Below are 72,089 nucleotides of genomic sequence, written 5' to 3'. Positions count from 1 at the left end.
ACGAGGGCGGGCCTGAAGACTCGGCTAGAAGACCAAGTTTTTTTCGGTTTTAAATAATAATAAAAAAAGGAAATGAAATACAAACATCTTTATTAAAGAAAGTAATAATGATACTAATCACACACGGGAACGTCCACCGAACCCACATTGGTCTATCTTCTCACTCCTTCTAAAACTTGGGTACCCCTTAGGGCCCAAACCCAAACCCAAGATTGGAGTACAAAAGTAAGGCTTCTAAATCAAAATTTTCCAATATGGGATTCTCCAACCAAAGGTTGGTTCCCTCTTATTTTTGAAAATTAAATTTTCACCTAATAGTTTTATGTCCTAAAACTCGTGGTTTGTAAACAATAAAACATATTCTAAAAATTCAATAAAGTCGTTATTGAAATAAGAATTGTTTATTTCGTTTTTAAAATAATTTCAATAAACTAAAAGATCCATGACTATTATATGAGTACTTGAGCTTTATATGAAGACATAAATGTGGATCAGGTTCGAGTAAAAAGTCAAAATGATCTATAGTATATGAATAAGGTTGGGTGCCTTATTCTGGTAACACTATCGGATGCGACCCACTCTATAGTTGTTACAAGGAGTTGTAAAGTACTACAGACGATGTGATCCCAATTTATACATGTTATGACATGAGAAGTGGGGGCATTGTGCAATGGGTTTGTACAATATCAGACCACGAAATTAGTCACTCTTACTTTACAACATTGTTTACTGTTTAAGACTGACTATTTCAAATCGATGACCTAGGTAACTTTGACCTTATTCCTAAGCTAACTATGAAATCCTGTTTATTCAGGATTATTCTTAGATTTGCATAGGTGAGGGTTGGCTCCATAGTGCTAGCTTAATAAACCTCTATTTCAGGGGGTAAGAACGGGTGGATAGCTACGGACATAGGGTGCAAGATGGAATTCACTCCTACTCGCTTTCAGGGATAGTAGAGAGGTTGTTCCCTTAAGTGCTGACTTCGAGTCTTGAACAAAGGGCCCCACCCTCTTATTAGCTCGAGAGGGACACTGTTTGTTGATCGGATCACAAACCAATTGTTCATTAGAGGATCAATGGAACTTAAGGAACAAGAGGTAATCTCGGGGGTAAAACAAACATTTAATCCGACCGTTATTACGAACAACCTGTGAAGGGTTAACTTACTAATCATGGTTTTATTGAGTGGACATAATATATCTACAGTGAGGGGAGTGCAACTATGGGCTTTAGTAGAGTGACCCATTAGTTAACGAATAAGGGTTAATTTGATGTAAAGAGTTTAGCCAATTAATCTCAGATCGTTGGAGTCCATGATCTGTAGGTCTACGAGGTCCCCCTACTAGCTCGTAAATGGATTAGCCTTAGAGTAGCATGATAAGTTAATTTGAAACATTCAAATTAGAATTAAGGGAATTAGTAATTATATGTGATATAATTACGTGTTTAATTTTGGAATTCAACGGAATTGGAGAATCAATTAATATTTAAATATGATTTAAATATTAAATTCCTGAATAGAGATTCATGATGGTGGAATTAGTGTTAAGTTAAATTAATATTTAATATTGAATTACTTAGAATTAATTAAATTATTTAATTAATTATTCATTATTAATTTTATTAGAAAATTAATTAATGTATTAATTTTGTAAGATTTATAAAGTTTTCAATTTTGAAAACAATATTAATTTTGGAAATCAATTTATAAAACAATATTAAAAAAAGATTGAAAACTTGAAAATGGAAAAAGTGGGAGATCTCTATTTACCAACTTAGTAGCTCACTCAATTTCCACCATTGCTTGAGTCAATCCTCCAAGCATGAGCTGCTCTTCATGCAACTATCTACTTTGCATGATGGTCTTCCAATAAATAGAGAATGTTGGACTGAGAATCGAGCATGCAAACTGAAGCACTTGATGAGTTTTTGCTGAAAAACTTTCTGGTTGAAGAATGTGTTCTTCCAACGTGCTTCAGTGTGCCACTTCTCCAAATTCCCTTTATTCAAGCTTATTTTGAGTCCCATAACTCAATCTAAGGCTTCAAGAGAATAATAGAGAAGGCATTGAGGTGGTTCACAAGAAGATTTGGAGAAGATTTGTAGCTGAATTCGAGTTTCAAGTGGTTCTACAAAAGTATGTCATGAAACCCTCTTATTAGTTTATGAGCATACTTAATTTATAGCCAAAAGTAATGAATTAGAATGCTTATTGATCCTTGTTGCTTCCGCTGCATGCTGGTATACTCCAACATCGATCAACCCATTTCAACCAGTCAGAACTTGGGGGATGACCGAAGTGAAGCTTGGTTTGGTCACAACAGTGAACCTAGATGTACTTCACAGTTCGATGCTGAACATGGATATGGACAATCTTCAGGACCACAAACTTCTCCAACACCTTATATCCATGTTCCAACCCCACCTGCTCCCGTCCTACCAATTGTGATGCCTTCGATTCAAATGCAATCTACCATTCCAATCCAACCATTTGTAGATATACCCAGACCATTAGAGCGCCCATCGTATGACGACCTCATCATAATACCTCATGACTGTCTGCATGACGAGGATATAAAGGTCGATCAAATTTTCTTTTCGAAATATGATTTCCCAGTTAAATTATTGATTGCAATAAGAAAGAACTTTGACTACAGTGTAAAAAAGTCAACAAAGAGCTTGCTAACTTTCCGGTGTTCGGTGGAGGAGTGCAAGTGGAGGTTCCATGCAGAAAAAAATGAAAGAAATTGATTCCTTCAAATCGACGAAATATCCAAGCGAACATACATATTCTCTTGAAATGAGAATGGGTAATCACCGACAAGCAAAAAGTTGGGTTATTAGACACTTAATCAAGTCTAAATACGAACAAGTTAGTCGAACATACTGCCTGAAGGATATAATTGAGGATGTCTGACGAGATTATGGAGTGAACATAAGTTACGGGCGAGCTTATCGTGCTAGAGAGTACAGATTAGTGTTCGCATGAGGGTCGCTGAAGGATCATATGCTATTGTTAGGGCATATGGCGAGGCACTTAAGCTTGCAAATCCAGGTACGATATTTGAGGTTGAAGTGGAGGACAGACAATACTTTAAGTACATCTTCATGGCACTTGGTCAATGTATCAGGGGTTTTTTGAACTACATCTACCCAGTAATCGTTGTTGATGGGACCCATTTGTATGAGAAATACAAAGATACGTTGTTAATAGCAACGTGTATCGATGGCAATAACAACATATATCCTATCGCCTTCAGTACTGTAGATGGTGACAACGATACATCATGGACTTGGTTCATGATTCATTTGAAGGATTCAATGGGAGACATTCCAAATTTAGTGATTATATCAGATTGTCATATCTCAATTGCAAAAGTTGTTACATGTATGTTCCTTGATGCATTTCATGCTTTATGTATGTACCATGTTCGAAACAATTTGGTTGACAAATTCAAGAATAAAGACATAATCTCATACTTCTACCTAGCAATGAAAGTTTATAGAATGTCTGAGTTTCAGATGTATTGGGCTAAGCTCCATCAATATACTGATGTGACGACCTATCTTGAGGAGGTTGGATTACAAAGGTGGGCAAGGGTTTATCAAGTTCATTACAGGTATGATAAGATGACGAAAAATATAGTAGAATGCCTCAATGAAGTGTTGAAAGTGAAGGAACTCTAATTACAAAGAACCTATGAGCGGAAGCGGTTTGTCCAAACTCCATTGTGAAAGAACCCATACATTTACAGTCATACTAAAAATATTATGCATTAAATAATAAATTACAGCATGTTTTGAATTAAATACAAAGGATGAGACACTTTACCTTTGAAGAACCTTTCTTCAAGTGTATCCCTCGATCGTTCACCAATGCGTCAAACAGCACGAATGCAATGAGCAAGACAATCTCCCTCGAACGGCAACGAGTAGACCCTTGATCCTTGAAAAATCGAACATAACCACTAGATTACCTTGGTATTCTCGGTGTGAGAATCTAGGAGTGGTGGGCTCTGGCTTATTTTTGTTTGAGGGAAGGTTTAGAGTGGAGGAGACGATCGAGTAAACGAACGAACTATCATGTAGAAGATGAAGTCTATCGCATAGACTAAATACTCGATCGTTTAATCTCTCAAGCTATCGTCTAGTAAACTCGACGCTATTGTGTAGTCACTCAATGGTTAATAATCTGAGACAATTTTCATGTAATAATTAAAAACCAATTTTCATCTTTATTCCACTTTGCCATAAAATCGTATAACTACCCACTAAGGGTGGTTTTTGAGAAAAATGCATTTAATTATCAAATAATTAATAAATATAAATAAATATGATAACTAACTTATCATATTATATTTATAACCTATAGTTTTAATATTGCATCATATACAATATATAAACTATAGTTCTTTTTCTATTTTATGGCATTTAATATAAATCATATTTATATTAAATTTAATAACTATGAATCTTATTCATAGAAAATATATTTGAATCATATTCAAATATTAGTTCCTCCAATCAAATAATAATGTATCAAATACATTATATCAGTTATATCATATATAATTGAATTAATTTAATATTGTTGGGGTTTGTGCCCTAAAGTCTCGTGTCCTATAGTTTATAAACACATTTTGTATGAACGCTTGTGATATATAATATATGATATTTACTTTACTTCTTGACTTTGCACATTTAGATGTTTTATTTGCTTTACCACAAACCAATAAACTTAAAATTCCTGGTTGTCTTTATGTAACTTAAGCATGTATGTGGTGACATACAAGTGGATCATATCTTAAGTGACAACCAAAATGGTCTGTAGTATGTGGATATAAGAGGGAAACCTTATCCTAACTATCGCTTACCTTTTACTAAACGATCGTTTAGCGCCCGAGTTTTTCTAAACAATCATTTAGACGATCGCTTAGCTTTTCCTACACGATCGTATAGATGATCGCTTATCTTTTCCTACACGATCGTATATTTCACCTAAACGATCAAGCATTTTGTCTATACAATAGATGAGTCTTTCTTCCACTTGCTTGATCGTTGTATACAATCTCCCTTCCTCTTCCCCTCTACCAAATCCGAACAAAGCCCACCCTTTGGATTCTCACTCTGAGAATACTGAGAGCTCTAAGTAGTGGTGTCGTCCCCATTTCCTTCTGTTCGTGTGGAGACTGTTCGAAGTAGACGATTGGGAGTTACTGAACGATAGCTTGTCATTCCAGTGAAAGTGAGATTTGCTGTGAAGAAAAAGTCTTCAACTGGTATGATCTCCAACTGGTATGATCTCTCAGTCTCTTATTTATTGATTCTCTAAGTATGCCAATAATTTAGCGTTGTGAATGCATATTTGTATGTTTGAATGTACATGTAGAAATTCTATAATAATGGATTGGAAAGATCCGCTTCCGCTCATAGGTACTCTTGAATAAGAGTTCCTTCAATTGGTTTCAGAGCCAGGTTTCTGATATTCCAATTCAATGCTGCAAAAGAATTGCATTTACATTCTCGGTTGGTGCAGCATGTCTACTCTTTGTTTTAATTGTTAAATCATTTGTGGATGTGTGGATTAATGGAGTTTTCTGGGATGTAACTTCGGTTTGATAAATTCTTCAGTTAATTGTAAAGGCCCCTGCATTTTTTGGGCACAATTAATTGCTATTGAGTCTGTAATTTTAAAGTTAGTTTGAGTCTTGAGTCGTTTGTGAAGAAGTTTAGAGCAAGGGTTGCTGTTCTTCAAGGAAGAAGACGATCAAGCGTTGGTCGTGTTGTGTAGACGATGAGGTAGATGATTGCTGAGTATCGGATGCTCGATTGTCGTTTAACGCGTGCGCGCACTAGACAATCGTATAGCTCAGCAAGCCTCATCACTTAGTTACTTACTATACTATCACGGAGTAAATGCGTGGTAAATCGTTTCCCTTTCGCGTGTTAAGCGATCGTCTAGACGATCAGGCTTTGCCGCCTCATTGTCTTCTATGCGATCATTTAGCTTTCGCGCTATCATCTAGTGTGCACTACACGATCATTTACCTAGAGGTGTTTACTAAACGATAGAGCTTCACCCAGCGATTCAAGACCCGGTTCGCTTGTGAACCAGTTTGCTAGGTGGAATAATGTAATAGATAGAATTTTCATTCCGGTTTTGTGTTGGTTTATCCCAGTCCATTAATCCATAGTTTTATACATGCGATGTATATTTTTTTATGTCATATGGTATGCACATATAGATAAATCCCACATTAGGCTATGCACTGGTCATGCATCTTCTCTTTATTATAAGTGTTATGATGATTTAGAGAAGCATAATTTAAATTATGTTAGTGCATGTATATGCATCATAGAATATAAGAGTTATATTTATGTATGCATTATTTATTAAGCGTTATATTTATAAGCGTTATAAATACCTCGTTATGTGGCATGTATGTCTTAGTTGTTTCTTTTATAAAGGTTATAAAATGAAATTAGAGCTAAGGCGAGTTCTATCTAGGCTGGGATATTTAAGATAACGGCAACGGAACACCCTACCTAGGAACCTACCTGGAAAGGTGAATTAGATAGTTTTGATGCATGCATACAAGTTAAGGTCAATCCATTGAAAAGTTTAATGTGACTACTTGAACTTTTTTTATTTCAAAGACAAAATTTTTTTTTTAGCAGACTTAATAAATGACTTAGATTATAATCAGTAGCCAGATTGTCTAAGTTAATAAACCTCTAGGTAGAACATTCACTCGAAAGTACATGGGGCATATGATGCTTTATTTAAACCTTTCGTGTTTCTCCCTTATTGTCCACACTATGAGATCTATCCTTGGCCTCGTGACACCCTGAGAATGTCCCCCTAAGGGATGGTGTTTAAGTAGGTCAATATCAAGGTGGATAGAGAGAATGTTCATAGTAAGTGGGAGCGGGAAATGCGACAGCATATCCCACGGTCTCTCTCGTTGGATTAAATAAAGTTTCTGCGCATCGCCTCGAGGCACCCTGGGAGTGTCCCCCTATAAGATGGTTGTTTTGTGCGTTTCTTTATTTGATCTCCTGTAAGAGGATAAGGTTACTTAGTCTCTTGTTCTAATCTGATTTTTCCCTACGGTAAGCGCATTAGGGTGGGACTCTGGAGCTGAAAACGAGGGGTTACACTTACGCAGAATTGTTAATGGTTAACAGCTCTAGATCAAACAAATGGTGGCTATTAGGTTCATTTCCAAGAGTTAGTTCTGCCTAATGGTTGAGAATGTCTCATCCCAATGAAGGGACATCTGATCACCCCACCGGTGACGTTTGTCTTCCCTTGCTGGGGCATCATTACAAAATAGAAATCTTATCACTTAAGGTACTTGGAAACTATTTTGCTAAAACTAATTGGTTAAAAATTTGGTTTTGCAAAGTCTTATAAAAGTTTTTCATTTTTCAGCAGCAGTTTTAAATGGCTACAGCCACTATCAGTTTACTTAGTGCAAAAAAATTGAATGGCCAAAACTATTCGAGTTGGAAACATATGCTCACAACGATACTCATCATTGAGGATCTGAAGTTTGTCCTTATGGAGAACTGTCCTCTTATTCCACCTTAGGATGCTACTTGAAATATTCGGGCAGCATAGAGCGTTGGACACGGGCAAACGAGAAGGCCTGAGCCTATATCTTAGCTAGTCTTAGTGATGTGTTAGCCAAAAACCATTAGCCCATGGTCTCAGCACGTGAGATCATGGAGGCCTTGTAGGGAATGTTTGGACAGTCGTATGGATAGCTTAAGCACAAGGCTTTAAAACACATCTTCAGCTCTAAAATGGGGGGAAGCACCTCTCTTCGTGAACACGTGCTGAATATGATGATCCACTTTAACGTGGTGGAGATGAATAGGTCTAAAATCGACGAGGGCAGTCAGGTTGGCATTATCATGCATTCATTACTAGAAAGCTTCTTCCACTTTGTTAGCAATACAATTCTTAACAAAGTGGACTATACCTTTACTACTCTCCTCAACGAGTTGCAGACTTACCAATCCTGGCTGAAAAGTAAGGAGAAAAAAGGAGGTGAGGCAAATGTTGTCTCGTCTTCTAAAAAGTTCCATCAAGGTTCGACCTCAGGAACGAAGTCTACACCTTCAACTTCTAACTCTGAAAAGGGGAAGAAGAAGAAGGGTGGTAAAGGGAAAGGGAAAGCGCCTGCTAACCCGCCACCTGTCGCCCATAAGAAGCGTCCACCACCGGTTGAAAAAGGAAAATATTTTTACAGCATCTAGGACGGACACTAGAAGAGGAATTGTCCTTGCTATCTGAAGGAAAGGAAGGCAGCCAAGGCTAAGGCCAAGGTAGACAAAGGTAAATGTGATTTACTTGTGTTAGAAACTTGTTTAGTGGAGAATGATGATTCTGCCTAGATAATTGATTCGGGCACCACTAATCATATTTGTTCTTCTTTTTAGGGGATTAGATCCTGGCAACAGTTAGAGGCTGGTGAGATGATGTTGCGAGTAGGCACCAGACACGTCATCTCAGTTGTGGCAGTGAGAGGCGTCTAATTAACTTTACATAATAGGTTTCTTATATTAAAAGATGTTTTTGTAGTTCCTGAACTAAAAAGGAACCTTATTTCTGTAAAGTGTCTGTTACAATGCAATTACACTCTTTCTTTTAAATTGAATAAAGTGTTTATTCATAAGGTTGGTATTGAAATTTGTATAGCTAAACTAGAAAATAAGGTTGGTGTATGTGCTAAGACCGTTAGCCTTAAGTTCCCTCCATAACATAGAGATGTTTAAATCTGTCATAACTCAATCTAAACGCCAACGAGTTTCTCCAAAATAAAATGCCCAACTTTAGTACCTTCGATTAGGGCACATCAATCTCAATAGGATTGAGAGATTGGTGAAGAATGACCTTCTAAGCGAGTTGAAAGAAAATTCTTTACCAGTGTGCGAATCTTGCCTTAAGGGTAAGATGACTAAAAGACCTTTTACTGGAAAAGGTTATTGAGCCAAAGAGCCTCTAAAATTAGTACATTCTAACCTTTACGGTCCTATGAATGTGCGAGCTCGAGGAGGCTATGAGTACTTTATCAGTTTTACTGATGATTACTCTAGATATGGGTATATTTATTTGATGCAACGAAAGTCTGAATCTTTTGAAAAGTTCAAAGTATTTAAGGCTAAAGTTGAGAATGCTTTGGATAGACGGATTAAAACACTTCGATCAGATCGAGGTGGAGAGTTTTTGGATTCTGAGTTCCAGGACTATTTATTAAAACATGGAATCATTTCTCAACTCTCAACACCGGGTACACCTCAACAGAATGGTGTAGCGGAAAGGAGAAACAGAACCTTGTTGAACATGGTTCGTTCAATGATGAGTTACGCTTCCTTACCAGACTCGTTTTGAGGTTTCGCATGGACACTGTGGTATATATACTCAACCATGTTCCTTCTAAGAGTGTTGCGAGAACACCTCTAGAATTGTGGAACGGAAGTAAAGCTAGTTTACGTCACTTTCGCATATGAGGTTGCCCAGCACATGTGCTTGAGGCAAATCCCAAGAAGTTGGAATCATGGTTGAGGTTGTGCCTCTTTGTAGGCTATCCCAAAGGTACACGAGAGGGTTACTTTTATGATCTATTCGAAAATAGGGTGTTTGTTTCCTCGAACGCTACTTTCCTGGAGGAGAATCATATCAGGGAGCACAGTCCACGTAGTAAAGTCGTGTTACGTGAGCTTTCCAACGAAACTACTGAAACTTCAACAAGAGTTGTTAAAGGACTTGCTTCATCAACCAGAGTTGTTGATGATAGTTCATCTGGTAGATCGTTCCACCTCAAGAGTTGAGGGAACCTTGACGTAGTGGGAGGGTTACAAACCCACCTAATCACTATCTGGGTTTCACAAAAATCCTAGGTATGATGGCAAATGGTGACGTCGAGGATCCGTTATCTTATAAAAAGGCAATGAAGGATGTTGACCGAGATGAATGGATCAAATCCATGAATCTCGAGATGGAGTCGATGTACTTCAACTCAGTATGGGATCTTGTAGATCAGCATGATGGGGTGAGACTTATAGGTTGTAAACGGATCTACGAGCGTAAACGAGGTGCTGATGGGAAGGTGCAAACCTTCAAGGCTTGACTTATGGCAAAGAGTTATACCCAAGTGAAGGGAGTCGACTATGAGGAGACTTTCTCACCTGTTGCCATGTTAAAGTCGATCCGCATCCTCTTGTGTATTGTCGCTTATTATAACTATGAGATCTGGCAAATGGACATCAAGATGGCTTTTCTGAATGGCAATCTTAAGAAGACTATTTACATGGTGCAACCTGAACGATTCATTGCCTAAGGTCAAGAGTAAAAAGTTTGCAAATTGAATCGGTCCATTTATGGGCTAAAACAGGTGTCTTGATCTTGGAATATTCGGTTGATACTGCGATCAAATTGTATGGCTTTGACCAAAACGTTGATGAATCTTGTGTCTACAAGAAGATCGTCAACAGTTCAGTAGCTTTCTTAGTGTTATATGTAGACGATTACTACTCATTGGGAATGATATAGGTCTACTGACTGCAGTTAAGAACTGGCTAGCGACCCAATTCCAAATGAAAGATTTGGGAGAGGCTCAGTTTGTTCTGGGTATATAGATCTTTCGGGATCGTAAGAAAAAAGTACTGGCGCTGTCTCAAGCATCATTTATTGACAAGATCTTGCTCAAGTACTCGATGCAGGACTCCAAAAGAGGCCTACTACCAGTCAGGTATGGAGTCACTTTGTCTAAGGACATGTGTCCTAAGATGCCATAAGAGGCTGAGGAGATGAGACAAGTCTCATATGCATCTACCGTTGGCAGTTTGATGTATGTGATGCTCTGCACTAGGCCAGACATCTGCTATGCTATAGGAATAGTCAGTAGGTATCAGTCTAACCCAGGCAAGGGTCACTGGACCGCAGTTAAGAACATTCTCAAGTATCTTCGGAGAACAAGGGACTACAAGCTCGTGTATAGGTCTAGGGATTTGATCCTTACTTGATACAAAAATTCTGACTTTTAGATTGATAAGGACTCTCCTCTATTCCCGATATAGCTATAGCACGGTGGAGTCGGCTCCGGCTAATGGAGGGCGAGATCACATTCACTTGCTTGCCGCCCGGCTCCATAGTAACAAAGTGGAAAGTAGGCCCGCCCCCATAACCACACGGGAGGGTAATAGATCGACTTTCATGCTAGTTCTTGCTCCAGCATGAAAGTTCCATTTCAGGGAAGGACGACGTACCATGATACTTTCCGTTTTGTCGAGCCCAGCTTTGGTCTCTGGTTTGATGGGTCTACTATCTTTTCTAGTTTACTGCATCCGTAACGATTTCACTCGTTCGAGTTAATAGTTAATCAAGAGCAACCACCCCCCTATGTGCTGATCGCTAGCGCTTCTTTTAAGAACGTTTAAAAAAAGTTAATCTGAAAGTGACGCCGCTAAGGCTACTGGATCTTATGGAGCTTGGTCATGCACGACATGGTCAAGTCTGATCATAGAAAAGATTCTCTTCAAGCGAACCAGCCTACCGCTCCGGGCCGGGATCGATGAGTGGAAGTCATAAAAAAGAGATCTTTCTCTTCGTACCTCAGATCAAGAGGAAGGGTATTAAGTTGGCCTATATATAAATATATATTATATATAAAAAGTTCGGGCCCCCCAGTCGTCGCAGAAGTCCCTCACTCGGGTATCAGAACGAGAAAGGATATAACGGTGCATTGAAAGATCCAACAGTCAAAATTTTTTCCTTGTGCGGTATCAGTAGCTTTGTAAGAAGCCAGAGCTCTCTCTGGCACTGATGGAGGAGCTTTAGTGTGGTGGAGCATTAAGCAAAAATGCATCGTCGACTCCACGATGAAGGTCGAGTACGTAGCAACTTGTGAAGCAGCTAAGAAGGCCGTCTAGCTCAGGAAGTTTTTGACGGAGCTGGAAATTATTCCAGATATGTCTAAGCCCATCACTCTTTATTGTGACAATAGTGGTGTTGTGGCGAACTCCAAGAAGCCTCGGAGTCATAGGCGTGATAAACACATAGAGCGGAAGTATCATTAGATCTGCGAGATAGTGCATCAAGGAGACGTGATTGTCACGAAGATCGCCACAGAGAAAACTGTTGCTGATCCGTTTATGAAGGCTTTCATGGCTACAGTGTTTGAGGGTTACCTTCAGGGTCCGCCCGTGGCTGGACTAGGGTAAGTGGGAGATTTTATTGTATTGGGTTTTTATGTCCTAGTTTATTGTTTTGTACTTGTTTTTGTACACCCCATTTCGCTTTAGGACAAGTTGGAGATTTTTGGGGTTTGTGCCCTAAAGTCCCGTGTCCTGTAGTTTGTAAACACATTTTGTATGAACGTTTGTGATGTATAATATATGATATTTGCTTCACTTTTTGACTTTGCACATTTAGATGTTTTATTTGCTTTACCACAAACAATTAAACTTAAAATCTCTGGTTGTCTTTATGTAACTTAAACATGTATGTGGTGAAATACAAGTGGATCATGTCTTAAGTGACAACCAAAATGGTCTGTAGTATATGGATATAGGAGGGAAACCTTATCCTGGTAATGCTACAGACGCGGTCCTGTTTATGGAATAGTTACAAGTGTTGTGACTTGTCACAGATGGTCTGATCCTGATCATTCGTGTAGGAGACATGCGAGCGGGGGCGTCCTATACAAAGAGTTTGTATAATACTTGACCACGAAGTGTGGACGTCTCGTCATATAACTCCGTTCATGACAGAGACTTCACTTCACTTGGATGAACATAGGTAACATGACCTCAATCCTTAGTGAGTTGAGAACTCTTGCCATTGAGAGCGGTCCTTTGATTTTCATAGTTCAAGTGGCCAGAGCGCCAACTCAAACCTACCACTTTGGGGATTCGTCTTATTTGGGAGCTGGGAACTCACATTCACAAGATGAAGTTCACTCATTCTCCAAAGCAGGGGTAAGTAGATAGATTGCTCCCTTAAGGGCTAATCTCGAGGCTTGAACAATGTGACACCACACATCTTCTCATGGTCCGAGAGGTGTTCACACATAGTAGGACTATGTTGTATTGTTCATTAGAGGGATCAGTGGTATTTAAGGAATAAGATGTAACTATAGGGGCAAAACAGTAAATTGGCCCAGGTGTACTTACAAGCATTTATGAAGGGTCATCGTACTGATGATTGGTTATATCCAATGGACATAGAAATATATTTATGGTAAGAAAAGTTCAGCTGTCAGTCTTTAATGGAATGCCTGGCAGTTAACGAATGGTGGATATTGTGGCTAAAGAGTTCAGTCAGTTATTCACGTACTGTTGGAGCTTCGAGCCATAGGTTCATAAGGTCCCCTTAGTAGCTTGGATAAAAGTTGAGAATCAGTTTTTGGGTTAGTTTGAAATATTCAAATTGACAAGAGGGAGTTCGATTATATATGATATAATTGAACTAGGTAATTATATATAATATAATTAGTTTTATGTATGAGATACATTAATTTGGAGGAAATTGGATATAAACATGATTTATATCTAGTGGAGGAAAAATACTATGGTTAATATATGATATTAAGCCATAGGTTATGAATATAATGAGATTATATTTATTATTTATTAATTGGACATTCATGGGATATTTGGTCAGCGTCTCTTTTGTTTTCATAACGGATGAGTAAGATGAAGAATTGTTTTGAGACATTTAAATAGCTCACGGTGTGTTAAGCATTGTATACGTGACATAGTGTTAAAGTGTGTCATCGCTTAGTAAAATCAGAGTCTATACGATAGTGCTAAATGATTGCTTAACTATACGATAGGCAAAATGACTGTTTTAACGCTTACACCTGCGTGCGCTATTTACTAAACGATCGCTTACCTTTTACTAAACGATTGTTTAGAGCCCGAGTTTTTTTAAATGATTGTTTAGACGATCGCTTAGCTTTTTCTACACGATCGTATAGACGATCGCTACATGATCATATATTTCACTTAAACAATCAAGCATTTTGTGTATACAATAGACGAGCCTTTCTCTCACTTGCTTGATCGTTGTATATGATCTCCCTTCCTCCTCCCCTCTACCAAATCCGAACAAAGCCTACCCTTTAGATTCTCACTCTGAGAATACTGAGGGCTCTGAGTGGTGGTGTCGTCCCCATTTCCTTCTGTTCGTGTGGAGACTGTTTGAAGTAGATGATTGGGATTTGCTGAACAATAGCTTTCCATTCCAGTGAAAGCGAGATCAAGCATTTTGTCTATACAATAGACGAGCCTTTCTCCCATTTGTTTGATCGTTGTATACGATCTTCCTTCCTCCTCCCCTCTACCAAATTCGAACAAAGCTCACCCTTTGGATTCTCACTCCGAGAATACTGAGGGCTCTGAATGGTGGTGTCATCTCCATTTTCTTATGTTTGTGTGGAGACTGTTCGAAGTAGACGATTGGGAGTTGCTGAATGATAGTTGTCGTTCTAGTGAAAGCGAGATTTGTTGTGAAGAAAGAGCCTTCAATTGGTATGATCTCTCGGTCTCTTATTTATTGGTTCTCTAAACATGCCAATAATTTAGCGTTGTGAATGCATATCTATATGTTTGAATGTATATGTGGAAATTCTATCACAATGAATTGAAAAGATCCGCTTCCGCTCATAGGTACTCTTGAATAAGAGTTCCTTCAAATATATCATATATAATCAAACTCCCTCTTATTAATTTGAGTATTTCAAATTAACCCAAAAACTAATTCTCAACTTGAATCCCTTGAGCTACCAAGGGGACCTTATGGACCTGTAGCTTGAAGCTCCAACAGAACGTGAATAACTGACTAAACTCTTTAATCACATTATCCACCATCCGTTAACTGTCGGGCACTCCACTAAAGACCGACAGCTGCACTCTTTGCACTACAAATATATTTTTGTGTCCATTTGATATAACCAACCAACAGTACGATGACCCTTCACAAATCGCTCGTAAGTACAGTTGGACCAAATTACCATTTTGCCCCTATAATTACATCTAACTCCTTAAGTACCACTGACCCCTCTAATAAACAATAGATCATAGTCCCACTGTGACTAAACCCCTCTCGAGCCAAGAGAGTGTGTGGTGCCACATTGTTCAAGACTTGGAATTAGCCCTTAAAGGAGCAATTTATCTACTTACCCCTGCTTCGGGGAAGGAGTGAATTCTATCTTGTGTAGCTGAGTTCCCAGCTCCCCAATCAGATGAATCCCCAAAATGGTAGGCTTGTTGAGTCGGCGATCTGGCCACTCTCACCCATGCAAATCAAATGACCGCTCATAACTCACTCAAGATTAAAACCATGTTACCTATGGTCATCCTAGTGAAATGAAACTCTCAATTATGAACAAATTTATATAACGAGACTAAACATTTTGTGGTTCAGTCTTATACAAACTCCTTTGCATAGAATATCCCCGCTCACATGTCTAATACATGAATGATTAGGATCATATCATTTATAGCACTTTACAACATTTGTAACACTTACAAAGTGGGCCACACTCGTAGTGTCACTAGGATAAGGTATCCCTCCTTATTCATATACTACAGACCATTTAGGTTATCACTTAAAACACGATCCACTTGTATGTCTCCACATACATGTTTAAGTTACAATGATAACCATGGATCTTAGTTTATTGGTTTGTGGTTAATGCAACTAAAATATCAAATATTTCATAGACTGAAGTGAATAAAATATCATATATTATAAATCACAAATGTTTGTTCATACAAGTGTTTACAAACTACAAGACCCTACAAGATTTAGGGCATCAACCCCAACAGAAAGATGCAAGAGAACTACCAATCACGAAGCTATTAGAGCATATTCGCGATTGGCTACAAGGTTGGTTCTATATCCGACATACACATGCAATGACATGCACAAACCTTGCAACTAATTATGCAATGAGTATTCTGAAGGAATCGGAATTGATGTCTAGAACATATTGTGTTTTCTCGGTGGATATGCATATAATTAATGTGGACGATGGATATTTGGATGGGTTGGTTGATCTTCGTTCACAGACATGTACTTGTATGGAGTTTAATTGCATCGAGATCCTGTGTTCCCATGCAATATATGTAGCGGCCCTGAAAAACATTAATGTTCAAACATTATGTGCAAAATGGTTTACAGTTGATTGTATGCTTTTTGCTTATGCTGAACCAATCTTCCCAGTTGAATATAGACAAGAATAGAGTAAAAGACCATATTTTGAAGATTTTGAATCAATTTTACCACCGCGTATGGTAGCAAATGTAGGTCGACGTTAGGACATATTCTATTGGAATGGAGCCATGACAAATACATAGGTGTACACGTTGTGGTCAGAGAGGACATAACAAGAAAACGTGCAGACAAACATTGATAATACATAGCACTGGCCCATCTAGACTGAATGATATGTAATTATGTGGCATCGTTTAGATAGTATTAAATGACCGTTTAGATTTTTATTAAACGATCATTTACATTTTCTATACGATCGTTTAGATTTTTTAAATGATCACCTAAGTATGCGCGATCACTTAGTTAAACGATCATTAATTTGTTTAGATAGTATTAAACGATTGTTTAGATTTTTATTAAACAATCATTTACATTTTCTATACAATCTTGTACATTTTCTATACATATTCTTAAACAATCTTGTACATATTCTCAAATGATAGTATAGTCAAACATTAATTCTATTACCATAAAAATTTATTTGCCCACAACTGGACAACATACTATTTCCTATACAATTCCATATTAGTTTGTGTTAAGTCAACCCTATTAGCACCGGTTACACAGTATTCTACAAATTTAGCACAAAAAATGCCACAGTCAAGAGACTTCCTCTCTTGGAGGGTCATTTTCGATCTCTTCACTTCCCATTGCCCATACTTAAACATCTCATGTTGTTTGTCAAATTCGACAGAAATCAACATTGAAGGTATTGCTCTGGCCACGAGCTTGAGGTGACCATCAAGTATGTTGCCACCAATGTAATTTGGCATGGAGTCAAATACAAAGCTTGTGCACCTCTCTAAATCGATGGCCAACATAAGCCAGTGTTGTTTGATGTTTATTGGCCTAAATACGAAGTCAACATCCGTTCACGTTGGCTTGTATTTTTCATACTGTCCAAGCACGTAGTCAATAAAGAAGTGAGAGTCCGCCCAAAACCTCAGGTGTGCTTCATGATCCAACCAACCTACCACTTTGTCACCCTCCATTTCAATACCTCCTGACTGGATCTTAGAAGTAATATCCTCTGGCTCCATCAAAGTATCTTGGGACATGCAAGATGTAAATACATGGTTGAGTGAAGAGTAGTTTCAATAAACATGTGAAGTTTCCATACCGTGAAGCTCGAGTCAATCACCGTGAATCGACACGTGCACAAGTCAGGTTTTGAATGCAACTTCTGATGCACGTGCATCAAAAGAAGATCCATAGTCTGGTCCAACAAAGAAAAATATGAGTTGTCTGTGTGATGGCTTAAGAAACTTCTGAACGATCGATCTTGATTAATGAATAAACAGAAATACTCACGTCTCCAAGCAACCATGTGTTCTGCTCAAGCGCTTTGAAGAAATCCTTGGTCCTGAAGATATATATGACCGTCCGCTCCTCATTTTTGGTTTTAGGATGGCTTTTCCATCTTTTGTATGCATTCCACAAAACATCTAGGGCTTGGAAGCAGAGATCATAGGAACTAACAGTCTTTATGGGGAAGTCAGATACAGGGACCAAGGGGTTGGGATTGATTGGGGCTGAGAAGATTAAGGCTGAGAAGATTGTGGCTGAGAATCTCCCTTTTTGCCCCTTTTCACCAACTTAGATGTAAACTTGGCTGGTTTTTTTCCTTTTCCGGTGCTTTTGATCATTTTTTCCTATATTTAAATTAAAAATTAATGACAGTACAATATTAAGAATACTGATTTATGCGATAGTCGTACCTCGACTTCACTAGCATCCTTCTGAGTTGACGTCCCCACAACCTTGGCTGAATCTGCAATGAAATGGCCCCTAAGATTGAATGCTTAAATGGGGACTTCACTGATCATCCCAACTGGCTGTTCATTGACATGTTCTTCTGCATTGGTCTGAGGGGGATCATCTACATTGTGGGTTTCTTGGTGGGTACGAAGGGGATCTTTTGCATCAGTTTGAGGGGGATCATCATTATTACGAGGTCCCTCATTATTGTCACCATCACCATTATTATCATCACGAGGTCCTTCATTATTATTACTATCCTTAGCAAATCAAACGAACTATTCTATCAAGAGAGGTAATCAATCGTTTAAGAATATGTAAACGATCGTTTAGAAAATCTAAATGATCGTCTTAAAAATCTAAATGATCGTCTAGAAAATCTAAATGATCGTCTAGAAAATCTAAACGATCGTTTAAGACTATTTAATTTATCGTCTAGAAATGCATACCTCATTCAGATGTGGACCATCGTCTTCATTTTGTTCAATTTTTGGCCCATCAAATGATGTTGGATAATAAATGTATCTACCATCTGACGGCCCATGGTAGTCATGTTCGCCAAATCTTTACGAACTTCTTTAATTTCCTCCCTAAGAATCTTGTATGATTTGGAATGACAATACCTTGAGGACATCTGTTGCCTATGTGGTTCCGACTCTATTGGGTTAGCCCGAACCGGCATATGTGGTTTTGGATCTATACCTTGCACATTTTCAGAGCTTTCTACATGGGGTTCATGTTCTTCATGCCCCCCAAAGGACTCGTGAGTATCAATTGAGTGTTCAACCCCTTCAATCCTTCTTGCTCCAACAACAGAAACCACATAAAGTCCTTCCAGTTGGTCCTCCTTGTGCCTTACAATGTTTATACGTAAATAAATGAGTAAGTCAGAATGCATGAAACTATAAACAAATGAGAAAGTCAGAATTGATCGGTTACTTACTTTTTTTGGGTGGAAAACTTTATTGCTCAATGATTTATAAGATGAAGCACGAGAACAAGTCCATCTAAGAATTCTAGGAATTTCATCCTTGCTGACTTTGGTGGCTATGAACTTACTTGATGTGGATAAAATCTTATAAGCCCAAACCTACGATATAAAAACTTTGTTACACGTACATAATAAACAGGTTCAATATATATTAAAGTAAATCAGAAACAAAAGTACATACTTGGAAAGCAAGTACGAATCCCTTATACAGTAATATGAGGCATGGTAATCAATCACCTTTTGCTTTATTTGAATCATATGCCTCCTTCTTCCTGTACATGATAGTCTTCATGCTATTCAATGTACGTCGATAAAAGAGAGAAGACTATTCATAATGTACAAAGACGTTGTGGTCATTTTTCAATAAAAAAATATATTCACATCAAACTGGGTTTTTTTGTCTTTCCCAATCATCACCGTTTCAATAAACAATGTCAATACAACTTTTCACTGCTTGTTTCTCTTTCTACTGTTTCCTTGGTCGGCCACAACCCAGTTATCAAGTTAAAATCCTCTTGGGAGAATGTTACCTTCTTCCTTATAATGTTGAATGATATAACGTCTAGGTTCGCATCTACTACCTCCCTTAACAGAAAGTGGTGCAAAAGTTATCCATTAAAAACAATATCTATATCCAACAGTGGACTAAAGGTCATTTTCCTACACAGTCTCATATGTTCTTCTATCAACTTATTCTTAATCATAGAGGCAATTTTGTGGACTTGGCAAGCGACTGTAGCAAGGAAATATTTCTCAGCAGGGACGACCATCTTAAAAATCTGACAATCGTGTACATTACAAGAATTAGTAAACAATCGCCATCTTACCAATCTGACAATTGTGTACATTACAAATAAATCTATACGATCGTCTAGAAAATCTAAACGATTGCATAATGAAAACTAACCAATCGCATAACAGATATCTAACTGATCGTTTAACAGTTAGCTAAACGATTGCATAAAAGATATCTAAATGATTGCACGATATAAACCTAAATGATCACACAATAAATATCTAAACGATCGTGTAACAGTTAGCTAAACAATCACACGGTATAAACCCTAAATATCTAAATGATCGCACGTAACAGTTAGTTAAATGATCACACAATAAATATCTAAACGCTCGCTTAGTATTCTCTATCCGGTCGCTTAGTATTCTTTCAATGATCGATTACAAATGAATATGTGATATAAAAGATAGTCAAACCTCGAATATCAACATGCATTCTTCAAGGAGAAGAGCCTCATATCTTTCAGATCACGACGACGGTGGCAATGAAGTTCGAAGAGAAACCTACGAAGAGTTCTCGGCTGAAGTTTGGAGAGAAAACATGAGCAAATTTGAGAGAAAATTCTTCAAAGATAAATGCTTTGAGAAGGAAATGAAAGAAATGAAGTGAAGGGACCTATCATTGTAAAGTATTCATAGAGGCATGCAAATAGTCTGAAGGATTTATAAAACTGGGGGTAATTTTGGAATTTTGCATGGGCAAAAGATCAGTGGTAGAAAAGTTTTTAGGAAAAGGTCATTGGTAGAAAATTTTTTGGTTTTTGGGTCATTTTGTAAGATGTCCCCCCCAAGAGCTTGGTATGATAGGCTTAACAACTTTTTACTTGAGAATGACTTTAAAATGGGAAAAATTAATACTACTCTCTTTATGAAGGTTAAGGATAATGATATGCTTATAGTGCAAATATATGTTGATGGTATTATATTTTGTTCTACTAATCTATCTTTGTGTGAAGAATTTTCTAAGTGTATGTATAGTCAATCAGCGTGGCGATAGGCTTCGCTTCTACGACTACCTCCCCAGCCGTTGCAAATGATGGGAGAACTTAGTTACTTCCTCATACTCCAAATTAAACAACTCAAGGATGATATCTTAATAAGTCATGAAGAATACACAAGTGATTTTCTCAAGAGATTCAAATTCAATGAAGGTAAAATTGTAAAAACTCTTATGAGCATTACCACTAAGCTTGACAAAGATGAAAAAGGTAAATGTGTGGATATAAAGACTTATCGAGGTATGATCAAATCTTTACTTTATTTGACCGCTAATAGACCTGATATCATGTTTAGTGTATGTCTATATGCTAGATTTCAATCTTGTCCTAAGGAATCACATTTGTATACCGTTAAAAGAATATTTAAATATTTGCTTGGAACTATTAATGTAGGCTTGTGGTATCCTAGAAATGTTGAATTTAATTTGGTTGGATATTCCGATGCAAATTTTGCCGAGTTTACTTGATCGTAAGAGTACTAGTGGGACTTGCCAATTTCTTGGTTGTTCCTTAGTATATTGGTATAGTCAAAAGCAAAATTCGGTTGCTTTATCCATTACCAAAGCAGAATATATTACGGTTGCTAGTTGTTGTGCACAAATTCTTTGGATGAATAAACTCTTTGTGATTTTAGATTAAAGTTTGATAGCATGCCCATATTTTGTAATAATACTAGTGCTATTAATTTGACTAAGAATCCTATCCATCATTCTAGGACTAAGCATATTGATATTAGACATCATTTTATTAGAGAGCATGTGCAAAATGGTAATATTACTCTTGAATTTTTAAACTCTAATAATCAATTAGCGGATATTTTTACCAAACCTTTGAATGAAGAATGTTTTTGCAAAAATAGGCTTGAGCTTAGTATTATTCGTTGTGATGCATCTTGATTTCCTATCTTACTTGATATTATTATATAATGCATGTAGATGGGGGAGAATTTGGAAACTTTGTATGTGTCATGGTTTTAGGGGGAGCGCTTATATGTTTATTGTTCCTTTTATTATTCCAGAGGAGAAAAATTATAAGAAAAAATGTGTGATAATTGTTTCTATTGCATGTATTATTTAGGGAGGAATTAGTGGAAGAAGTAAATTCTTTTGAATGAATTTTAACCATGATCTTTTTAGTGATATGTATACTTGATATTGAAATTACTTGTTAATCATATGTCTTGCTGTCGTTATGTGCATTTTAAGTATTTTTCTTCTATAGTTTGTCATCATAAAAAAATGGGAGATGGTTGGTTCTTTGGTCTTTAATTAATTAATATTTTGATGATAACAAACCTGATTTTGTTTACTAATAATTTTATTATTTTGAATAGTTCATATCATAGAGCTCGGAACAACGATTCTGATGCATCTTGAATCATCTAAATCGAAGTTCAGATGAAAAAAGATATAGCAAAAAGAAGCGAAATGAGAAAAATACTCGAGACGGTGATGTAGCGAATTAATCATCAAATTCGACCAATTAGAGAGTGCTACTTGGAACTATAGGATGAGTGACACATGTGACTAAAAATTGAAATTGGTGGATTTTAGCTTTTATATAGAGAGAAGAGCATTAAACGAAATTGATGTTGTAAAAAAAATGATTTTGTTAAATAACAAAAAAAAAAAAGGAAAATGATTTTTTTTAAGAAAAGAATTTAATATTATTTCATATTTGTGTCTAACGGTTAGTTTTTTATAAATGGTGGGCTCTTGTTTTCTGTTGGGTTTTAAAAGATATATATATTATATTATATTTTGTTTGTGTCTAATGGTAGTTGAGTTTAAATCTCCACCATTCAATTTAACTTTTTGAACAATCAAATGACTCAAATTAAAATCTACTTTTTATCCTACTTCCCTCTCTTTTTATACTTCATCTTCTTCATAATTATTTCAACTTTTCATATTTTACAATTCTCAACTTAGCAAGAAAGCCATCGTTGTTACTCTCTTCAAGCTTCCAATTTTTATTTTTTTCATTTTATTCTTGAGAAAAATTTATGTTGTATTGTGAGGATTAAAGTATGTGAACTTAAATTTGTACACCCACTATTTTTAGAGAGTTTTATTGTGTGATTTAAAGCTTAAAAAAAATATTATAACGGTTGGATCCTAACCCGTGGATAGCATCAGGGTTGCTCTTGAACCCGTAAAATGAGCAAGGTAGCGGTTTGACTCTCATCCGTAGAAAGAGTCAAATAAGATTTTTTAATTGAAGTCCCAAGAGGCGCTTGAAAAAGTGGATGTAGGTCGTGTTTGACCGAACTACTATAAAAATCATGGTGGCCTCTTCTCTAACTATTTTCTATTTTTTTTCTACTTAATTTTAATTGCTTGCTCTTGTTGGTTGGTATTGATTAAATATATTGTCACATACTTTTTTTATAGTATTGTTATTTAATATCAATTAGGGTGTTGTTAATTTAATTTTAAAAAATTATTTAATTAGATCAAATTGAGCCTACTTTAAGAAAAAGTTCAATTAAACCCTATCCACCCCTCTCTAGGATTGACAACATTATTCAATATAGTTTATAGACAAATTTGATCCCTAATTAATTTATCAATTTATTTTATTTTTAGTACAATAGTGGTAAATAGATTCAAAATACATATTTCTTGATTGTTAACCCACTTAATACTAGTTAAACTATGTTGAGGGCAATTTATCAAAATTTATATGTGTAAGAAATATTGTTATTGTAAAGGATAAAAGCTAAATTATTGTTTATTAAAGACTCGAGATTAAGGCCATGTTTACCAAACGATAATGAAAATTGGTGTACTTGTAATAGAATTCTATTGATAGATGAATCGTAATGAGATTGACTGCAAACATAATTTGATTGCTTTTAAATGCGTTTACCTAGAATTATAAATTTGTCACATTTTACCGTTACTGTTATTGCTTGAACCTAACGATAACGGTAAAGGTAACAATAAAGATGACAAATTCATAATTTTCATATTGTTACAATAGTAATATCTATACAATAATGATAACGGTAACGTAGTGGATCCTACGTAATTCTCAAAATCAGATTGAGCAACTTTTATTCTTCAATCATATTACAATATTTGATTATAGATTTCATGGTTGAACCCATTTTATTATAATTATAAAATATAGTAAATAACAAAATGAGACTCATTTTTAAATTAGGATTGATGAATAAGGTTACCCCTACGGCCTAAATTGTTACCATTTTGATCTATAAATTAAAGTGGAAAGACGACTTTTTTAGAAGTACCAGAGTGTTTTTAAACCTTTATTATTTGGGCTTTGGCCTAAATATAGCTCCCGCAGATCATCTTTCAGTTACCCATTTATCTAATACATTTTCCGGAGCTTCGATGCTAAAGCCCGGTTGATGCTATTGGCTTGCAAGATTATATAACTACACTGTTCCACCGTCGATTTTGGAGGCCCCCCAATTAATCAAATTTCGATTTCTTCTGTTGCAAGCCGTAATCAGCTCACATTTTGACTTTCTGAATTGCAGAGAGCTTATTTAAAAATATTTATACATATCTAGCGCTTCCTGGAAATGGGTTTTCACGATTTTGATTTAAATCGAAAACCCATTGCCGGAGCAGTGCTATTGATGGAATCGAAGTGATCGCTCTCTGCAATTCGTCTCTGATGGGGAGTTTTCTTGGCGGGCTTTTGTTGCCGCTGCTGCTTCTAACTGGTGAGAGTTGGTCTGTTTTCATGTTGTAACTTGTTGTGAGTTTCTTTTCTTATGAGATATTTGCACCATTTGCTTCAAAAATTGGTTGAAGGCTTGCTGGTTTAATATTTCGATTGAAGGAGCTAATGTTATTGTGATTATTTGTTGCCGAGTATGTGGTAGTTTGTACTTTTTACTCAGTTTGATCTCTGTCGGGACATTTTATAGGATCTAAACCGATATACTGGTAAATCAACGTGTGTGCTGTAACTTGTAAATGCTTGGGATGTTGGGAGATAACTGTCTTCAAAACCTGCAATGTCTCTTATTCCTCATTAGTTTTGATTTTCACTGGTTGGATTTTGTACAAATTTCCAAGTCCTGTTAAAAGCATTGATATAGATAAATTTAACACAACTGATCAGCTTTTAAGCTTCCGGGTTGAGTGGTGATTTAATGAATGGCTTGACATGTTTGGGGATACGGTGAAAGCTGGAGGTTGAAAATTTAATAAGGCTAAACTCTTGTTTTGTCTCCACGAGCACGAGCGGGCAGCCTTTGGTGGGTTAAGCGAACTTGTGCTAAGAGTGGTTTTGTTCTTGAGACCTTGGCTGTAAAAAGGAAAAAAGAAAGATAACTATGTCTGGCATTCCGGATTGGACAATCCACTTCTGATCAAAGGGGACATTTGATCCAAGTTTGGCTGTTGATATTTGATATTTCTAACTTCATGAACAACCCAATAATTTATATGAAAATTGTAATTGCTTAAATGTCCGAGGTTTCTTAGCTTTATTTGCTGCGAAGTGCAATCTCATACACCCTCAACTTTATCACCGGAACTTATCGAAGGATATCTCGAAAGAGCTCCCACTTTTTGCAGAGTTTATTCAATGTGTGGTGGGGGAGGGGAGGGATACTTATTTATGGGAGGATCATTGGGTGGGCGAAAGGCCTCTTTGTGCCTTATTTCCTAGACTTTACCATTTATCGGTTCTTAAAAACCATGTTGTTGCTGACTTTCTTGTGTGGTATGGGAATTCGTGTTCCTTCTCTTTTGGGTTTTGTCGTAACCTATTCGAGAGGATTGCGAGGGATGTTGCTTCTCTGCTTTCTTTGTTTGAGAATCACTCTTTTAGGCATGAGAGAAGGTGTGAGGGTTTTAAGACCCTATCCTTTGGAGGAATTCTCGTGTAAGTCCTTTTTTCATAATCTTGTGGACCATTCTCCCTTAGGTGTCTCAGTCTTTCGCTCATTTGGAGGATTAAGGGCCATAGGAAAGTGAGGTTCTTTACTTTGCAAGTGTTACATGGTCGTGTGAATACGATGGATCGTCTCTCCAGGAAGCTCTCCTCGCTTGTCAGGCTGTTCTATTGCATTCTTTGTCGAAAAGCGAGGGAAGATCTGGATCATATTCTTTGTCATTGTGAGTTTACTAGCTTTGTTTGGGAGTGTTCTTTTCAAGAGTTTGGCTTTTCAATTGCTCGTTAGAGGGGAGTTTGTTACTATGATCGAGGAGTTCCTCCATAATCCGCCTTTGGGGGAGAAGAATCGCTTTTTGTGGGTTATGGGGTGCGCGCGATTGGGTGGATGTTGTGGGGGGAGTGTAATAGTAGGACTTCCCCGGGGGGTGGTTTGGTGGGGAAGGTTGGATAAAGACCCGAGTGAGTTGGTCTTTGGTTCGTTTTCACATTTCTTTATGGGCTTTGGTTTTGAAGACCTTTTGTAATTATCCTATAGGTTTCATTTTGCAAAGTTGGACTCCTTTCTTGCAGGGGGTTTCTTTTGTGGGCAGAGTGTTTTTTTTGTCCTTGTATTCTTTCATTTTTTCTCAATGAAAGCTGTTCTTGTCAGAAAAAAAAAAGATATTTTGTCGATACTTTCATCGGACTACCCTCTTTTGGAGACTGATCGTTAAGTTTTTATAAGAATCCATGGTTATCTTGAAAATAGCCATCCCTACATTAACCTAGTTGGCCTTTGCTTGATTTGAAGCTGGTTTTTTAAGTTCAATTTGAACAAAAAACGATGTAGGAATCTGGACATCAACAGAACTATATGTATGCTACCATCCTGACTTTGTTACCTTTTAGTTGACCCTTGTCATAAGTCATCTTGCTTTGACATTGTGTTTCTTTTGTCTTAGGTTGTGCATTCTTTTGCTTTATTTAGAATTTTTGAATTTGGCTTGAAGTGGCCAGGTCTCTTTTGCAGTTCCGCCGTTAGTATTATACTTTTTTTTTTTTTTTTTTTAATAAGGAAACAATCACTTCATTAAAATAATGAAATGAGACAAAAGCTCAAAGTACAATGTAGAAACAAAGAGCAATAAAACCTAGGGATCAGCAGGTACACCTGGACATCTCAACTAGGTTGGCGCCCCCTTAGCACCCTCATCATTTTCGACTACAACAAATGTATCTTGTAGACTAGTACAAAACATACATCAGCAGACCACAAGAACAAATACAACTAAAGTTCCACAATCAACCAAACAAAACCCCACATGATCCTTCACCGTCAGACCTACACAAGACCACACACAACAGCCAAACAAAGGACTACAGAATAATCTAATAATTTTCTAAAAAGCTGGAAATATGATTGCCTGCCAATTTAAGCTTAAATCTTGTATTGAAAGCTCTGCTAAATAATTGGAAAGTGTGCACCAAGATGAGGCATTGAGCTGGATAATCTCAAAACGATCCATCTAAGTAGTCCGCTTATCATGGAAGACTCTGATTCCTTTGGAACCAAATTTCTACCAACAACGCTTTCACTGCATTATTCCACAGCAGTTTAGCACTCTTCTTTAGGGACGGATCCATAAAAATCTGCAAAACATTAGTGCGAAAGACATTTCCAAAGACCCAATTTAAATTGAAAATTTGGAGCAGCTGCAACCAACAATTTTTTGCATAACTACAATCGAAAAACAAATGCTGAAGCTCCTTTGAATCAACCATACAAAGTGGGCAAATTTGCGGAGATAGGCATTGGGAAGGTAGCTTTTTTTGCATAACTGAGGAGCAATTCAAAGCCCTAAATAGCATAATCCAAACTGTGATGATAACTCGGCGAGGGCTTTTGGTTTTCCAAAGAGCTTTCTCCAAATGTTTGTTCAACGGGGATGCAAGTGTCAAGTGTTTAACAAGGGGGTTTACTGAAAAAACTCCATTGTCTTCAATAGACCAAAGCCTCCTATCTGGACCATTCAACAATCTCTTTTCTATACAAGGCCAAGAAGACTAAAAATTAGCTATCTCCTCCTCCTTCAAATGCCTAGTATGATACGTTTTCAAACCCTATATATGTGGACAAACTTTGTATCATAAAACCAAGTTCATCTGGGAGAAGGGGTTAGATATACCCTAATTCTAACTAACAATGAACTTCAAAAAGCTTCCCAGTTAACGACAAGAATTCCAAAGACTAGAAACTACAAAATAGTTAGCACATAAAAACTCTCTGAAGTCTACTTTGGATCTCTTTGGCATCAATGGATTAGAGGGTGCATCTCTAGTGCCAACTATTCCATCACTATTAATGGCCGTCCTTGTGGGAAAATCATTCTAGCTCGTGGTATTAGACAAGGAGACCCTCTCTCTCTCCTTTTCTCTTCACTTTGGTTGCGAACTGTCTGAGTCGTCTTATGCACCATAGCTCTTTCAGGGGTCTTATTGCTACTTACCCCATTGATATATCATCCCTTTGAACCATCGTCAATTTGCTGATGATACTCTACTTTTCTTCACTGCAGATCACTCTCCTTTACAGAATCTCTTTGACCTTGTTCATATTTATGAAAGGGCTTCTGGTTTAAAAGTTAATTTTTCTAAAAGTGAGTTGCTTGGCATTAATATTGATGATGTTGGATTAGAGTGGATGCTGACCACCTTTGGTTGTAGGAAGGGATGTTGGCTGTCTACTTATTTGGGTCTACCTCTAGGAGGGAATCCAAAGTCTTTGACTTTTTGGCAACCTGTTGTTGAGAGATATAAGCACAAACTCCATAATTGGAAGTATGCCTTTATTTCTAAGGGTGGAAGGCACATGCTTATACAGGCTACTTTGTCTAGCTTGCCTACTTATTACTTATCTTTGTTTTGTGCTCCTAGTTCTATCATTGCTACTTTAGATAAGCTGGTATGGGATTTCTTTTGGGAAGGTTCTCGTGGTGATGGTGGGTGCATAATATGAATTGGGAGACTACTCAACGTCCTAAGTTGATGGATGTGTTGAGATTGGCAACTTTCATAATCATAATTCAGCTCTCTTAGCTAAGTGGGTTTGACGTTTTCTTTTTTTAGATATAAGAAACATTTCATTGATGAATGAAATAGGGGCATGACCCTAAATAACAGTGTGTCATTACATCAGAGAGTGCCAATTATAGACTAAAAATGATAAACTAAAGTGGGTAAACGGTGCTTATTTTTACACCAGGAAAAAGCCAAAGATAAAATAGAGTCCATGAAACGATGGAAGGTAGAAGTCCCATGAAAAAGATGTCTACTCCGCTCGCCCCATAAACTCCAAAAGAAAGCACGCAAGAGAGCCAACCAAATCAACTTATTTGAACCACCAAAGGGATGACCCATCAATAAGGAAGCCAAAGCGTCAGAGATGGAATGAGGGCATATAGACCAACCAAAAACAGGAAAAGCCGTGGTCCAGAAGTGAGTAGCAAAAGAACAGTGAAAAAACAGATGGGTTAGAGATTCAGCCTGGTGACAACACATATAACACTAGGAGGGAGAAAGAGCCACGACAGGTAAAGGGGGTGGAAGCCTAAGAAGCCCTTGGATTAGTATTTCTAAATCTTGGCTGAAAGTTGAATCGTTGGTCACTCTTAAGCTTGGAAATGGTAGAAGAATTGCTTTTTGGCTGGACCCTTGGGTGGGAGCGACTCCTTTCTGGTCCTTATTCCCAAATCTCTTCCGAATATCTTTGTTACCAAACGGTTCGGTTGCTGACCATTGGGACACCAATTTGGCAGCTTGGTCAATCACCTTCCGCCAATTGCTTAAAGATGATGAAATCACCTTCTTTCTAGATTTGCTTGGGGTCATTACAACAAGGAAAGTTTCAGAATTTGTTGATAGCAAGGTATGGTCTATCTCAGCCTCGGGTCTCTTTACGGTCAACTCACTCAGAACATACCTCTCCCACTCCTCCCCAATGGATAAATCTCTATTCTCGGTCTTATGGAAGACTTGCAGCCCAAGAAGAATTAATTTTCTTGTCTGGATAATGCTTAGTGGGCAGTTGAACGTAGCCCCGGTGTTGCAAAGTAAGATGGCAGCCAACAATATCTCTCCTTCAATTTGCCCTTTGTGTCTAAATTGGTCAGAAGACTCCCTCCACCTTTTCTTTCATTGTTCCTATTCAGCTTGGTGTTGGAATAAGTTGCTGTCCTTCTTCAACATTTCATGGGTTATGTGTAATGATTTTAAGGGAAACTTGCAGCAGCTGTTAGTTGGTATAAACCTTCACAAACCCAACAATCTTCTATGGTTGAATGCAGTAAAGGCACTGCTGGCTGACCTTTGGTTTGAAAGAAATCAGAGGGTGTTCCATGATAAGGTGCTTGAATGTCAAGATCGGTTCGAATCAGCCCGTCAGCTAGCTTCTTCTTGGTGTATCCTCTCCATGCACTTCAATGTCTACAGTTTATCAGAGTTTAATCTTAATTGGAGGGTGTTTGCCTCCCTCCCAAGCGACGGGATTTAGTCTCTTCAGCATCCAGTGGTTTTCTTAGCTTTTTCATTGTTTTTTCAGAATGTTTATTTAATTATTAACCCCGTTGTTTGTCCTTTTGGAAATGTAAAGAAGCTATGCTTCTGCTTTAAGCTAGTCTTAGATAATTATTGGATATGATGAGGGCGCTAAGGGGGTGTCAACCTAGTTGAGATGTCCGGGTGCGCTAGCTGATCCGTTTTGGCTTTCAGTTGTTATTTAGCTCATTGTATAATCCTCTTGTACTTTGGGCTTTTGCTCGATATTCTCTTAATTAATGAATTGTTTCCATTTCAAAAAAAAGGTATGCGGCGTTGTAATCGGTCAGTAGTATTAATGGCTCCCCAACTAAGCTCCCAAAGGAAAATTTTAATTCTTTTTGGATATCTTTCCAAATGACCGTATAAAGATCAAATAGAGTTGAATCCACGGAACCGAGCACATCAACCATAAGAGATTTAACAGTAAAAGTCAAAGAGGAATCAAGAGGCCAAATCCAAATATCCAGGGAAACACAAATATTGACGCCTTGATACCGAAGAAGATGGATTCTAAATCCTTTTGAATTATATCGAAGAAGGTGGATTTTTAATCCTTTCGAAGAGGCACAATCTTGTAGGCACAAGGGTTTGGTGTTTTTTTAATGAACATGATGCATTATGGCTTTAGCTTATTGTTGCTAAACATCGTTTGTCTGGTAGAGTTTGGCCAATTACTCAGCATTTTGGTTCTCATCTTTCTCCCCGGCGTTTTATTTGTCAGAGCATTGGGTTGATTGCAGATTGTGCTCAAAGGCGTATTTGTGATGGCTTTTCCACTCGTTTTTGGACTGATTATTGGCTTAGCTATGGCATTATCTCTACAACTTTCTCGTGTTCGTCTTGCACTTCATCCTGTTGATATACTAGTTGCTATATGATATGGTTCAGCTGCCTGGGATTTACGCCTTAGTCGTAACCTTAATGATTTGGAAATTGCTGAATGGGCCTCTTTATCTTGCAATCAATCTCTTGTTAGATTGCGGGCCACCGCTGATGCTTGGATTTGGCCACTAGATTCATTCTTATGTTTCACTGTAAAATCCCTTATGGTTGATTTAATCGGCTCTTTCAATCCCCTGCGAACCTTTACTCTGGTATTTGGAAGGGTTTTTACCCAAAGAAGTTAAAGATTTTCCTATCAGAACCCAGTCTTAAATGCTATTAATACAGCTGATTGGTTGCAACGACGTACGCCTTATATGTTTTTTTCTCCTTCTTGGTGTATCTTATGTTGCTGCAACTTTGAATCTTCCATTCATCTGTTTGCTCATTGCTCTTTCGCGAGCCACTTTTGGCATATTGTTTTGGAGGCTTTTGGGTGGTCCTTTCCTTTCCCAAGTTCCATCTTCGATCTTTTGGCTACTCTGTTTATTGGTTATCCTTTTGGTGGTTCCAAGCAGATTATTTGGTTGACTTTGATGCGTGCTTATCTTTGGGCTCTCTGGGGTGAACACAATGGTCGTCTTTTTAGGGACTCTGCCTCTACATTTGAGAGATTTCTTGAGACGATTTTTACTTATGTTTATAATTGGTGTAAATTTGAGCCACCTTTTACTTCTTATACTTTATCTTTTTTCCTTTCCAATTGGAAAGATTTCTGGTAATCACCTTTAGGTGTGGGGTGTTTCCTATTTCATTTATTCAATGAAATATTTCTTTTTCCAGGGAAAAAAAAAAAAAAAAGAAGTCTACTGCACATCTTGGACGAACCTACCACTTATTCCTGACCATTACAGGCATTCTACTAAGGAATTGAAATCTTCAGCTTTAGACATAAGCCACCACAAACTTCAAGTAGATAATCGACAAATCTCTTAGGGGTGTTTGTGGTGCTGAGTGGAATTACGAAAAGAATAATTATATAAGACATTAAAGAGTAATAACAATTCATATATAGACGTTAAAGAGTTATTGCACGACGTGCATTCACGCAACCATTATACCATTAAAAGGTCATGGAAACATGAGACCAATTCCATTTTCGAGCTCTTTCTTTGAAAAAGAGAAAAGTACAATGTTTGTGTTTGAACATAAAATTCTTGACGTGTTTAGGTTAAGAGTTATTTTATTATTTAGCTTCCTTACCTCTCAACTAATATCACATGGAGATACTGATGAATATTGTCTGTTTTACCTCTGGAACTATTAATTAACTCTTTATTTTCTCATTTTCTTGCAGCGGCTCTAATCAATTGGAGTCTGGTCTCACTTACAGATTTATTGGTGTTTCTTTTCATTCAATTTAATGCACATAAAATAGGTATTGCACTGTCAATATGATAGATAATATTGATTGTCAGCTTTAGTTACTGTTCATTTATGCCTAGTTAATTCTAACGAACTTAATTGATGAATGGTATGTACACGAGCACAACTGTAAGAGAGCTAATGGGTTTAGAGATAGGATCCCCAGTATGCAAAAATCAAGCAGATAGGATATTTGCAAAAAGATTTAGATCACTGGAGGAGGAGGTCTGGTATAGCTTTTGACAGTAGTAATTTTAACTGTTTACTTACTACCTTTTTAATAAGCACTTTGAGGGGAAAAAACTAATTAAGTACTTCATCCAAGGACATTTTAAAGTGATTTCGAGTACTTTACTATCCAAGGGTCAAAAACTGTTTCAGGTGGTCGTTAGTCTTTCAAGTTTGCAAAGATAGTTTAAAGTCGATCAACCACTAACAGATGAAAGTAGTGAAGTTCTCGGGCTTTTATATTTGACCTTTTTTGTTTTTATTTTTATTTTTTACTTTTTTTTTTTTAAAAAAGTTTTAAGCTTATACATTTTGTCTCAAGGTTTTTGGGAGGGTTGTTCGAGATCTAAGCTCCATTTGATTCTAGATCCTTAAGAGGTTATTTTTCTCTTCGGAAAGTTTTGTGGGTCTGTGGTTCTTATTTGGATGCGTTCGGAGCACTGTAATATTTTTGGGTTATCTTTGATGGGTTGGTTTTACTCTCCTAATGGGATTCTTTTTAATTACACTCGCGTCTCCTCATTTTCTCTATAAAAAGTTAAAAAAGGACAAAAAGCCCATTTCACATTTCAAAGTCATGCCAAACCAAAGTCTCAAGTGTCCTATTCCAGGCACTGTTTCATCGAAGTTACTTTCCAATCACAATCCTCAATATATAGCTAAAATGTCACCACATGTCCACACAACCCAAAGAATACTTTTCCTTCTTATGGCATTACATGGTGATCCCTACCTTTTGGAATAAAGTGAGAGTCTTGTGGCAGGCTTGTCGTTTTGTTAGTTTGTGGGGAATGTGGCTTGAGAGGAATGATAGGATTTTAGAGGGGTTGAGAGTTCTTTGGAGCCATGGGAGGGAGCGAGGTTTGTTGCCATCTTTATTTACAGCGATTAATGAGATTTTTTGTAATTATTTGCTCAGTATTATTCTTTTAGATTCTTTCATTTCTCAATGAAACTCAGTTTCTTACCAAAAAAAAAAAAAAAAAAAAAAAAGGTATTTTCCTATGTATTTATTTATTACTTTGTATTTTACATGGCACTTCTTTCTTGTAGGGTTTATTTTTGGTCGGCGGTATTTGGTATTATGGCCAATAATTATATTCTCTTCGCTTGTTATTCTTGCTCAAGTTACCTTTCTTGTTATATGGTCTCTTGAGGGATATAAGTGGAGCATAGCCAATGCATGGTGGGCTAAGCTGATTGGATTCATGACGTAAGAGCTGAAAGAAAGCATTTTCCTTTCTTCTTTTCATTCACTTCTGCCTCTACGTTCTGAAATTTTGTGTCCTGTGGATCATTTGCAGAATTCAGTCGTGGAAATCGCCTTCTGTTATTTATTTCTTGGTCGTACAACTGTTAGCAATTTTTGTCGCCTCTGCTGATATTTTCTGGTACAGAATTGGTCTTGTTCCAAGGGGAGATTCATGCTGGGTTCATTTCTTGTCTTTTGTCGATCATCTAGGTTTGTAGATAGTTAGTACCCTTTGATTATTCGAATAATATTTTTTCCCTTTTGTAAGATTATCACTCCAATTCAATATGCATGCGTACATTATAGAATTTGATGCACTTTCGCCAAAGTATAGAATGTGCGGGAAAAAAGGGCAGAGATTGACCTATTGCTTAGGAATTTCTGAAAGTAAATCATGTAAGTTTACATGTCAGAAGTTGGAGTGTGTCAGGGTTAAACCATTTCAGAAGGGGGAGAGCATATTTGTTTGTAATCTCTCTCTCTCTCTCTCTCTCTCTATATATATATATATATTAAAAGCACTTCAGCTCAAATGTCCAATATGGAGAGTTATGAATCTTATGAATTAATTTAATCGATTTAATCAATTTTAATTCAGATAACTCAAGCCTTTCTTTGATGTTTTATCCTTTTTGTTGAGGGAAAGGAGGATCAAAGTGTACCAAGCAGTAGTTGTTTATTTTCTAGGATGATATATCATGCACGTAGGACTAATTATCGATCAACCTATTCTGTACATGGAGCACTTTGCATCTACACATTATCAAGCTCTCATTTGCAATTAAATTGTGTATTAAGATTTCTTCAAAAAATGAAATGCAAGGATTTAATTTCTGTTGGAAATGGCAGGTTCTCATCTAAGGGTTGCTTCTTGTTTGCTACTTCCTGCAATTCAGATTATTGTGGGGATTAGCCATCCTTCATGGGTTTCTCTTCCATTTTTCATTGGCAGCTGTGTAGGTCTGGTGGATTGGTCTTTAACAAGCAACTTTTTAGGTCTTTTCAGGTTGATGATATTGTATGTTGAAGTTGGTTTTATCAGTCGCATCCTTTTTATGTTCTGACTTTGCATGTTATTTGAAGGTGGTGGAGGCCTCTTCAACTATACGCAGGTTTCTGTATTTTTCTCGTTTATGTGTATCAACTTCCAGTTGAGTACCCTAGTATGTTGAAATGGGTAGCTGAATTCATTGGTCTGTTTAAAATATCATCAACCTCCGAATGGCCTGAGATCTGTTCCTATGTATCTCTTATACTTTTCTATATCATGGTATGTAACTCGTTTGTCTAATTTTTCCCCTTCATTAATGTGTGCTTTGTCTATTAATGGCAAGATGTGAAGCAGAAAGTATATGTTTCAACATTTACTGTCCAGATGCACCAATAGGCGTTGGAGTCTTTACTTCTTTATTTCATTGATCAATGAAGTTGTTTTTTCTTCTTCTTCTTCAAAAATAATAATAATAATAATAATAATAATAATAATAATAATAATAATAATAAATAATAATAAGAAAAATAAAATAAAATAAGAAAAAGAAAAAGAAAAGAAGAAAAAAACTATTTACATTGCAGCTCACTTTGATTCCCCCTAGAAAAGAAATTCTGTTGGGTTGAGAATAATTTGTTTGCTTTTATTGTTGTATGTTGCTGTCACTGATCTTCTGTTCGATTGATTAGTTGTATTGTAATACTTCTTATGCAGCTTTCTTGTGTTAAGTGCGATCTTGAGGAAATGGATTTCATAATGTCAATGAGGGAAAGCAACTTAGTGGAGCAACTTCTTCCCTCTAAGCATTCATTTTTCATTCGTGAATTGAGGTCTCAAATTTAAGTTATTATCTGGTTTACATAATAATATTTTTTTACTTTCTTATCAAGACTTTTTCCCCCTTTTTCCTCGTTCATATCTGCTTAGTACGGTTTCAAGAAAGTCTTTTAGTGGATATCTTGAGAAAATATTGAAATACCAAAGCTTATCTATACAGGGTGTATTTGTGTTATGATTGTGGTTCTTTGCTCATTTATACCTGCTGTTGATGTTGCAGATCTGGTGTGAAGCATACTAATGTTCTGTTGAGGAGAGAAGTTTTTCGAACATTTACTATTAACTTTTTCACGTATGGTTTCCCGGTATATATTTCTGATCAAAATATTTTCTGTGGACCCAGTGTATACTATTGTTTATTTCTTCTATATGAGTGTATTAACTTTGTGGGTCGTGGAGAGTCATCATGTATTAATCTAATTGATATGATGGTGAATATAGATATGACTTTATCTATGAAAGGAATAATGAATTGGTTTCATAGTTTGTGCCAGCCATTTTGTTATGATGTTTCTAGTTTTAAATTGGTTTCTTTGTGAGCTTGCCTGAGTTAAGGGGGGTTGGGGATTAGTAGCATGAGTTGATTTTATATTGTTTGAAACAAGAAATAACTCCCCATTAATGTAATGGAAAGGAATACAAATTTAAAAGATACAAACTCCTAAAAGGAGAAAAAGATTTAGAGACAAACTTTAAAAAACTTCGACCGACTTGCCAAAGAAACCCAAAAAACGACCCTCAACCAACAAAAGTCCAACAAAGAGCAAACTGAAAAGCGAACTAAAAATCCAATGAAAGAAGCTTTTGATGAACCAACTCTAAAAATCTTGAAAAGAAAGTTCTTCCTAATGCCCTAAAACCTTCCAACATGAGTAGGAATTAGAGCCCAACAAGTGATATGAAACTGCACCACTTAGATCTTCCAAAAATAGCAAACAAGAATCCAACCACCCTCAATGATGGCCTCTTTGGAACTTTCCTGATTTTGAGGGATTTGAATTTATAATGGATTTCAAATGAGTTCCATTTTCTAGTAATGTAGGAAATATAATAATTTTAAAATCCGAAGTGATTTCACATCCCTTTTTACTTAAAAAACTTTCTTAACTAGAATGCTCGGATTTTGCAAGATTTCATAGAATTTGAAAGTAATTATTTAACTAACCTTGTTAAATTCTAATTTTCAATTAACACATCAGATTCTAATTTTCAATTAATACATTATAGTTAAAAGCCTGTATTAGTAAATTCTTAACTTTCTTTTCTTTTTCAATTACCATCAAAACACAAAATTTTAAATATATTCATTTCAAATCTTTCTTGTTCCAAATAAAGTAATTAATTTAAAATCATTTCTCGATTTCAAATCATAGGATTTAAAATCTATTTCTTGAACGTTCTTGAATCAAAATGGAGGATAAAGCGACCCCTTTGAAAATACTCCCACAAGTTTAGAGAGAGAACACCAAAACATAAAGTCTATACTGAGAAAACCATTAGGAGAGGAACTCTGAATGATCTCAAATATAACGACCCGACTTTTCAAGTACTTTGATGAGGGTCGTTACTCATAAATACACATTTAAAACCCAAACACTTTGACCATGGAAGAAAAATTTAGTAAAACAATAAAGACAGTTTTCCAAAATAAACTAGAAAATTAATAAATAAGTAAAACCTTTGTTTGGGGTCCCTAAACAATTAAGGAAAATAACATTTAAACAGATAAATTTTTTGACCAACATCGAGTTCCAAATCAAAACTTTTAAATAGCTTGAAAACATAAACTGAGCAGAAGCGGTTTTGTTGTCCCATATGGCACAGTCCCTCTCGTCAGTCTGTTCCTGTTCTTACCTGAAAAACATAAAATAAGAAAGGTTAAGTATAAAAATACTCTGTAAGTGACCCCTACCATTTGGATGACCTGTTAAACTCAACCTAACATTGGCATAATGTACATAACATAGTATAACATAGTATGACATGACATAGGTAGTGCTCCCGTAGGAACACCAAATCAGTCATAAGTGTAAACCTGAAGGAACACAAATCATAGCAATAGTGGTGATCCCATAGGGACACTGAAACATAAGATGTACACAGCCCGATAAGAGCGTTAACAGTCACCCCTTAGCCTAGCATGCACACAACAGTCAAAAAGGCTTAAACATTAAGTCATAGTCCATGGGTTTCCAACATGCTCATAATGTAGCTTAAAATTACATAGCTTAGCAAATCATTCCAATCAATCTTTAGCATGCTTTTATGGTACCATCTAGTTAACACTTTTATTTAACTTGAATGTCCAATTCAAGGGCGTTCCAGTAGAAAATCACTTACTTCAATATAAACAAAGAAATCCAACCCTCTTAGCTTGAGAAACTTCTTGGCGTAAATTCCAAATTAATCTTCAATATGAAAATTGCCTCAGAATTGACCTTAAAATTATTGGACAGCTTGCTTTTGTTCAAAAATCCCTCTGAACCTTCAATTTAAATCCAAGACAACATGGGTAACACAAGTTTAGTCCAAGCTTAATGAGAATCCACAATCTTTTCAAGAAAAATTCACAAACACTTACCAAAATCTCCAAAATCAATCTTATAACGCTGGACAGCATGCTAAGTCCCTTAAAACTATAATTTGATGCCCAAATACATGACGAATATGAGTTTAGTCCAAGATAGAACTCTAATTGGCATCCCTTTAGAATGAAGTTAATGGTTTGAAATGAGGTGGATGGTTGTATTTATAGAGGAAAAATAATCTTAATTCTAGATTATTTGGGATTCTCTAACTTGAAGTAGTAGATAGATTAGATTTCCTTTTGAATATGATACTTTATCTAATTAGGAAATGTATTTTTTAGAAAATCAATAATTAAAGTAGTAGATAGGTTAAATTTTTTTTTTTGAATGAGTCATTTTCTCTAATTAGGAAATCCATATTCTAATTGAATTAGAAATTTCACAATCTAACTAAATTAGAAAATTCATAATCTAATTTATTTAATTAAATCCAAATTTCTCTTACCAACTCAATTTAAATTAATTATCTTCTCTAAGTTGGATCCAAACTCCAAAATTCAAGAGGATTAAATTTAAAACCACAATTCCTCTTTTCCTTCTTAAATTTCAAATTCCTTTTAATTTCCAAATTCCTAATTCTTTTCCTTTTCTTTATTTTCAAATTCCTAAAATAATTCAAAAATTCCAAATCTTTTATCAAATTAATCTCAAACCAATTAACTTCTCCAATTAACTTAATTTTGGCTCCAAAGCAAAATTAAAGGGAACATACAATCCAACAGTTGAGATAAATTACATCGTTCTAAATATTTAATCAATTTAAAATCACACTTTCTCCCAAGTGAATTAATCCAATTTCCCCTTAAATTGAATTAAAATTCCTATTCTTTACAAATATCTTTTAAATTAATTATCTTGCTTCCCAAATTAAATTTTTAGTTCCAATTTATCCAAAATAACGCCAAAATATTTCAAGATAATTTAAAGAAAATTACATGAAAATTTGGGGTGTTACATCAAAACTAACAAACCACGAAAGAAACTAGTCTTGAAAGGCTAGATGAATTCTTCCAAAACAGAACTCTGCAAGAAAAACTATAACCACAAGTGAACAAAACAACTGAGGATAAGGTTTCTAAAATGGCCAACCAAACTGAATATTGTTGATCGTGATCCTAAGCAAACTACCAAACGCTCACTGAATGTGAAAAATGAAGAACCAACGTCCAACAAGACTGTAGGCTTCAAAAGATGCTTCAACCGAATAACTTCTATTGGCAAAATATTGAAGGTCAATGAAACGACTTAAATTCAGGCCCCAAAGCCTTATTTAAATCTTAATTGTGGTGACTGAGGCATGATTTCTTTCTTCTATAATCCACACAACTCAATTAAGGAGTGAAATCTGGTAGAAATCGAACGATACCTTTCCACTGATGCTGCTGTTTGTAAAGCCTTAACCAAATGCTTTCTATCTTGAATTTTAATTTCCACTAAATATATGTTGGTTGTTTGGCAACGAGCACAGCGCTCGAAGCACCCTTTTATGATCGGGGTCGCCAAGAGTTTCTCGGTCTTTAACTAGCAGCTGGCAAAGTTGGCCCAGATGGTTGCTCTAACATCAAATTGATGTATCCTAACTAGCCTCAAGGAATAATCCTCTAAGAATCAAGTTTGTAAATCTTTTATTAGAATGATAATGTGTCTCATTCAAGAGGGGAAGACTAATATTTATAGAATTTTTTTATATGTGGGGGATAAAAGAGGAATTGACCTAAAATATTACCCAATTTACCCTATTTTTCCTCATCATAATGTTCCGAGAACATTTTGTTGCACATAGCTTTTTATTTATTTTTTAATAACAAGATATCAAACGTTTTGTTATAGTTTACACTGTTCAATTCATTTTTCCATTGTTCTGTTAATGTCATTTTAACGATACCAAGTTATTTCTTGTTTTAATTCACCCATATTAAGATTTATTTAAGCTTGCAGAGCTCCTTGTGACAGGTCTCCTTGGTTGCTCTGTCCTTCTGGAGTTTTCATTTTGCAAGCTTATGTGCATTTGGGTTACTCGCATATGTTGGGTACATCATATATGCCTTTCCTTCACTATTTCAATTGCATCGATTGAATGGGCTGCTGCTTGTCTTCATTCTCTTCTGGGCTATTAGCACATATATTTTCAATGTAGCATTCACATTTTTGAATCGGAAGATCGGAAAGGTATTATTGAATTGACTTCATGTCAATTTCTTCAGTAGGACACATGCATCAATGGCAATCTTTCTTGGTTATGTTTGCAGGACATGGATGTTTGGGAGATGGTAGGTTTGTGGCATTATCCAATACCAGGATTCTTTCTGCTTGCACAATTTGGCCTTGGAATTTTGGTTGCCTTAGTTAATCTTGTAAACAATTCAGTTTTCCTTTGCTTGTCTGGTGAGGACGAGCGTTCTTCAAATGACACCTCAAGTCCTAGAGGTAACTAATGATTGATTGATTGCCACTTCTCTATGCTACTTATTATGTTAGCTTATCTTCTTTCAGTCATTGCTATGTTTTTTATGTACCTTATGTAGCCTTTTTGCTTCTGTTTTTTTTTTCTTTTTTTTTTTTTTTTGAAAGGAAACAAGTTTCTTTATTAACATAATTGAAAGAAACTAATGCTCAAAGTACAAGAGAGTGATACAAAGAGCGTTAAACATAAGACCTATTGATCAGGAGGTGCATCCGGACATCTCAACTAGGTTGACACCCCCTTAACGGGCATCATATCCAAACAAAGCTAATCTCAAAGTAAAAAGATTCAAGGCTAGAACACAACTCTTACAACGAAAAAACTAGTAGGGGTACATAAAAGGCAGCTTCCCATCAAGAATACTAAAACAAAAATTGAATGAAAAGAAAAACAGCCTAAATGCAATAGCTAAAGTCTGCTGTAGAGAGAAGTGCCCACCAGCTTCTAAAGTGGAGGAAAAATAAAAGCTCGCCAATTCAAATTTAGCTCCTGGGTTGAGTAAACTTCAAAGGATCTTGATAAAGTGCACCAAGAAGAAGCGTTTAACCGAGCAAACTCAAACGATCTAACCAAGGGGAAGCTTTATCATGGAAGACTTTTTGGTCTCTTTCAAACCATAATTCAGCTAACAAGGCTTTAACCGCATTGCTCTAAATCAATTTAGGACCTCTCTTAAGGGCTGGCCCCACCTGTAACTGCAAAACATTGCTCCTAAAATCACTACCAAAAACCAATTTAGCATTTTTGATGCTGTTGGGATTTGTAATCAGTTGGTTTGGCTGGTTTCCCTTAATTCTTTCGTATGTAGCTTTTATTTTAAAGCTGGTTGGTTTGGATGTTTGTTAGATTCTTAGGCTGATTGGTCAGTTAAGTTTTATGACTGATTGGCTGCCTTGTTAGCTTGTTATGGAATTAGTTATTCCATTTCATACCTTTATATAGCTGCCCCTATGTTGAAAAAAAGTCGTTCATTCAATAAAGAAACTTTGAACTACACAATTATCTACAACATTTTTTCCCTTTCTTTTTATGCCGGCTAACGTTGTGTCACAACCATGGATCATGTCCCATTTGCTTCCATTATTATCTTAAATCATATACGAGCCATTGATTTTTGTACCTTCTGATCCCAACGAAATTTGCATTCTTTTATTGCTGAAGCTCAGATAATTTTAACGTTGAAGTTTCTTGGGATTTGTGAAAGTAACTGTGAAAAAATTGATAGAGTATTAAGAATCAATAACTTCTATAACCAGTCTACAGTGATTACTGTTTTTTTTTTTTTTTTAAATATTATGTATACAATATCAGTTTGTAGCTCTCAAATAGAGAAAATGACCCATTAGGATACATATTTTCAAATACTAAACTGGTTTTTTTAATTCTCAAATAAAACCATTGCCCCTTCGATCTAAGGCTCTGATGCTTGAGAAAAAATGAAGAAAAAAAATTGTAGAAGCAATAATCAAAATATCAACATAGTTAAAGAAGCTTCTATTTAATAGGTGCTGTTTATAAATACAATTTATTTTGGTATTGAATATAAAATTTTGAAGATTCTTGGAGGAGTCTGATCCTTGGCTACATCATTCATTTGTCCTGTATTCTTTATTACCTTAAAGATATTGATCATCTTCCTCTGAATTTTATTTGTATTTTTGTCAATTCCTTGATAGCGGTAAAGTTGGGTCCTTTACACAATTTAATTTTCAGAGGAAGGAGAGACCAAGGTATTAATTGTGGCAACTATTGCATGGGGTCTGCGCAAAAGCTCTCGAGCTATCGTGCTAACTTTGATATTCCTGGTTGCAATGAAGCCCGGTTTCATCCATGCTGTGTATGGTAAGTTTTCCCGTGCCAATTAATAATCATAGTGAAAATTTGCGTAATTTCTGGTTGTTTCTTATGACATGAAAGCTACAAATTATGATCTTATTTAATTCCTCAATTTTCTTTCTTTGTTTCAATGTTCAGTGGTATTCTTCCTCCTATACCTTTTGAGCCACGAAGTTAGCAGAAAGATGCGCCAGTCTTTGATTCTTCTAAATGAGGTTCATTTTGCATTATTGTATCTTCTTCAGATTGGCTTGATATCGGATGTGTTAGACCGGGAAAGTTCTTTGTGTAGGGAAATTCTGTTGCAACTAGGTACGTGTGCTTTCATCCACGGATGTTATATTATGATATTAAAATTCGATGTTCTGTTAGGGGGTTTGCTTATTTCATTTTATCACTTGTCGCCTCAAACTCTTTTCAAAATAATGTTGAAAGAATAAATTACGAGTCTATGACAATGAAACAGGTTGCAGTGACTATTTTCAGTGGTTCAATGCAGGTCTCCTTGGACGTGATAGCATGTGGGAGTTCCTGGAAATAACTCTGCTTGCTTGCTTTTGCACAATTCATAACCATGGTTTTGAAATGCTATTTTCATTTTCTGCCATTGTGCAGCACACACCTAGCCCCCCAGTTGGATTTAGCATTTTACGAGCTGGCCTTAATAAATCAGTTCTGCTATCAGTTTATACAGCCACAACAATTAATTATTGCCATGATAGTCATTCGCATGGTATCAATCAGACCTCATCGTTGATTATATTGAGTCTACCATTTGATCTGTGATACATTACAAAAGGAAGAAACTTACTGTTAAGATTTTATTAAATCAGTTTGTTGGATTGCGAACTTTATTTTTTGTTTGAATTATTTTGGTTGAATCAAATGATGCATGATTATCTGGCCATGTCAGCTCATCTGCTAATCGATATAACCCAAGGTTAATTGGGAAAATAAGGTTTGAGATTTGTGACCAGGAACTTCCTTGAAGTTGGGTCATAACGCTTCAGCTGTTATGTATGTAAACAGCCTATGTGGACATTTTTTAAACCCTTCGGATCTAATCTATTCTTTTGATGATTATGGATGTGCAAATTTAAGATCCAACAACTTTAAGCGGAAGAGTTGTGAAAAGCTTTGTCTAGGAAAACTTTTTTGATGCATGCAAGGGAATATCGTCGCTTCAACTCTAGTAACTGTCTGTTTTTAATGTTAGAGTGACAACTAATTGCTTCCACCCAAAGTTTATTACAAAAATCCTGTCTGAACATAACACTTTAGCAACCCCAACAAAAACCTTGATCTTTCCCTTGCCATCACTATTTTGTTAAGAAGTGTCTGATTGGTGGATTATACTATTTTCTGTTAGGTTTCCTTCTATCAATTTAGATGCAACCATAGTTTCAATTTGATATGAATTAGCAATTGTCTTGCTTAAAGAAACTACAAAATAATTTGGTTTTTATGTTTCATCATTTGAATCAACACTGGTGGTTCTTTGGCTCTGTTTCCATTTGCTATTGCATAATTTGTATCGCTCATTTATTTATTTTTTACTGCAGAGAGAAAAATTGCTTCATTTCTCAGTTCCATTGGAGAGAAGTTCCTATCCATGTACAGATCATGTGGAACCTATATTGCATTTCTGACTATTCTTCTCACGGTGTTCTTTGTCAAACCAAATTATATATCATTTGGTTACTTATTCCTTCTTCTTGTTTGGATGATTGGAAGACAACTGGTTGAAAGAACAAAGAGGCGACTGTGGTTCCCGTTAAAAGCCTATGCAATTATAGTTTTTGTCTTCATATATTGTTTAAGCAGTTTCTCCAGCTTTAGGATATGGTTATCCAGATCAATTGATCTCGATTTTTATTTAGGATTCAACTCGGAGGCTTCATCTTTGCAAAATTGTTGGCAATCATTAGCTGTATTGATTGTGATGCAACTTTATAGCTATGAGAGAAGGCAGAGCAGGTATAGCAGCTCCGATGAACCTGAGCTATTAGAATATGGGAGACTTGGGTTTATAAAACGCTTCCTTATTTGGCACAGTGACAAGATTCTGTTTGCTGCTCTTTTCTATGCATCCATATCACCGATCAGTGCATTTGGATTATTATATCTACTTGGGCTTGTCATATGTGCCACTTTACCCAAGATTTCACATATCCCATCAAAGTTGTTTCTGGCATATACAGGAGTTATCATGACAGCTGAATATCTTTTCCAGATGTGGGGTAAACAAGCTGGAATGTTTCCTGGACAAAAGCATTCTTATTTGTCTCATTTTCTGGGTTTTAGAGTATTTCAGCCTGGATTTTGGGGTCTGGAATTAGGCTTGCGCGGAAAAGTACTAATAATTGCTGCATGTACTCTCCAATATAATGTCTTTCGCTGGTTGGAGAGGATGCCAGGTTCTGTTTTAAATAAAGGGAAGTGGGATGACCCTTGTCCATTATTTGTCTCGGAAGAAGATGATTATGACATATCCATTTCTAATGAGAAAAATAAACCATCATTAGACTCCGGAAGATTGTTTCTACAGCAGGAAGGTTTGGATCATATTGTAAGGCCATCCTTTGTCTCTGGTCAGTCTCAAGTGTCTCATTCTGCATCTAGTAAAAGAGACAACTCTGAATGTAGCAGCAGTAGGAAATATTCATTTGGATTTATATGGGGAAGCACCAAAGAAAGTCACAAGTGGGACAAGATTCGTATTATATCCTTGAGGAAGGAAAGATTTGAACTGCAGAAAATCATTTTCAAGATATATATGAAATTTTGGATGGAGAACTTGTTCAATCTCTTTGGTCTCGAGATAACCATGATCTCCTTGCTTCTTGCCAGTTTTGCTTTATTGAATTCTGTCTCGCTGTTCTATGTTGGGTTGCTGGCTGCCTGTATTCTTTTGGATCGGGGCATTATACGTAAACTATGGCCTATATTTGTCTTCTTGTTTGCTTCCATTCTTATCCTTGAATATATTGCCTTCTGGAAGAACATGTGGAATTCAAATTGGCTTATGCCAAGCAACACTGGTGTCCATTGTCATGACTGCTGGCGAATCTCTAATCTGTACTTCCAATTTTGTTTGAACTGTTGGCTGGGTATAAATCTTCTAGCTGTTGATACTTTGTATTCAGTCTTCAGATTAATCAACAAGATATCTTCCAATTTGCCTGCTTTTATTAGGCTCATTTCCAACCCCCCCCCCCCACCCCCATCTTTTGTCAAGAAGTAAGCTTTCATTGAATTCGTGAAAAGTTACAATCATATAAATATCCCCCATTGGAAGATTGATTATTAACATGTCAGACAATTAGGTAAAACAAATATTTTGAACCATGGTTCCAGATACAGCTTTGAAAGACCTGAACTATAGATTTATTTGCTTGAGGATTGCAATTGCAAGTTCTCTCTATCTCTCCTTTTAATAATTACTTCAACCTTTAATTGAAAGAAGGGGTTAAAATATGGTATGGTTTCTCAAACCCTTTTGGTAGAAACTTATCCTCAAAATTCTTTTATAGCTTAAAAACTTTAAGGTTGTTGATAGAATATTTTTTGCTGTAGAACGAATATGCTTAGTTTGTGACGGTTACTTTTGCTTTCCTTGTAGCCAGCCTACCACTTGCATTGGGACATTGGCATACTAAAAATTTAGCCGCAATTTTGCTTGTTATTATTTATCTTGGAGCTTTTCCAAAGACATAGTTTCTCCTTATTTTGGTGTGTAATGTCCATGTTACTTGTTATGCAGGACTAACTGTCGATGATTCAAGGATGCTTTTCAGTTATTTTGTGGTGTTCATGCTTTCATCTCTGAAACTCCGTGCTGACCATTTACCCGGTTTCTCACTATCATCTACTTATCGTAAAATGATGTCCCAACGCAAAAATACTTTTGTTTGGAGGGATCTATCCTTTGAAACAAAAAGCATGTGGACTATCCTTGACTACCTGAGGCTCTATTGCTATTGTCATTTGTTGGATCTTGTCCTGGCTTTGATTTTGATTACTGGAACTCTTGAATATGATGTACTACATCTTGGCTATCTTGCCTTCGCACTGGTTTTCTTTAGATTAAGACTTGAAATACTGAAGAAGAAGAACAAAGTATTCAAGTTCTTGCGTGCATACAACTTTGCTCTTATTATTCTATCTCTAGCCTACCAATCTCCATTTGTAGGAGAAGTTAGTGCTGGCAAGTGTGAAACCATGCATTACATATTTGAGATGATTGGATTTTACAAATATGATTATGGATTTCGAATTACTGCAAGATCTGCTCTCGTTGAAATTATTATCTTCATGTTGGTCTCACTCCAGTCATACATGTTCTCCTCTCAAGAGTTCGAATATGTATGTCGGTATCTTGAAGCTGAACAAATTGGTGCTATTGTTCGTGAGCAGGAAAAAAAAGCTGCTTGGAAAACTGAACAGCTACAACATATCCGTGATTCTGAGGAAAGCAAACGGCAGCGCAACTTGCAAGTCGAGAAGATGAAATCAGAGATGCTCAATTTGCAAATCCAGCTTCACAACATGAACTCATCTGTTGATGGCAATAATGTTTCTCCAAGTCCAGGGAATGAATCCTTTAGAAAGCGAAGCACCTCTAGGATACATGACGATGCAATGACCACTGATATAGAGGGAACACTTGGGAATGCAGAGCAGATAATTAGAGAAGATTCTTCTCCCCATCCTGAATTGCAGGAGTCTCTTGCTAATATGAGAATAGGAATAACAACAGAGTCGAGAATGCACTCAATGGAATTACCAGTTGCAGAAATTTGTGAAGTTGATTCTCAAATTTCAGATGTATCTTTGGATTTGGATAGAAAAAGGAAACATAAAGGTTCAGCAAAAGGAAACCCATTAATGTCTGCTGTACAGTTCATAGGTGACGGTGTTTCCCAGGTACAGTCTATTGGAAATCAAGCTGTTAGCAATCTTGCAAGCTTCTTGAATGTCACCCAAGATGATGACATTAATGAACAGAGCAATAATGAGGACAGAGTTTATGATCAGATAGAGAGCCAGGAAACTAGGTATGCACATTTAGAGCGTTCTTCCTCACTGCAATCTGATAAGAGTTCTGACCCTGCAAGTATGCAGTTGGGAAGGATTTTTCGTCACATATGGGCTCAAATGCGGACCAACAATGATGTCGTCTGTTATTGTTGCTTCATCCTCGTCTTTTTGTGGAACTTCAGTTTACTTTCCATGTTTTACCTTGCAGCTCTCTTTGTCTATGCCCTGTGTGTAAATACTGGTCCTGGTTATATGTTTTGGGTTGTCATGCTAATTTACACAGAATTGTACATATTGCTACAGTATCTGTACCAGATAATCATCCAGCATTGTGGGTTGAATATTAATTCGGACCTGCTACAGGAACTGGGATTTCCTACACATAGAATTACTTCATCCTTTGTTGTCAGTTCGTTGCCTCTGTTCCTTGTTTATTTATTTACTCTATTGCAAAGTTCTATAACTGCAAAAGATGGCGAGTGGATGTCCTCTAATGCCCTCAATAAAAATGCTGTCCCCAGAAGACAGAGTCTTGGACATTATGGTTTGACTGAGAAGGCATATGAACTCCTATACCTAGGGAGAAAAATGATGATGTTTGTACTCAGGAGTTTGTGCAAGTACTGGAAATCACTGACGCAAGGAGCAGAATCTCCACCTTACTTTATCCAGGTGTCTTTGGATGTCCAAATATGGCCAGAAGATGGGATTCAGCCAGAGAGGATTGAATCTGGAATAAATCAGATGCTTCAAATTATCCATGATGAGAGATGTAAGGAACAGAACCGTCGACTTTGTCCTTTTTCTAGTAGAGTCCATGTCCAGAGCATTGAAAGGAGTAAAGAAAATACAAAGGTGGCCTTGGTTGTTCTAGAGGTAGTATATTCTTCTCCTTCAACTGATACTTGTGCAGAATGGTGTGACTCTCTTACTCCTGCAGCTGATGTAGCAAATGAGATTCGGCTTGCACAACGCAATGGACTTGTTGAAAAAACAGGATTCCCATATCAAATACTCTCTGTGATTGGGGGAGGCAAAAGGGAAATTGATCTATATGCCTACGTATTTGGTGCAGATTTGACAGTGTTCTTCTTCGTTGCAATTTTCTACCAATCTGTCATTAAAAATAATAGTGAGTTTCTTGACGTGTATCAACTAGAGGATCAATTCCCCAAAGAGTTTGTGTTCATCTTGATGGTAAGTGTAACTATCAAATATACTTCTTTGTGATTAAAATCTTGTTACTTTCATATTATCCATTCTTGATTTACAGATTTGACAATTGTAGGAGGTGTTCTCCTCCTTATGATCTGGATTTTTTATTTTTAAAACAATTCAAGAGAGAAACAACATTATCCACATAGTGCCATTTTAGCTTCTTCATTAGCCCTTAGTGGTGAAGTTAACCAAAGGGACTAATGAGAATGTAAAACCCTCGATAATTTACACTTATAAGAGGAGGGGCAAAAAGGGAAATGGACTAGAGAAGTTTGTTACAAAAAGAAATTGGAGGAGAGGATTCTTTTTCAGGAGGTATAGTGGGAGGAGAATTCGGTTAAGACCAAGGACCACCATCAGCTGTTAAATAGGGCAGTCAGAAACCATGGTAAAGAGAAAAATAGAGGTGAAGATAAAATAAGAGTTGAGGAGCTTTTATGGAGAGATTTTCCAGCTCTTTCGAATTTCCGCTGGGCTCCTTCGTTTTGTGGTTGTTGTTTTCATTTTGAGAAGATTGTAGTTTGGTGTTTCAGCTACATTTTGCTCCTTTATTAATTGAAAGTTATTAAGTCTGAGCTGTATTCTTCCTCTCTTCCTGTTACTTTTTTTTGTTCTATCGTTCGTTCCTTGGTGTGAATCCGTGAATAGGGCCGAGTTAGGACTTGGAGTCTTAACAAGTGGTATCAGAGCCATAATTCTGGGGAAGAGTCGAGCAATGACTCAAAAACAAATTGAAGAGAGGATGGAGACGAGTGAGAAGGAGATGGTCGGATTGAAGGAACTGCTGTGCGGATTATGCAAGAATATTGAGAAGCTGACGGAAGAAGTCAGAGAAAGTAACTCCGCTTGGAGGAAGGAGGAAACGGTGATTACCAAAGGAAGTACTTTCAAAGCAAAAGGGAAATCGGACGGGGCAGAATCGTCCCAAACGCACGGAGTTGGAAACACGGATAAAGGTAAGTATAAACGTTTAGAAATACCTCTTTTTACAGGGGAAAATCCGGAGTCTTGAGTGTACCGCGCTAAACACTACTTTGACATACATGAGCTATCAGACGCAGAGAAGGTCAAGGTGGCTGCTGTTAGTTTCGCCCCAGACGAGGTAGTTTGGTTTCGATGGAGTAATAACCGGAAGGCCATAACCACTTCGGAGGAACTGAAGAAGAGACTCTTTGAGCACTATAGAACCGTTGGTGAAGGAACTTTAGGCGCTCGACTGCTGAAAATCAGGCAAGACGGTTCCTATCCAGACTATGTAAAAAAATTTGTCACGTATTCGGCACCCTTACCGGAGCTATCAGAGAGTGTGCTGAAGGATGCCTTCATGAACGGGCTGGAACTGGCATTGCAAGCGGAAGTAATCAGCCGTAACCCTAAAACATTGGATTAGTGTATGCGCGAAGCCCAACTTGTGAACGATAGGAACTTGGCCCTGAAGTTAGCACTAAGTGATATGGGGGTTGGTGGGCTTAGAAAAAAAGGAGGCCCAACAAGGTAAGAAGGAGTACTCAGAAAAAAATCACGTGAAGGGGCACAAGGTCCTGCCCATGAAACAAGTATCTATACCGGTCAAGAATTTCCCATTGAAGAAAGAAACCCCCTTGAAGAGATTGTCGGACTCAAGAGTTCAAAGAATGCCTCGATAAGGGCCTTTGCTTCCGGTGCAATGAGAAGTATGCACCCGGGCACCGTTGTAAGGTAAGAGAGAATCGACAGCTAATGCTCTTCATAGCCAACAAGGAAGAAGACCTGGTAGTGGAAGAAGTTGAAGAAGAGGAAGAGAAACTCGAACTGAAAAACGTAGAAGTCATGGAGAAAGCCGAGCTTGTGTTGAAATCGCTACTAGAGTTTTCTGTAAAGGGGACCATGAAACTGAGAGGAGAAATAAGGGGGAAGGAGGTGTTGGTGCTCATTGACCCGGGAGCAACACACAACTTCATCCATCAGGATACCGTGAGGGAGCTCGAAATTCCTTTAAAACACCCGACGAAATTTGGGGTAATAATTGGCAATGGAAGCGAAATTGAAGGGAAGGGAGTATGTAAAAACGTGGAGCTTAGATTGCGAGGGTTGGTGGTGAGGGCGGACTTTTTGGCAATGGAGCTTGGTCGGATGAATGTGGTGTTGGGGATGCCTTGGTTGTGCACTACCGGCTTCATGAGCATCCACTGGCCTTCGTTAACCATGACTTTTTGGTCGGGAGACTCACACATAACCTTACGAGGAGATCCATCCCTCACAAAGGTGGAAGTATCTTTCAAGACCCTGAGTAAACAATAGGAGGAAGATGATCCGGGGTTCTTAGTGGATTTTCAACATCTGGAGATCGAGAATGAAGAGGGGACAGAGCAAGAGGATGAGGCCAAAGTTCCAACTAAGCTAACGTTAATGATTTTAGCACTTTTACAACAAAACTAGGATGTTTTTGAAATGCCAGCTACGCTTCCTCCTAAAAGGGCAGTCAACCACCGGATCACTATCAAGGAAGGCTAGGATCCTATTCATGTTCGACCGTACAAGTATGGCCACGCGCAGAAGGAAGAAATAGAAAAGCTGGTGAGGGAAATGATGCAGCCCGGATTCATACGCCCCAGCAGAAGCCCCTACTCTAGTCCGGTGTTGTTAATCAAGAAGAAGGATGGGGGATGGCATTTCTGTGTTGACTACCGAAAGCTAACCAATTGACCATTGCCGATAAATTTCTAATACCGGTTATAGAAGAACTTTTCGATGAACTATATGGAGCTGCGTTGTTTTCCAAGCTCGACCTCAAGTTAGGCTATCACCAAATCAGAATGAGGAAAATGACATTGAGAAGACAGCTTTCCGCACTCACGAGGGGCATTATGAATTCCTAGTGATGCCGTTTGGACTCACCAACGCACCTGCCACTTTACAATCACTTATGAATTAGGTTTTTCGCCCTTTCCTACGTCGCTTCATTCTTGTGTTCTTTGACGACATACTTGTGTACAGCCCTGATCCTTCCACCCACGAGACTCACTTGGGAGTAGTGTTCAACGTCCTGAGGGATAACAAGCTGTATGCGAATCAAAAGAAATGCGTTTTTGTCAAGAACGGATACAATACCTGAGGCATTGGATTTCACCACAAGGAGTAGAGGCGGATGGAGAGAAGATTCAAGCCATGGTAAATTGGCCACGACCAACAAACGTGACAGAGTTGCGGGGTTTTCTTGGGCTAACAGGATACTATCGGAGGTTTGTAAAGGGATATAGTGTAATGGCAGCACCTCTCACCCGATTACTTCAAAAGAATGGATTCATTTGGAATGAGGAGGCGACCAGAGCGTTTGAAGAATTGAAAAGGCAAATGATTTCCTACTCGGTGTTAGCTCTGCGGATTTCGCCAAGCCATTCATCATTGAGACTGATGCTTCGGGGATCGGTCTAGGCGCTGTGCTATCTCTAGGGGAGAAACCAATCGCCTATTTCAGCCAAAAACTATCCCCACGCGTCCAGGCCAAATCAATCTATGAAAGGGAGCTGATGGCAATGGTTTTGGTAGTTCAAAAGTGGAGGCACTACCTTTTGGGAGGGAAGTTTACAGTCATATCCGACCAAAAGGCCTTGAAGGTTCTTAATCGAGCAGAGGGAAGTGCAACCCCAATTCCAACAATGGCTTACCAAGTTTCTGGGCTATGATTTTGAAATTCTCTACCAACATGGTCTACAAAATAAAGCAACAGATGCCCTATCACGCGTTCCCCCAATAGCAGAGTTACACACATTGATAACCTCGGCCGTAGTGGATATGGAGTTAATCATCAAGGAGGTGGAAAACGACGAGGAACTTCAACAGATCATTGCAATATTAAAGGAAGACCCGAAAGGAAAACCGAATTACCAATGGAAGAACAATAGGTTGTTGTACAAAGGGAGGCAAGTCATCCTTCGCAAGTCATCGTAGATCCCGACCCTATTACATACTTTCCATGATTTGGTGTTAGGGGGCCATTCCGGATTTTTGAGAACTTACAAAAGGATGAATGGAGAACTTCATTGGCCAGGAATGAAGGCGGACATACAAAGGTATGTGGAAGGTTGTGAAGTCTGCCAGAGGAATAAAACAGAGTCATTGTCACCAGCAGGGTTGCTACAGCCACTCCCATTCCTGAATTGATAATTGAAGAATGGACCATGGATTTCATAGAAGGTTTGCCGAGAGTAAGGGATTATGATACCATACTAGTGGCTATGGATCGTCTAAGTAAGTATGGACATTTCATTCCTTTGAAACACCCCTTCTCAGCTAAACAAGTGGCAGAGGCATTCACCCAAGAAGTGATCAAACATCATGGCATACCCAAGTCCATCACCACTGATCGAGACAAAATTTTCTTAAGTAATTTTTGGAGGGAGATGTTCACCACCTTGGGAACTTAGCTGAAAAGAAGCACTGCTTTCCATCCTCAGACAGATGGCCAAACCGAGAGAGTAAATCGATGCCTTGAGATGTTTTTGCAGCGAACAACCCTCACGATGGAACAAATGGTTGGCATGGGCTGAACTTTGGTACAACACTACTTTTCATATCTCAATTCGGACCACTCCATTCCAAGCGGTTTATGGTAGGCCTCCCCCACCACTAGTTTATTATGGGGATAGAAAATCATCAAACGACACTGTGGAAAGGCAACTGAGAGAAAGAGACTTGGCTTTGAACGCCCTTAAAGAAAACTTGGTGATAGCGCAGAATAGGATGAAGAAAAATGCTGTTCTACATAGAAGGGAGCTGCAATATGAAGTGGGGGATGAAGTCTTTCTTAAACTTAGACCATATCGTCAGCGATCCTTGGCTAGAAAAATAAGTGAAAATTTGTCTCCAAGGTTCTATGGTCCTACCAAATATCATAAAAGATTGGGGAAGTCGCCTACCGTTTGAACCTGCCGCCAGAAGCAGCCATTCACAATGTGTTCCATGTGTCTCAACTCAAGAAGAAACTCAGACAAGCGTAGCAAGTACAACATCTTCCTTCTATACTATCGGAAGACTTCGAATTACAGGTTAGTCCTAAACTAGTGTTAGGAATAAGGTGGAATGGTGAGTTAACTACTCAAGAATGGTTGGTTAAGTGGAAGAATATGCCAGAGAGTGAGGCCACTTGGGAGTCCACACCAGCCATGAAACAACAATTCCCAACGTTTCATCTTGAGGACAAGGTGCATTTCGAGAGATGCGGTATTTTGTAAAACCCCCGATAATTTACACTTATAAGAGGAGGGTCAAAAAGGGAAATGGACTAGAGAAGTTTGTTACAAAAGAAGTTGGAGAGGATTCTTTTTCAGGAGGTATAGTGGGAGGAGAATTCGGTTAAGACCAGGGACCACCATCAGCTGTTAAATAGGGCAGTCGGAAACCATGGTAAAGAGAAAAATAGAGGTGAAGATAAATAAGAGTTGAGGAGCTTTTATGGAGAGATTTCCCAGCTCTCTCGAATTTCCGTTGAACTCCTTCGTTTTGTGGTTGTTGTTTTCATTTTGGGAAGATTGTAGTTTGGTATTTCGTTTACATTTCGCTCCTTTATTAATTGAAAGTTATTATGTCTGAGCTGTATTCTTTCTATCTTCCTGTTACTTTTTTTTGTTGCTATCGTTCGTTCCTTGGTGTGAATCCGTGAACAGGGCCGAGTTAGGACTTGGAATCTTAACAGAGAATTTTGAGTACATATGTTTTCATTAAAGTAAAAAAATAAAAATAAAAAAGAAATGTTCGTAGGGGTGTAGTTGTTTGTGCACACAAAGTGCGAAACTGCATGTTTAATAATGCTATGAAAGCAATAGAGAACTTAGTTAACGGTATTTTGAAGATAATTGGTTCCAAAATTTTGTCCATATGAAGTTGCATGATTGAATGTATAAGCTTCCCTTATCTTGTTGCGTCTATTCTAAGGATGCAATAAGTGTTATTGGTGGAATGTTCCTAGCTTGCTGCCATGATAGATATCCTGCTGAGCATTTTCATTTTACCACATTGTGCTGGGACAGTTATTGCATGATGTGCACCGCTTGTGCATGAAGTCCTTAAATTTTATGGAAAACTTTTCTGAAGTAACTAGAAGAGATGCAATGTAGAATCAAATTTAAGGTTTCATGACTCACGTAGCTTTGATATGTCATCTGCTACTCTTAACTAAATATATTCTGTGCCTCAGATAATATTCTTCTTGATTGTGCTCGATCGATGCATATACCTCTGCTCATTTGCCATCGGTAAAGTGATCTTTTACCTTTTCAATCTTGTTCTCTTTACTTATGCGGTAACGGAGTATGCATGGCAAATGGAGCCTTCCAATCAGCACGCTGGAGAGTTGGCACTTCGAGCTATATTTCTTGCAAAGGCAGTTTCTTTAACACTGCAAGCAATACAAATTCGATATGGTCTCCCACACAAAAGCACCTTATATCGGCAATTTTTGACGAGTGAAGTTTCAAGAATTAACTATTTGGGGTATAGGCTTTATCGGGCTCTTCCCTTCTTATATGAATTACGATGTGTGCTGGACTGGTCATGCACAACAACTTCTCTGACCATGTACGATTGGCTAAAGGTGATTATTTCATTGTTCTAAATTTACCATTTTATTTGAAACACCTTGTTGAGATCTTAATCTTATAGATAATATAGGAATATTATGGCTCGAATAAATTTTAGAGAAAAGTCTATTTGTGCCCTTCAACCTTTTAGATTGTAGTCATTAAAACCATAGATTGACAATTGTATTAATTAAAATTCTAAACTTACTTAAGTGGATCAATTTAAACTTTTTGTTAAGTGATTCAAAACTGTTTTCACTTGATTTCATTTAAAAATAAATTAATATCACCTAAACAGCAATATTCTACTCCCTAAAACCTACTATCATAGTTCTTCCTAAATGAGCAGGGAAAAATAAAGGAAGAAGAGGAGAAAAAACTGTTCATGTTTTTCAAAATTACTTGTATCAACTTGATTCCAACATTTCTCTCTAATATTGAATTTATCTCTACATTAAAGAAACTGTACACGTGTGAGATTTACGCATTGTGAATTTTAAAACAAAATCGTAACGGTGGGTCTAAATTGATTTCACCTTTGAAAGTTTAGAGTTTTTAATTAATACAATTATTAGTTTAGGAGTCTAATTGATTCAACCCACAAAGTTTATGTGTAAGCTCTTGATAGTTTTGTGTTTTCTTCTATATTTTCTGATCCACCCTGCGGTCTGGAATGTCGAGTTTAAAATAATAGATGAATTTCTTTTCTCAGCTGGAGGACATAAATGCAAGCTTGTACCTTGTTAAATGTGATGCAGTCTTAAATAGATCTCAGCACAAACAAGGAGATAAGCAAACTGTAATGACGAAATGTTGCAATGGAATATGCCTGTTCTTCATATTAATCTGTGTGATCTGGGCTCCAATGCTGGTAAGGAACTTCAGAGCATTAATTGTTGTATGCCCAAATTTATATCTAGTGAAATTTATTAATGTTTTGGGTTCCCATGAAGATACTGCAATGAGTAGGCCCGATATCCCAATTATCCAAAAAGAAAAAGGAAAATAAAATACATGTTTTAGGACCCAATGAAGTGCTGCTTCTCTATTTTCTGTTTTTCTATATTTACCAAAATTTTCTTCCCTTTTTATCATTTTATGAGCCTCGGGGTTTCTCTTTTAATCAAAAGAGGGACATGCTTACCATTTAGAAGTTCTCTAATGTCAAAAGATCTAATTAATTATCGTTTATTATTTGCAATTGAAAGATTTACACTCTCCACATAATGACATAAAAGGTTAATATTTTGGTTTTGTCATAATTTGCACTCCGTCCATTAAATTTATGATTCTTTTATAATCTTCTTGCATACCAATGGTATTGTGAAGGATAGGATAATAAAAATTATTGAAGAACTCGAGATTAGAACTTGTAAGAGATTGTTTAGAGAAAAGAAGGCTTTCGAAGGGCATTCAATATATATATATAGATAGATAGATAATAGATATTCATCCGTACATGTATGTTTTAATAAAAAATCTCCACTTGACAAATTAATTTTGAATGTTGCTAACAATTGAAACTCCTTTTTGTTACAGATGTACAGTAGTGGCAACCCAACAAATGTTGCAAACCCAATCAAAGATGCCAGTTGCCAGGTGGATATCAAGACAACTTCAGGAAAATTGACTCTCTACCAGACTACTCTTTGTGAAAAGATCTCATGGGACAAATTGAATGCAAATATGGTTCTTGATCCTGGAGGTTATCTGAGTCCATATAATCAGGATGATATTCAGTTAATTTGTTGTCAAGCTGATGCAAGTGTCCTGTGGCTTGTCCCTGGTGTGGTTCAGTCCAGATTCATCCATTCCCTTGACCGGAACCAAGATATAAGCATTTCTTTCACTTGGATACTCACCAGGGACAGACCAAAAGGGAAAGAAGTTGTAAAATATGACCGAGTCATTGATCCTCGGGATCTTCCCAGTCAATCTGATGTCCAGAAAGTTCTGAATGGCTCGTTGAATGGCTTTCGGATAAAAAATGTTTACCAAAGATACTTCCGTGTCACAGGCTCTGGCGATGTTAGACCTCTGGAACAAGAGGTATTCCCTACACCGATATTTTTGTCGTTAAGATTTGTTAAGGTATTGATATAATTAAATTTACATAACTCATTAGCTTAAACTTTTAGGTCATTGGTGATTTAACATGGTATAAAAAAGACGTCCTATGTTTTCAAATCTCGTAATGTCATTTTCTCTCCAATTAATATTAATTTTTAATTGTTGGACTTATTATAAATTTTAGCTCACAAGTAAGGGGGAGTGTAGAGCAATGATATAATTAAGTTTCCTGTGACCTTTTAGCTTAAGCTTTTGGATTGATTGAGATTTAACAAGAGTCTTACCATGCATATAACTTCTAGATTAGTTACACTTAAGCCATATTTACCAATTCATAATCAAAATTGGTGATATTATTATGGAGATTCCATTGATTGGTCGATCGTAATGGGCCTTAATCGTGGATTACTTTTAATCACGTTTACTTGAGCATTTTGCAAATTTAATTTGATTACGATTGAGGTTATTCACATCGTACGCTTACAAACGTAGGGAATACAAATTGTACACTTAATTTAGGGGCTAGATTGTATGCTTAAAAACTTGGATTAAAGACAGGGACCAAACTAGATTATTCTGCAGAACTTAATTGCATGTTTGAAAACTCATGAATCAAATCACAGTAAGGAAACTCATGGTGCAGTTCACTGATTGAGGATTTCTAGATCTGGGGTCATTGTTCTTCATCTACTGAGACAGAAGCAACTGATATCATTTCTATGCTTGTGTGAGATTTTATTCAAACAACTGATCCGGTTATCATTTACAGGAAAGTTTCGTCAGTGCTGATCTCATCTTGAACCGTAACAATTACAAATGGTGGTCCTTCCATGACATCCAGCCAATAAACGTCAGTGAATGTGGATCTTTCACCGGACCAGTAGCCTTTGTAATCTCTGAGGAAATACCACCTCGTGAGTCTGATTAAAAGCATCTAACAGAGATGATTAATAGAATGAAGTTTCAAAATGATAATACTGACCTTAACATTTCTTTCAGAGGGCATTCTGGGTGACACTCTCAGCAAGTTCAGCATCTGGGGTCTTTACATAACCTTTGTTCTAGCAGTTGGCCGTTTTATAAGGCTTCAATGCTCTGACTTGAGAATGAGAATTCCCTATGAGAATCTTCCTTCTTGTGACAGGTAATGTAACTAAATTCACATTTCCAATCTATCTCTGCTTTTCTTATTCGTTGAACGACGAGAACATTAGTTTATATATTATAATCAGGCTTTCAAAGAAAGTTTCAGACGACAAACTTTTCTACAACAAAGCATAAGATCTATGCAGAAAAAGATTTTTAGATTAAAATAGCAACGATGAATCCCGAAGGAGACACAAACCCGATGAATCCCAAAGGAGACACAAAATCTAGTGGGCATTCTAACTAATCAGTAAAATCACTATCATAGTTTCAACATCATAATTATCACAATATGGTTCTATGACATACATATATGCCTCAACATCATCTCATACAACCTCATAGAATCAAATATCATCTCATGCTAGCATTCAAGTATCTATGTGCACAAGTATAAATCTTTTAGATTTCCTCAATCATCGGTTATACTAAACTATCAGTCCATCATGTCATCGTTCTGTCATACTATTATCTATCATACTAACTACATCTAGTGCCTGGCCCATGGACAGTTCCAGTAGTAAGATTACTTACTCAAAATTATGTTTAAGCGACTAGCAAAATAATCTTCCTCCTAGCTTAGATGAATCTTGAATCAGGCCTACACATAAACCAAATTTACAATTAATAAAAAGAGCTTAGTTCCAATAACCAAATTAACCAAATAATTCCCAATAATCTTACCCAAAGTGTATTGGTCAGAACATCACCCCATGCTACAAAATCAATACAACCCAACAACTCTAGTCACAAATCCAACCTTTACTCTCGATGGACAGCCGCTTTGAACCTTCAATTCCAACCTTTTATCTCACAACTGAATCAGTGAATAAGCCATTACTTAGTGGATATCAAAAATGATCAACAAAGATCCGGGTAAGCTTGTCGAAACCACAACCAAATCCTCTTGACAGTACACTTTTAACTTCAAAGCTTCTCCAAAATTCGATTTTAAAGCCCAAACAAATGTGTCAATAGATTGAAGCAGAACACCATTAGCCAATAAATCCAATTAAAATAACACAATCTTACCCCAAATCCACAAGTTCCAACGACCCTTACTGTTGGCAGCACAAATGACGAGAAACGACGGATCCGAAGCACCCTTGCGTGACTGACGGCAAGCGACCTGGCCGTTTGGGTGTGGGTCTTCAGATTTGGGCACGAATGACCGTGGAACTCGAGACTCTGGGCGACAACCTACAACCCACAGAGACCAGCGCGGGTTGGCGAGCGATACCATCGGGGTTCAACGATCGGAGACACGGGTGATAGCGTGAATCGAGTGGTGGCGACTGTAGGGAGTCGAGTTGACTCGGGAGGCACGCTGCTGAACAGATGCTCGTGGTCGGAAGAGGGGGCTCGACGACGCGACTGAAACGGCTAGGTTGATCAGCGTGAGAGGGAGGCAACGCGAATGGACGACTGGAGGTTGCTTAGGACCTGAGGCAGGGAGGGAAAATTTTGAGGGAGGGGGTGTTGCATGAGGGAAGAAAAAGAAAGGGAAAGGAATAAGAAAATAAATAAATAATATAATATAATATATTTATTTTATTTTATTCTTTTGTATTTTATTTTATGTTATTTTATTTCTTCCCTTCAACACTTATTCTTTTTTTTTTCTCCAATAACTTCCAATTCAAAACTCAGCCACTTTTCTCCAAAATGACTTCAATTTTCGACAATAACTCCAAAATTAAATTCAAATGACAAAAGTCCAAATTTCACAATTTTCTTTGATTAAACAATTAAATTGAAACATCCCTTTATTAGTAATTACAACTCAGTAATCCAATTAAATTTCCAAAATTCCAAAAATGCCCTTTAGCACTAGAAATTACCAAAAGTACAATAGGAAAAAAAATTTGGGACGTTACAATATATATATATATATATATATATATAATATTTTTTTTCTTCTTTTCCAATTAAAAAAAAAAAAAAAGAAATCCCCCAAAACTCTCAACCAACAACCCTAAACTCCAAAATAAAATCCTTTTTTTTTTCAACCTTACAAATTTTCGGGACGTCACAGTTATACTATACGGTGATAACTGATAACTTGTTTGATTTATCTTGTATCCATTTTGTATAACCTCAATATATTTCTGGTCAACTACCTCTTCTAATACGAATTGGTTATGTGTTGAAATATTGTTATAGGTTGATTGCCATTTGTGAAGACATATATGCTGCTAGAGCTGAGGGAGAGCTTGGAGTTGAAGAGGTCTTATACTGGACACTAGTGAAAATCTACAGGTCCCCTCACATGCTGCTTGAATACACAAAAATAGATTAGACAGTAAAGTCTAAGCAAACATTTACCAGATACCTAGATCGTCATTATTGAAACATGGGGCCCAGATACGCATACGTATACTACTAACAACAGTTATAGTGAAAGCCAACCTCATGATCGGTGCGTTCTTGAGAACATGCTATGTTTCCTTAGTATATGTTGAATACTAGGAAAAAATTAATTGTGGATTAAACATTCACATTTATAGATGTTATCTGGTTAGTGTAATGCATAAATTTTAGCTTCAAAAGAAGAGGGATCAGGCTTTCATACTAATTCTGCAAGTGAATGTAGGGTTGAGAGCTTTGTTTTTCACTTTTTTTCTTTTAGTTGTTTATATAGTTTAGATGCTGACTTTAATTAAAAGAGCCAGTTTCTCAGTTGCACTATCAATTATTATCGTTTCTACTCTTTTCGTTGATGTTTAATCACATCACTAAAAGTAAATAGAATCTAAGATCGTTGGTTCATGCCTCACTTTGTAACTATTAAACTAAAAAAATCCACATTATACCAAACAACTTAAGTGTCTAACATTGATCTAGCATTGTCTCTTGCACTCTCATATCAATGAGTATGAGCTTAAACTCGGAAATATAATTTTCATTTCAACGGATAGATGTAGAATGCAAGGATTATGGATTTGTATAACATAGTCGAATAAGGGCTTGTTTGCAGTAACTTTTTAAGTGAAAAAAGTGTTTTAAGAACTTAGTCAATGATGAATTAGAGAAATGAGTTTGGAAAAATACTTGGAGTTGGGCACTCCTAGAACCTCCTCTAAGAGTATTTTTATTTGATATATTTTTTTAAGTTTTTCTTTTCTAGAAAAATAATTACTTTTAATTATCTTATGAAAACTTAAAAATTGTTGACTTAACTACAAATATTTCGAGGAATCATCAACTTTAACTTAAACTTAGCAAGAAATATCAATTCTTACACTGAATTTTCAACTTCATCAAATTATACTATGCATATATACCAGTGTTGCAGTTCTGAACACAATTTAAGTGATGTATATAAGTTTTGTAATATACATCTTAAATTTGAAAAAGAGCCGCAGTTTGTCAAGTTTTTATTCGAAGTATTATTAAAATGTACATTCTCAATGTGTCCAAATAAAACATGTTTAACACAATTCATAGGATCCATACAAAAAGGGACACAAACGATAATTTTTTTCTCTTTTTTTCTTTTGTTGATAGATACGCAATTATAACTTAAAAAGAATTTAGATTTTGGAAATTTTTTTTAATACAAATAGAATGAATTATTTGAATCATGGACCTCTTGATCCTCAATAAAAGTTACGCTCTTCTTGACCTTTTGGAGTTTTTTCAAGGCTTTTAAAAGGCTCTATGTAAATTATAGTAAAAACATTTACTTAAACAACAATATGAGCAATAAGCTTTGACTGCATCTATCTTTGTGCTTACTTGTAAAAAAAAAATGGTACAAACAATAGGATAATCACTATTCTACATCTTTCAAGTCTAGAACCATTCACAAGGATTTAAGATCAACAACAATAGTAAAAGAATGCTGCAAGGAAACCGTTAAGGGGGTGTTTGAGATAATGAGTGGAATAGTGAAAAGTAAGGAATTATGAAGTCTAGGGAGTTCTGAACTCCCGTGGCCTATAGTATAAGAGGTTGATAAGATATAAAATTGATGTTTTTTAGTAATGAGACCCATAAATTCCTTAGGCTAAATAAGGAGTGGAGTTCACAAACTCCTACTTCTCAACTCCTAACTCCAAACACCCCCTAACTGATTTTCAGTTGGTATGGGCAGATTCATCCTTTGTTTTCTTAATTCTTTTGGCACTGCTGCTATTTAAGCCCTCTTTCAAAATGCTTTCAGGTACAGTTTCTTCCATTACTTTCGGGACTGCAAAACTGAAGCTTGAAAGAGGTATATCCTTGTATTCTGGATTTGCTTCTACAAAAGCTAGCATCTCTGTAGAGGATCTCACTGTCTTCCCTGTGGGTGTAACATAGTAAGCATCAAATTTAGAGAAATTCTTTCTCAGCACTAAGCGTCTTGTGAAACCGTGTGGTGTCTTTGGGATGTTGGGTTTGTCAATTCCCCAAGTTCGAGTTGTATCATAGTCGATATCGGGAGGATTGTCACAAGAAGTATCGGTTTTTCTAGGGCAAGTAAATGGTTCTTCTATCATCTTGCTTCTAATATCCTCGTACTCCTCTTGGGTACTTATCAACCTCCATTTGAAGCATTCCTCACATTGTGCAGCAAATAGACCTACTGGCAGCCGTGCTGACTGTAAACAGAAACCAATAGCACACCTTAGCCTACACCAAAAAAGGCTTCTAATAACTTACATGGATTTCTTATTTATAGATGTGGATTTCTTATTTATAGATGCAACAATCAACGCAACAACAAATGAAGACCCCTAGCAAGTTCTAAATTAAAATCTACATGAGTTTCTTAAATCACTGATTGACCAAAAAACTTAAGCTGATGAATGAAGACAAATTTAATATTATATCATCGAACGGAGTTGTAGTTCTAAAATTTGATTGCTAAAACATGAGAATAAGAAAATTCACTTCCTCCTCTAACTTTCACTTCTTTGTGAGTACAAAAAATAAAGAATACAATGACATACAAAAATCAAGCCCTAAAAAAGCTTGAGGCCAACACCAACTACAAAAAGGACTTGAGCCCAAAAGAACAAGATCAATATCATAAGTATAAAAATGCCTAGAGAAGAATGCTCACAGATGAGCATTAAACCTATGACGAACTTTTAACTCCAAGAATTGGAAACACTGTCCAAATTGTTCCATTAGAAAGATAATTGGGCATCCAAATGATAATATGATTTCAAATAACCTTTTGGCTTTGTTAAACAAACTTACAGAAAAGACTATATGCAAGGCACACACTTAAAAACCAACTGAATTAAATTGAGTGTCCCAGAACAGCTGACTGAATATCAAAATAACTTCCCACAGCCACTGCCAACAAATATTTTAGCACACTTGCACGTTGATGAATTACTGTAAGATTATGTTTGAATTGCTGCTTAAATGAGCATTAATTCTCACAAAATACTTGGAGCTAGACCTACAAACTAATATTAAGTTCTCTTACACCGCCTGTTTCCATAGTTAAGCAAAACTCAAGTAATTATCTCGTTCAAATCTCCTATTTCTGAGAAATTATTGCAGGAGACTGCCACAATGTAACCGATAGTTTTGCACCCTTGATTATTATAGCTACATTCAATAATTTTTCCTTAGTTACCGTGAAAGATCATAGTACTTCTTAAGCAGCATCAATTTTCTAGTTACCTATTTTCCAATCTTCCGAATTTAAGGGTTACAATTTGCGAGAAGCCAAATGACAGAGAATTGAATCTGATCAAGATCATTGGGAAATTAAGGAGGATATACAGAATAAATTGGAGGAAGAGGATACAGTTTCCGTCGTACCTTCACCGGCGTTTTGGGAGGCCTGGCGGCGGCCATGTCGCCCGACGATCCCCCTCTCTCCCTCTGCGGCGTGATCTCTAATTCCCTCTGCCGACCGCGGAAAGCCGCTGTTAAATGAATCATATCTTCATATTTTGTTAAAAGTACAATTTTAAAAGATTTTTCTGTTGCTGATATAACCAAAGTATTAAATTTTACGTATTTTCATAGTGTGATATTGATATGATAATTAAATAATAAAATATCACTCAGGTTAATATAATATAAATAATATACATGTCAATTCGTTTAGAAATCTTAAAATATTTATTTATTAATTTAAATTTATTTTTTGATTTATTGATTTTTTGATTTATATTTTTTTTCATAAATATCCATTGAAATCAAAATTTTATCGATATTTTCATCAAAATTTTCGTAAAATTAAGACTTCGATATTTACGTCAATATCTATATTATTTTAAACATTGGATATAACATCAAATTTTATCGGGTAGGTTTTTATACTAACTTTATATTGAATTTTAAAAAACATGGAATAAGTCGATGAAATCTAGAGTTGATGTATAAGAATAGTAAGGTGTAATTTTTTATAAATATATAAAATAAAGGAAGAAAAGAAGTTGGGGACCAAACATCTTTTGATAGACTTGAAAATCGAAAAATTATTGAATAGTTTTTTCTAGTTTAAAAATTAAATAACTTGAAACTTTTGAGAATTAAACTTGTAATTTAATCCTCATAGATTTTGGTTATTTTTCTATTCATAAATTTTATTTGTTGCTTTTTTTTTTTTTTTTTTGAAGGATATTTCGTCAAGATATCCACTTAGTTGAACTTTAATATTTAAATATTTGATCTTATTAAATTTAATGGTTTTATATGTATGCATGTAAACTATGGTTAATGGTTTTATATGTATGTTGTAACAACCCGACCCTCTAAGACTTAAGTTAGGCCGTTACTAAATACATACATGCATGGAACTCAAAACGACACTTGTTTATGGCGAAATAAATGCTAATTAAATAAAGTAAGTTCAAAAAACTTTCATTAAATTCAAACACTAAAACAATAGTAGAGTACCCATAAATCATAAAGGTCAATAAATAAGTCTGAAAAACTATTCTTAAAAGTAAGTTTTAAACACTAAAACTAAAAATTAAGAGAAACATGAAAAGAATTTTAAATCTCATGATGCGGAAGTGTAAAAACTAGTTCCAGTGACTCGATCACGAATTCTACTTGTCCATCGCCGGTACATCTCTACCCTTACCTGAAACAACAACATGAGAAAGAATGAGTATGAAATACTCAGTAAGTAACCCCACTACTGGGGTCAGGTTGGGCATCTATATCTTCTAGATACCCACCTCTGGTGAAACATATAAACTGCTCTAGTTCTCATGAGACACATATGCACATGAAACAAGAAGGAGACTGAGTCATATCCTACTGTAGTTAAGTATGCCCACTACATCTAGTGAATCCCTAAGGAGACACAAACTAATGAATCCCGAAGGAAACACAAAATCTAATGGGCATCTAACTAATCAGTAAGGACATTTGCACAATCTCAACATCATAATCATCATTGTACGAATCTATGACATACATATAAACCTCAACATCATGGCTCTACAACATACACATATACCTCAACATCATGGTTCTACAACATACATGTATACCTCAATATCATCAGATCAATTACAACCATGAAAGCACATACCATCTCATACTAGCATTCAAGTGTCTATATGCATAAATAAATAAATCGAATCTCATAATAGAACATACTTTAATCATGTTATACTATCAATCTTTCATGTTGTCATTCTGTCATAACCTTCATTTAACATGCTAGCATACATCTAATGTTTGGCCCGTGGGCAGTTCCAGTAGTAAAATTACTTACCTTGATATTAGGTCAAACCAAAAAGCAATTGAATCTTTGTGAAATTCTTGAATCCTTAATCAAGCCTAAACATAAACCAAGCTTTAAAATTAATAGTTAAGGCCAAATTCCAAACACCCCAAATATTATAAAATATTTTCAGATAACCTTGCCTATGGTGTGGTCCAATTTGAATTCACCTTCCAAACCTCCAATTTCAAGCTCAAATAATTAGCAAACCAAACTCTTCTTCATCTTGAATGAAATTCTTGAATCAACCCCCTAATCATAATTTGAAATTAGGCTTACATGATTAAAACTTGAATCAAATACATACTTCACTACCAATATCTCAAATAAATTATCCATATGTAGCTTTGTCAAAAATCACTTCCAAATGACTTTACCAAAATTTCTCAATAACCAAAATTAATCCGCAAGAGTGTAGTCAAAGCATAGAACTTACCAAAACTCGCTAAAACAAACTCCAACTTCACTGAACAAAACCTCAATACCTTCACAAACTTGAATCCAAAGTTGAAACACAATGGGTATCAACCAATTGATGCCAAAAGTAAATGAATATTCAAGAATCAACCGAAAACAAACCCAAACGGCAGAAATCTTACCCAAATCAATAGATCCAGTGACGGCAAAAGAGAACGACGCTTGAGCAGTGGTGGACGGAGGTCATGAAGAAGAAACTGACGCGGCGACTTTGGGCGGCGTCGGACGGGCTCACGAACGTGAGGAAGAAAAGGGAGGTGGGGTTTGACTTTTTATAAAAAAAAAACAACAACAACAATAATAATAATAATAATAAAACAAAAAATGAAATAAATATAATTATATTTAATTCCGTTTTATACTATTAAATTCCTTTCCGTTTCAAAAGAAAATTAATTCTTGTCATTAATTTCCAATTGAATAATTTCACACCAACAATTAAATTCCCGCACTTACACTTAAATTCCAAAAATGCCCTCCAACTAATAACAATTACTGAAATTCCAAATAATAAAGTTACTGAAATTACATTATTACTAAAAAATGTGTGGGGTGTTACATGTGTAAACTATGGAATCATTTTAGACCAAATGTGTTTATAAATTAATAAAAATATCATTTTGAGATATTGTTCAATTTTAATAATGTACTCTTAGAGGTTCATTTTTATTCTTGTTACTTTGGACCAAGTGTACATATAAATTATGAATAATACTATCTTGGTCCCTATACTTTGGGACATGTTTAATTTTAATGTTTGATCTTATTGTATCCATTTCCATAAATTTTAAATTAAATCCTTTAAAACTATTTTTTTATTGAAATTAGTTAAATAATTATTATTATTTTAAGAAATATGATAATAATAATTTTCATGCAAGATAGTAAACAATGTGAATATGTTTTCAAAATTTATAATGAAAAGTCTCATAGGTATATAATATTCTTTTTTTTTTTATGAAAAAATCAACAACAAACTAACTATATAGACTAGAGGTAAGATTGATTGACAATACATTATTTAAATTCGGACATTTGAAAGACCTACTTGATAAAGTTAGAAATAAGTCAAGTTAGAAAATTTGTAATTTAACCACAAAATTTAAAGTTGTATGAGTATGTGATTGGTTTAATTGGTTTAAGTTAGAAAGACTTGTAAACTTTTAAGTTTTTACCTTTGAATTTTCACTAGAAATAATTTTAAAAGTTAAAAAATCTATTAAATATTTTAAAATTAAAAATATATTAAGCACAAAATTAAAGATTCAAAGATCAAATATACATAAATATCCAAGTTAAAAGGTGAACTGTTAATTCAATTAAATTAATAATAGTAAGGATAAAACTAAATTTATTTCGGTCAAATTAGTTTATTGTAATTCTTAGACTTCCATACATAATTACATAATTATTTGGTACTTCAAATTTTCATGGGCACCTTCATTTGTTAATTTAAAAGTATAGAAACAAACATACATATTTTAAAAGTTAAAGGGTTAAAATAAAATAAATCATAAAATTGAAGGGCGAAAATAGGATTAAAGAAAAACATTGTGTAAAATATTTAATAGAAAGTTAGCATTTATTTTATGTATCTGATGTACCAGTATTTCTATGTAGTTGAAATTTATTCTTTAAAAAAAAAAAGTTGAAATTGCGTTGAACATTTAATATATATATACCTTTTATGTTAAACCATTAACAAAAATTAATATTACCAAATATATATATATATATATATATATATATAACACCGTACCTTATTAGTAGTTTTGGTAATTGGTATGCATATTTTTCCTTGAAGTTGATTTTTAAAAAATTAACAAAAGTAATAAATGATAATAAGATAAGTTTTTATATAAAATTTAATATATTAACGTAAATTTAGTGTCAAAATAAAATATAGGTTAAAAATTATTTGTCTCTAAACTTTTATGAAAGTAACAATTTAGTCTCTATATTTTGATAATTATAATAATTTAGTCTTTATTATGAAAAGTCTTATCAAAATTAGATGTCAATTTTTATTATATAATAACAAATTATAAAGTATAAAGATTAAAATGCTACTAATTAAAGTTAAGGGATTAAACTATTAAAAATTTTAAAAATTGAACTAAATCGTTATTAACTAAAGTTTAGAGAGTTAAATGGTTTTTTTCATGATATTTTAGAGAGTAAAAGTGTTTTAACTCGAGAATATGAGAGACAAAATCGATCGTAAAGCAATGATAAATAAATAGGTTTTTTTTTTTTTAAACAAATAGTTTTACCTTAAATATTTGTGTTAGTAAAGTATGAATAAAATAAAATATTATGGAAACATAAGAGAAATTATTATTAAATTTTGTATTTTTTGCATCAAAGTCGATATGTCCGAGTGGTTAAGGAGACAGACTTGAAATCTGTTGGGCTTCGCCCGCGCAGGTTCGAACCCTGCTGTCGACGTTTTTATCTTTCTTTTTTTTTTCTTTTTTTTTTTTTTTTTGAAAAAAAATCTCCCTCAATTTCTATTTTTTCCCCTCAAAAGTAATTCTTGAAAATACTGTTTTAAATTATATAAAAAAATCGAAAACTGAGTTTCAATTTTTTTTATACTTAAAATGTTTCATTGAATTTTCTTTAATTGTTATATACATATTAAGAAGTTAACATTATAATTGAGATTCATTATAATTTATTAAGTAAGATAGAACATTTTTTCATGTTGAATTTAAAGATTGATTTATATAGAAGCAGAAGTATATCTAAATTTATTATCATAATATAATGAAAAATAGTGGGAAATGACTAGATTAAAATGAACCTAATGAAAATGGCTAAAACATGGATAGGATAGAAAATTGATTTTTGGGTTTGATTTTCGATTATTTAGTTTTAAAGACGATTCTTTAAGAGTAGAGATCTACGTTGAATAGAAATTGAAATTTAAAATGATAAGATAATTCCATTTTTTGTTTTCAAGTCGTCTACATTGTTAATCTCAATTGTCATCTAACATGGTAATAAAATTCTACTTTTGAAATGTTTATGAAAAATAAAAAATAATTTTAAAATGAGAGGATGAAAGTTTAGAGATATATACTAATATTATAATTTAATCTAATTTTAATGATTAAATTAGTCTAATCGAAACAACTACCCACCATGAGGTAATAAATAATAAAAGAAGGGAATGAATGATATACTTATAATTAATGGATTTTTTAAATTGGTATTTTGGTCCAAAAATATTTTTCACCAATCCTAGTATAAAAAAAAATTAGGAAAATTCTTATAAATAGAAAAATTCCAAAAATAATTACACTTTATAACAAAAACTTCCAAAAGTACTTTATATTTTTGGAATTTTTTACTATAAAATATAAATATAAATATTTTTTTATATTTAAAAAGATCCCATAGATCTATATAATTTTTTTGTTTTTTTATGGAACCAAACAAAAAACACTTAAATAAAAAAAAAAATTTAAAAAAAAAACAAAGCAAAGAATGTCAACCTTTGGGGAATAACTGTAATCGCAAATGTGTAACAGTAAATTTTTTTAAAAAAAAGAATAACTGAAATCGTGGACAAACATTTCGTTTCAAAATTTCTTATTCAATTTCGATAGAAGTAGATTAAAAAAAAGTTGGTAAAAATATTGAGAAAACGTTGGTAAAAAATTGTAGAATGTGAGGGTATGAAGGTACTTTTCCTCTCATGCTGACACCATCTTCATCAACAAAAGGACCCAAAAACAAGTCTTTCTTTTAGGAATTTTTACATGGAAAATCCTCTTGAAGCATAATATTTCATAATTGTCCTTAAATTTGAAATATAAGATATTTCATTATTTCATTAGATTAATTAATTAAATATTATTTGTAACACCCGGACTTTGACAAGATTCCTTGAGCGTTAGGGTGGACGCATACTAGAAGACTAAAGGATAAAATTTTGACTAAATATGTAAACTATGCTATGTATTGTGGAAGACCATGCCATCATAGGGAAGAAGGGAGAAGTTTGACAAGGAGTTATATGGAGGAACTCTAGAGGTAGGCATCTAGAGGACATATATGTCTAGCCTGACCCCAGTAGTGGGGTTACTGTTGAATGAGAAATTTTGGACCAATCACAAGTCACTCGTTTGCTAAATTAACGACGAATTTCTAAATCATTGCCTTTAGGTCCAATTAGAAGTTGACACATGTCCCGAATTGAATTGAAGACACGTTTCGATGATGTCACACGGATGAATCAGATGAGATCAAATTCAATTTGATATTATTATTTAGGCTTAAAGTCCAAACTACAAAAAAGTTGAATTGGACCCGAATTCCAAATCAGGCCCAAAACCAACTAATTGGGCCCAAGGGTCAGGCCCATGGACCAACCAAGCCCACGAAGCCCACCTGAAAACTCTATAAATAGAGAAGTTCTCTTCATTTGTAAGGGCAGCATTTTCTACACTCAGAAGACCCAGAGAGAATTCGCTAATAAGCAGAGGACTCTAAAGACTCCTGTAGCTTCCAAGACTCCTGAAGCTGCACTCCTATAAGGCAGAAGACCTTTGAAGACACAAATACTCTTCCAAGACTTCTCCAAGCTTTCAGACCTTTGAAGACACAAATACTCTTCCAAGACTTCTCCAAGCTTTCAAGACTTCTACTTCAAGGATGTTCGGTGCTTTCCTTCTCCAAGTCAAGCATATTCACCCAACTAAGAGAGAATCAGAGGATCAAATATTAGAGATCGAACCACATTGCATTAAATCAACTCCAACATCAACACCAACTCAAGTTCAACTCCACGAAACACGTTTCTCCGGAAACCTCGTACGAACAGTTACTTATTGAATATTTTATACTCATTCTTTCTTATGTTGATGTTTCAGGTAACAGTAAGGACACTTCGGTAAATGATAAGCGAAATCCATATCGAGTCACTAGGGACCGATTTTATGCTTCCACTCATGATATTTAGATTTCTTTTCATGTTTTTTTTTTTTCAACTTTCAATTTTGATGTTTGAAACTTATTGTTAAGATTTGTTTTCAGACCTATTTATTATCATTTATGATTTATGGTACTCTATCATTTGATTTTAATATTTGAATTTAATGGAGGTCTTTTAAATTTACCTTATTTATTTAGCATTTATTTCACTATAAAGG

At 35.8% G+C, this 72,089-nt stretch overlaps 3 protein-coding genes and 1 non-coding gene across 4 annotated transcripts; 3 read left to right on the top strand and 1 right to left on the bottom strand.

Moving 5' to 3' along the window:
* The first annotated feature begins 2,988 nt into the window (after nt 1-2,988).
* On the top strand, nt 2,989-3,690 carry LOC120084622 (uncharacterized). The gene has a single exon (XM_039040431.1). It carries the CDS (start codon nt 2,989-2,991, stop codon nt 3,688-3,690), a length of 702 nt encoding a protein of 233 aa, XP_038896359.1.
* Nucleotides 3,691-24,159: 20,469 nt separating this feature from the next.
* Nucleotides 24,160-61,455, top strand: LOC120086459 (piezo-type mechanosensitive ion channel component). Its single transcript, XM_039043131.2, has 21 exons — nt 24,160-24,530; nt 32,469-32,549; nt 33,818-33,977; nt 34,069-34,226; nt 34,866-35,022; nt 35,100-35,286; nt 35,722-35,837; nt 36,065-36,149; nt 40,386-40,601; nt 40,682-40,859; nt 42,610-42,738; nt 42,871-43,044; nt 43,232-43,465; nt 44,295-45,842; nt 46,496-48,969; nt 55,166-55,561; nt 56,260-56,418; nt 57,087-57,596; nt 58,387-58,531; nt 58,617-58,761; nt 60,927-61,455. The coding sequence occupies exons 1-21, from the start codon at nt 24,482-24,484 to the stop codon at nt 61,060-61,062; spliced, it is 7,437 nt and encodes a 2,478-aa protein (XP_038899059.1). The 5' UTR covers nt 24,160-24,481; the 3' UTR covers nt 61,063-61,455.
* A 1,007-nt stretch (nt 61,456-62,462) lies between these two features.
* LOC120085180 (methyl-CpG-binding domain-containing protein 4-like) lies at nt 62,463-64,721 on the bottom strand. The gene is made up of 2 exons (XM_039041069.2): nt 64,527-64,721; nt 62,463-63,346 (listed from the first exon to the last, which is right to left on the bottom strand). Exons 1-2 carry the CDS (start codon nt 64,647-64,649, stop codon nt 62,843-62,845), a joined length of 627 nt encoding a protein of 208 aa, XP_038896997.1. The 5' UTR covers nt 64,650-64,721; the 3' UTR covers nt 62,463-62,842.
* A 4,575-nt stretch (nt 64,722-69,296) lies between these two features.
* TRNAS-UGA (transfer RNA serine (anticodon UGA)) lies at nt 69,297-69,378 on the top strand. Its single transcript has one exon. It is a non-coding gene; the product is annotated as a tRNA-Ser (tRNA).
* The last annotated feature ends 2,711 nt before the right edge of the window (nt 69,379-72,089 follow it).

This window comes from Benincasa hispida, chromosome 9 (assembly GCF_027475165.1).
Source record: "Benincasa hispida cultivar pf3 chromosome 9, pf3_genome.v1.1, whole genome shotgun sequence".
Taxonomy (NCBI): Eukaryota; Viridiplantae; Streptophyta; class Magnoliopsida; order Cucurbitales; family Cucurbitaceae; genus Benincasa; species Benincasa hispida.
The sequence above is the reverse complement of the archived record's forward strand: the minus strand, read 5'-3'. Positions and strand labels throughout refer to the sequence as shown.

What these genes read in the sequence shown, in the direction of transcription:
- LOC120085180 (XM_039041069.2), bottom strand. Translation starts at nt 64,649, where the DNA reads ATGATTCATTTAACAGCGGCTTTCCGCGGTCGGCAGAGGGAATTAGAG. An exon ending in CTCCCAAAACGCCGGTGAAG is followed by an intron (nt 63,347 to 64,526) that starts GTACGACGGAAA and finishes TTCTGTTTACAG; the next exon opens with TCAGCACGGCTGCCAGTAGG.
- LOC120086459 (XM_039043131.2), top strand. Translation starts at nt 24,482, where the DNA reads ATGGGGAGTTTTCTTGGCGGGCTTTTGTTGCCGCTGCTGCTTCTAACT. An exon ending in TGAATCGGAAGATCGGAAAG is followed by an intron (nt 40,602 to 40,681) that starts GTATTATTGAAT and finishes TTATGTTTGCAG; the next exon opens with GACATGGATGTTTGGGAGAT. An exon ending in TTTCATCCATGCTGTGTATG is followed by an intron (nt 42,739 to 42,870) that starts GTAAGTTTTCCC and finishes TTCAATGTTCAG; the next exon opens with TGGTATTCTTCCTCCTATAC.
- LOC120084622 (XM_039040431.1), top strand. Translation starts at nt 2,989, where the DNA reads ATGAGGGTCGCTGAAGGATCATATGCTATTGTTAGGGCATATGGCGAG.